The sequence below is a fragment of the Mesoplodon mirus genome (assembly GCF_964341445.2).
Source record: "Mesoplodon mirus genome assembly, chromosome: 9".
Lineage (NCBI taxonomy): Eukaryota > Metazoa > Chordata > Mammalia > Artiodactyla > Ziphiidae > Mesoplodon > Mesoplodon mirus.
In genome coordinates this window covers 103,648,814-103,718,929 of record NC_138985.1, presented here as the reverse complement: position 1 = coordinate 103,718,929, position 70,116 = coordinate 103,648,814, and the positions used below count along the sequence as shown (strand labels likewise).

Below are 70,116 nucleotides of genomic sequence, written 5' to 3'. Positions count from 1 at the left end.
CACACCGACAGGGAGGTCGGATCCAAGGGCCCCTCTCTCCGCCCTGGGAGGGCAGCCAGGCGGGAGCCACCTGGGTGGGACTGGACACACCTGGTTCCCATTGCCTGCATTGCTGCTTTGTCGTTCGTGGCATTGAGGAGGTGGCAGTTATGGCCACGGGGCCGGAGCGGGGACTGTGCCAGGCCAGGCTGCAAGCAGGGGGTCCCCACTCACCTGTGCCAGAGCGAGCATCTGTGGGAGGGGTCCGCTGTGTGAGCACAGGTGCCAGTGGGTTGCTTTGCTTCCTTTGGCTGGTTGCTTGCCAGACTCCTTCCCGATCAAGCTGTGGAGTCGACTGAGCGGGGCTGGCACAAGTTTCCAGCAGACACCGTCACTGCCACCCTCCCCACTGCCACCACCTCCGAATTCATGGGCCAGGGGCTGCCTTGGGTGCTGGGCTAATGTGAGGGCCACTCCGCTGCCCTCTGCCAACTTCTTCATCCCCAGGAGCAGCCCCGCTGGACAGCCAGGGCCCTTCGGGGGTGATGGGTACAGGTCAAAACCCAGTGTCTGGTGTCTGCTCTGTGATGGGATTAGCTGATGACTCCTGACTTGTCTACCTGCTGTGATTGTGCTCATCACACAGCAGCACACACAGGGAGGCACGTGAGCTGTTAGCGTTTCAGTGACGGAAAGGGTCGTGATTCAACACCTTCACCTTCGCCTACTTCTCCTCTTTCAGGCCTTCGCCACTTGTCTCTCTCCGGGCCAGGCCTTCAGATTCGGAGATAAGAAGGTAAGGGAGACAGACAGATATATCAGACTCTGGCTCCATGAAGGTCACTGACCTCTGACCCAGGCCTTGGAGACTGTCTCCTGCCCCTGGGTCAGAGCATGTTACCCCACATGGCTGGCTAGTCTCTTCTCCCAGGGATTCTCAGGCCCCAGCCCGCCCCAGCCTCACAGGTCTAGAGGAAACAGCTGCCAATTGTTCCTCCTTTGTCTGGAAGCCTCCACTTTTCATCTCCTCTCTCCCTCTGCGGGTAACCTGGTAGGCAAGAAGGGGACGGCTCCCAGGCCCCATGGCTTTGGGCGTCCGTCAGTGATCACGCCCCACCCCACCCCGGAGTCCCAGGCCAGCCAGGAGTGGGGGCTGAGGACCAGCAGCTGGGATGGAGAGAGTGCAGGCACGGGGCCTCCCTTCATCCCGACTGCTGGTCCCTGTCCCCCTCCCGCAGGCCCATTACCCTTTCAGAGGCAGAAGCCATGCTCTGTGTGTGTGTGGCTGGGGATTGATGTACACCACCCCCGTACACGTGGTCCCCTGCCACCTTCCCCTGTTCCTCTGTCACCTCTGGGCCCCTCCCTTGCACGCTGAGCCCTACCTTAGCCTTTGGGGCCTAGGAAAGGACAGGCACCCACCAAATATCGGGTTGGCCAAAAAGTTCGTTTGGGTTTCCTGTAAGGTGTAAGGTGTTATGGAAGAACCCAAACGAACTTCTGGGCCAAACCAATAGCTTGCGATTTCCTTGGCACAGATCACTCTCCATACAACACAGTGCAACGTGTTGTCTGTGCCAGGTTCTGGGACGGGGAGAGAGAAGAACACGGTGTGATTTAGCCTCTTCCTCTGAGGCTGCGCAAGTAGGAAGCGGAAGACAGCCCGGTCAAGGGACAGTTTTAATTCGGTGCAGTTTTTTTTTGTAGGAAGGCCATGAAGAGTGGAAGATGGGCTGGGACTCACCTGGTAGCATGAGGACGGGTGCCGAGGGAAGAAAAGGGAGAACGTGACACTGGAGTTGAGCTTCAAGGGATGAGCTAGAGTTTACGAACCAGATTATTAACGTGTGGCGTTCTCCTGAACTGGGGCAGGATTGACATAGTTACAGAGCTGGCATCAGGGAAACGCCATAGACCCTGATTGCTCCCTATTTAGTTCATCGGGGAACAAGGGAGTTTGACTTAAACAGTCTCTCTCTCTCTGTCTTTTTTTTTAGTATATTTATTTATTTATGTATTTGGCCACACCCCGTGGCACGTGGGATCTTAGTTCCCCAACCAAGGACTAAACCCGTGCCCCCTGCAGTGGAAGTGCGGAGTCTTAACCACTGGACCACCAGGGAAGTCCCAATGTAAACAGCCTCTTGAGAGGGAGAGGGGGTGAGGTCCATGGGATGAATGATACAGTGACCCCCCTGTGCGGGGTAACAGGCAGACTTTGGCTGGGTTCTGGGATTTGGCCACAGGAGGGTAAGCTGGTCACCTAAAGGGCTCCAAGGGACAAAAACAGCAGCAGAAGAGAAGAATGAGGGGATAGGAACAGAGGCTATTACTGTGCATTTGCCACGGGCCAGGCACCTGCCACACCTGCCTCACCTGAGTCCCGTAATAAGCCTGCACGTTAGCCGTTGTTATTCTTTTACAGACAGTGACTAAAGCCCAGAGAGGGTGAGTTCCTTGCCGAAGGTCAAGTGTATATGACTGCTCATTTCGTAGATGGGAAACTGAGGCTCAGAGGGGGGGGGACCTTAACTGTACAAGATCACTCAACTAGTAATTAGCAGAGTTTGAATCCAGAGGTATCTGGCTCCAAGGCCTGTGCTCCTTCCACCACGAGATTCAGGGCCCAGAGACAAGACAGCTCTGACATCTGAAAGTTATTTCCTGGATGTGTTCAATTTCAAACACTCCCGCCCAAGCAAAGATGATAAAGCAAATGACTCTCCGGCATTCATAAGACCCTGTTTGGTTTATAGAATTTTTAATGTTCATTCTCTTCTTTAATCCTAACAACAACCCTACAGAATAAATCCTGCAGCAGGGTTGTTATCTGCATTTTACAGGCAAGCAGGCTGATTCTCAGATTCTATGATGGAGGTCACAGAGCTCACCAGGGCAGAGCAGGACAACAACCCATGGCTTCTGGGCTCCTGGAGAGACCTAGCCCCATGATGGTTCCCTTGCCCATCTGTATGGACAGATGGACAAATCTAGACCCAGTGGGTAGAGGGCTACCCTCTGCACCAAGTCTGCAGCAAGAAGAACTGCAGGGACATCTTAGCTTGATGTTACAGGCGCTCATGTACCTCTGACAGTAAACATTTTAGTACATCCATCTGCCACCTTCGATGACGGGCACGACCTTGGCCGCAGAATCACACACCGGCACCTCCAACGTAGACTCCAGTGGACAGTCCAGGGTTCTGAGGTTTCCTGCACTCTGGCCCGTGCACAAAGATTTTAGGCCTAGCCCCAACTGCATACCGGTTTCTGGACTTCCCTGTAGCTTGGGGACACGTCAGAGTCAGCTCTTGGAGTTGGGAGTCAGCGTGTCCTGGAGAAGGGGGAGGGGTCAGGGAAGGGAGCCAGTGGCCTAAGAACTGCCCCTAGGGCAGGGCCTGTGGATGCTGGACTGATCCCTCCTGGCCTGTGAGCCGATCTTATCAGGAGCTCACTGCATACCCTGCCAGGGCCCCCATGCAGGTCCCAGTGCACCTGTGCTGAAGCAGAGCCCGCGGCCACACCCCACGGGCACGGGGGTCTTACACCCGGGAGGGCACCAGGTCCCGGAAGCCTAGGCAGTGGGGCAGGGGAGTGAGGGAAGGTGCAGAATGGCTAAGGTCGCTTCCTCTATTTCCTTGTGCTTGTCATTGCCGTGGCTGACCAGGGACCTGCCTACGTAGGGCCAGAATTGCGCAGGAGCCACCTATCTGGAGAACGTAGCATTCGGCTTTTGTCCCTCCGTTGTTCCCAGCCCGGACGCCACCTCATGGCCCCCTGGTCTGGCCTCTCTCCCCTCTTCTCAGTCTCCCACCGACGCCGCCCCCCTCAGGTATCTGCCTTAGGATCTGCCCGGCCCCTCGAGCCCCAGCCTGGCGCTGCCCCGCAGTCCAAGGGGAGACCCACCCCCTCTGCCGGCTGCCTCTCCATCGAGGGCTGAGGAGGAGGCGGAGAGCTCCCCTCAGGTCAGGTCTGCCTCTTGGGCGGGGTCTTTAGGCAGTGGCCCCCAGCGCACCCCCCACCCCTGTGCCGCTCTGACCCCGCTCCCCGACTCTCAGACCCAGCGCGCCTGCCTGCTCCCACTGTCCTCCCCACCTTCAGCTACTGCCGCTGCTTGTATAACAGGTCTGGCATTTCGCTTGGTTTTTATGACAGACGTGGTGGAGTGTTTGGGTGAGTGCTTGGGCTAAATAAATAGAACCTGGGCATTCCTATCATCACCCCGTTTGCTGTTTCACTGAGTTTGTTTGCGGGGGGAGAGAAAGAGACTAAAAAGTGCAGGTGGGGACAAACTGGGGGGAGATGGCCAATAAAACGCTGCCCCTGCAGGCCTGCTAGAAAGGCTACGGTTTGCACACCTGGTTTTGGAAGAGGGTTTTCCTTTGGGCTCGGGGTTTTTTAGTTGTTGTTGTTTTGTCTTGTTTTTGAATTTTTGTTGGAGTAAAGCTGATTTACACTGTTGTGTTCGTTTCTGCTGTACAGTAAAGTGAATCAGTTATACATATACATATATCCACTCTTTTTTAGATTCTTTTCCCATATAGGTCATTACAGAGTGTTGAGTGGAGTTCCCTGTGCTGTACAGTAGGTCCTTATTAGTTATCTGTTTCATGTATAGTACTGTGTATATGTCAATGCCAATCTCCCATGGGCTTGGATTTTTAATAGCAGTGATCCGATTCGAGATAATGGCCAGATCCTGTCTCTTGAACGCCAAACCGTTGCTGTTTCCCTGAGGCTTAGTGGCCTCAAGACTCCCTTCCCACACGCCCCGAGCCCAGTGTCCAGGGACATTGCCCAGAGCGGAGTGGAGTCGAGGGGAGAGCCAGCCACACTTGCCTGGTCAGGAGGACCGCACACCTGGTCCCCAGCCCCAGCTGTGGCTGGCTGTCCGGAGCCCTGGGGGTCCCCATGGTGGGGGAGCTTCGCCCTCTCCCCGCTCGGGACCACAGAGTCCTGCCACGTGTAAGGCTAGAGGATGATCAGAAGCCATGTGTGCCCGTGTTCTCCCTCCCTTCCCTCTCTCCTCTCTGCTCGGTGGAGCATCTGCCCCTGTGATTCAAAGTCAGACAGATCTCACCTGAGAGATAAGAGCCCTTCCTGATAAGGGGTCCCTTCGGGCCTCCATCCTCTCTGCATGTGGAAGCTGAGGGGGGCCGCCTGGGGGAGCAGGGAGTGTTGAAAGGAACAGGAAAGCTTAAGAACTTAAATAGTCCTTATTTTTGCAGATCAGGACACTAAAAGGTGATGGGGCCGAGGTCCCACGGTGATTTCTGGCGAAAATGGAGCTGGGGACGCAGCTGTTCTGATTACGTATCAGTTGCTCCCTCTGTGCCTCTTCCAGAAGCCAGGCTCCCTTGGGCATATTTGGAAAGTCCTTTGGGAGCTGTGCACGCTTCAGCAGCTGCGTTCCTGGTTGACTTCCGGGTCTGCAAGCAGAGCGCCTCTGATCAGGTAAGGTGGGTAAAAGCAGATGGAGGGAGACGTCAGAGCAGAGGGGTCTGGCTGTGGAAGGGGGAGGCCCTGGGGTCTGAGCAGGAAGAGAGGGAGGAAGAAGAGGCTCTAGGAAGCCTGGCCAGCAGGACCGGAGGCTCTGCCCTGGGAAGGCTCTGGACACCCTTCTGCACCCTGCCGTGTCTCCAGAGGGGCTACGCTGGGACTACGAGTCCTGACCCCAGCCTGCAGAGACCTGGAGAGAGAGTTAGGGTCGGGTCAGAGCTCCGCGGGGCTCCCTATAAAGTGTCAAGCCTCTCACAAACCAGGGGAGCCAGCACCTGCTTCTCCCCAAACCAGCTCCCACCCCCTTCCCTGTCACCTCCTGGGTGGGTGATTTAGGAAACAAGAATCATTGAGGGGTGGGAGGAGGTTGGAAACCAAGTGAGAGCTCTCAAGGCTGATCAGTCTTCCTGCAGAGGTGGGGTGGGAGGGGGAGAACTGACCGGCGGTAGAGAGACATAGACTGGGGGAGGGGAGGATGCTCACATCCATACGGCCATCTGTGCCCTTTTGGCACCTTGTGCAACGGGGTAAAGGTCTAGGAGGGCCAATGCCTATGAATTTTAAAATCTACAGACAATTATGAGGATGCTAGGAAACAGACACATATGCAAACACAAACGACCCTTCTCAAACATTGCTATGACATATTGATTCAGTTGACATAAAACATGCCCCACGGAAACATGTGTCAAATAATGTGCACGTACATATCTGGGGAGGCAGGACTAGCTGCAAGGCCTTCCCCAGCTCTCTTCAAGAAAGCGGAGAGTCAGCAGCTGCTACACAACGTCCCCCACGGTGTGAGCGGCTCAGGGATGAGGATGGAGAGGTTGTAAGAAAGGGGGGCAAAGGGATGGAGCTACAGTTAGCCATTGGAATGAAAAGAGGGGATCAGGGGCTAAGGTCACGTAGCGGGGAAAAGTGCACGAGGCCCCTGCCCCAATTCAGACCTCCGGACCTGTGCAGGCCGAGGTGACCGTGTGTGCACGTGGAACCCCATGTGACTCATGTTTCTTCAGAATCACAGGATGTTTGAGTTGAAAAGGACCTTGGAGGGTTTTTAGCATAAACTACCATCCAGGCGGCCAGAAATCCAGCTCTAGAGCCCGGCTTACCTGGCTCCCGGGAATTTAGACACCCAAGCAGAACACCATCCTGGCTGAGCCCCTGGGCGGAGCTTGTGATGTGTGTGTGTGTGTGTTCACCCGCTGACCTATCATCTGCTACCGTGCAGGCTTTATGAGCTGGCACACAAGGTGGGTGGGTGGCACACAAGGGCTCGTGAACCCAGTGACTGGAACAAACTCCAGGCTGACTGAGAGGTGGCTTTAACCTCACTGCCCCGGCCTGGCTCCATCCTTGCCCCGGCCTGGCTCCATCCTTGCAGCCTCTTGGCCTACCCAGCCAGTGGTGCACTTGACAACCCAGCTAAGGAGAGACCCCGCAAGAGGATGCAGGGAGCAGGGATGGGGTGACACAGTAAGCCAGACAGGGAAACAAACACAGGGGTGGAGGTCAAGAGAAAGAAACCCAGGGTTCCACAGAGAGACCACTCAGAGTCATGGCCACAGACACACACACACCCCATAGCATACACACACATGCACACACCCCCCACACTCGCCATCACAGAGACCAAGGGAACAGATACAGTTGCAGAGAGACAGAAGCAGTGAGAGAGGAACATCAGAGGGAAGCACAGAAAGACATGGAACAAACCCAGAGGGACAAACCCAGGAAAAAATCATATGTAAACGCTTTTGGGCCCTAAATCAGTTGTTCTCAAGGGAGAGTACTTTGCTCCCTGGGGGACCTCAGGCAATGCCTAAAGCCACTTTTGATGGTCACGGCTGAGCGGAGGGGCAGGGGTGCTGGTGAGTGGCGGCTAAACATCCTCCAACGTGCAGGACCGCCCCCACGCTACAGAATTACTTGTTCCAAAATATCAGTCTGGGGACTTCCCTGGTGGTCCAGTGGTTAAGACTCCACGCTCCCAATGCAGGGGGCCTGGGTTCGATCCCTGGTCGGGGAACTAGATCCTGTGTGCCGCAACGAAGACCCCACGTGCCACAAGTAAGACCTGGCACAGCCAAATAAACAAGCGAACAAACAAATAGATATTAAAAACAAACAAGCTCTATCAGCTGTGCCCCGGTGGAGGAACCATGCCCCCAGGAGAGAACTCAGCATCCGGCAGCTCCGATGCTCCCAAGCGGGGCTGGGCTGCAGCCCTCCACACCTATTTTGAGTCTGTTTTCGATTTCCCATGTGCCCTGGTGACCCTGCAAAGGTAGCACCAGGTGGAGAGAGGTGAGAAAGGGTCCTCCTGGAGGTCCCCTCCCCGCCATGACGAATACCTCAGCGCCTTATCCTGAATGGGGGTCTTTGCCTGGAGCCCAGCAGGACAGAGAAGGTGGGTGGGTCGGCAGGCAGACACACACTGGCTTAACGGGCACAAAGGTCCTGGGTTCAAGGTTTGGGTTCCAGCGTCTTCCCCCCACCCAGCCCGAACCCACTGACCCCCGGGTGGGTGGGGAAAGCAGCTAATCGAAGGCACTGTTTGCTCAGGCTCTGTGGCCTGGGCTTGGGCCCAACAGCAGGAACAGAAGTGCTGCTGTCTCTTTAGATTTGAGGGTGGCCCTCCTCCCCCCGCCCACAGAGACACCCCACCCCTGCACCTAAGCTTCCCCTCCCCCCTCCACACAGTGCACGGGGTGCACACACAGGCACAGACCACACACACACACGCGCACACTCCTTGCTGTACCCTCCAGCTCTCTGAATCAGAGACGGGTAGGAAAAAACAGGCTCTGAAGCCTGCGAGTGACCCACACATACCTGTCACTCTACAGGCCCAGGCCATCGGGTCCCTGGCTCGCGCGTGGGCTGGGCAGGAGCCAGGGCCTCTGTTCCTTTCCAGGGGGAAGAGGGATCTTAGGGCTCCCAGCTTGCTCTCATCAGAGTCCTGTGCTGTGGGACCAGGATGGGCTGTGCTTCCCGTCATCACTCTTCAGTGTGACTGTGCAGGTCCCTTCTTTCTGGAACGCTCTTTGCCAGTTGGGATGAGGGAATGTGGTAGGGCAGAAAGATGGGGGTTTGGGCGTCAGGGGAGTGGGCTGAAGCTGGCCTTTGCTACAATTGGCTCTATGACCTTGGGTGATTTCCTTTACCGCTACGAGCTTCAATTTTTTTCTTCCATTGGTAAAATGCTGATAATAATACCTGCCTCACAGGTTCGATGTGAGTTGACGTGGGAAGACTTAGTTAAGGGTCCGGCAGGAAGTACTGGGTGAATAAATGCTGTCTCCACTGGAGGTTGCCAGAGAAAACATTTGCAATATTTGGGGCATATTTATACTAAAAAGTTCTTTGTTGTTTATCTGAAATTCAAATTGAATTGAGTGTCCTGTATGGTACTTATATGTCGTGTTGGGGACGGTCTCTAGAATTCCGGAGTAGGGGTCCGCGAACTGTGTCCAGGAGGCCACATCCTGCCCACAGCGTCATTTTTTGCCCTAGTTGTGAGCTCAGAATGGATTTTACGTCTTTTAAGGGCTATAAAAACAAACAAAGAGGAATGTGTGTCAGATTCTGTATGCCTGTATGCAGCCTGCAAGGCCTAGACTATTTACTCTCTGGCCCTTTACAGGACAAGTTGGTGAGGGGAGTCAGAGTTTTCAGTATTTATGTCCCTATTCTGGGCCAGGCGAGAGATTAAGCAAAGCTACGTCTCCAGGACGGGAGGCCCAAAAGACCCTGTGAGGAAGGTGTGTTCACTGGGGACCGCGGGCCCCTCAAACCCAGTGCCATGCCTGATTCCCCCCTGTCTTCCCTCACTGACTCGAGTCTCTCAGGCTAGACTGACCTGTCCAGGCCTATCTATAAAAGGTCACCGGGTGTCCCAAAGTCCAAGGAGACCTCTCCATTCTCTCAGAAGGCCTCCCCTCTCTGCACTGGCTGGGGGCAGGGGGAGTGACCCAGGTGGAGAGGGAGTTTACCCAGACCCCTCACAGCAGGCAGACCTGCTGGCCTGTCTCTTTAAATCTCAGGTAATTTGGGAGGAGTGAGGGAGTGTCTGCAGGGCTTCTGCTGCTCCCAGGAGAGCTCCTGCCAGAGGAGAAGCCCCAGTGGCGGGAGTCCCAGCTCGGCCAAGTGTAACAAACTCGGAGGCCTCTGTGTCCGGCTGGTTCACCTGGGAGGCCCTAGACGGGACCTCTAGGGGGGAAGGCGGGCCGGCCCTAGGGGCTGCTGATGTGGCCTCAGGGCTGAGTCCAGGCGGGGTCTGGCCTTGGCCCCAGGCCCCCCACGGAGCCGGCCCTACACTCCATGGGGTTGCCGCTGCCCAGGGAGAAGGGGCACATTCTCTGCCTGTGGAGAAAGTTCCGTAGGTGGTTCCAGAGACAGGAGTCATGGGCTCAGAGGCGAGACGAGCAGAACCTGCTGCAGCAGAAGAGGTGAGCCTCAAGGGGATCCTCCTACACCCCCAGGCTGGCCCCTCACCCCCCCACCCCCGTCCCTCTTCTCCCCTTTCCCCCGGCCCCAAGCCCTTTTGGGCACCTCTGTCTGGGCAGACTTCCTCCAGGCCTGACTCCTTGGGAACATTTGGTCTCGGGTCTGTGGGGCCAGCTCCCCAGGACGCCAGGTGGAAGGGGAGGGGGCTGGCATGGGTGACACAGGTGTTTGCTATCTTTAAGATCCAATCAATTAGGGAAGCCTCTTGTGAGCACTTCCCGGAAGGCCAGGCACCTTGCTGGGCCCGGGAAGGATTATGGCATCATAGACCTGCAGCCTGGAGGTGCTTTATATCTCTACCCCCTGCCCCTAGAACAGTCTCTCGGACAGAAACACATAGCACGTATATGTACACATGTGGGAATGAATGAATGAACGAATGGAGCAGAGAGGGAACTGCAGGCACTGGTAATCACAAAAGAAGACAAAATTTGCTAATCATCATTCCTGTGCACTTACTGCATCAGCCGTTGACCCAGGCCCTTCTCTGGGTCAGACTCTTGGGGCAGGTAGAGGGGGGTTGGTATGGAGACAACAAAGCTGGAACCCAGCCCTGAAATTTATTACCCTCTGCTAAGGGAGAGAGGCATGGGTAATGGGCCCAAATTCCAGATGTGCTTGGAACTCACTGTCAAATGCAGGTTGAGGAATTTGAGAGGCTCTAGAGTTTGAGCCCGAAGCAAATCTCACTTGTTGCTTCCAGCCCCTGGAAACTGCCCTGAACTCATCTGATGCTCCCCGCGCCCTCCATGGCAGCTTAGAGTTGGGAACTGGAGAGGAGGGGCAGGGAGAAAGCTCGAGGCCATGCCAGCGTGTGGTTTCTTCTGCAGAGTCTCTGTGATCTCCCCACCCAGGGGCTGGCAGGCTAGAAGGAAGTCCTCCTCTTGGGACTTTCCTGGGCCCCTGAGAAGGCAGATATTATGTCTATTCAAAGGGGAAGGTCCAAAGTGTTTGTGTCTGAGAGTCTTTCTCCACCTCCGAGTGCAGGGGTCTGCCTGAGCCTGTCGGGGAGGCTGGCGGCTATCTGGAGGCCCTGCGGTTTCCTTTCTTTTGCTCAAGGATTCAGGGTTGGAGATGTGCTCCTTTTTTGAGTTTTGGCTTCCCAGCTCTCACACCAGCTGCCCACCTCTCTCCCCCCAGGCCTGGGAGAGTGGGGGCTGAGCACATGTTTGGCGGATGACGTCTTGAGGCAACAGGATGTATTGTTGTCAGAGACGGGGCCATCACTTGTTCCATTCATCCCTTTCCCACTCTCGGGACCTCGGGGCCTGGGGGAGCCCGGCGGGAGCCCAGAAAGGCCTGGGGGCTTGGAAGTGGTGGCAGAGGCTCCCTGTGTGCCTATGTGTGGCGAAGACCGAGTGAAAGACGCGGGCCGGAGCCCGCGGCTGCTTTCCTTATCTTTTCTGCCCCTGTTCCTTAGGGACTTCTGGTGGGCTTTCCTCTGGCAGGCCTGGGCTAGGAAGGCCTGATGTCACCTGGGCTAGGAAGGCCTGATTCTCCCCCCTTCTTGATCTCCCCCGTCTTGATTCCACAGTTTTTTGACCCCTCTCTTCCCGGACACCAGGATCCTGGGATATTGATTCCCCTCTGGGTGGATACTCCCCAGAAGGACCTGAAAGTGCCGGGAAGGGGAGAGTCCAAGGCTGTGCCATCAACCAGCTTAAGGGAAGATTTGTGGGCAGCTAGACACACGTGAGCGGACCATGTGAGTGAGGACAGCATGGCCAGGTGAGAAGGGCCTGTTACCATCCCCCCACCCCCTGGGAATGAGGCAGACCCAGAGTGAGCAGAGGGGGCTCTGGGTGGGCTTGGGGGGTGGAGCATGGTCCAGCGAGAAGGGAGCCATCCAGGTCTCTCCAGAAATATGGGGGACCCAGCATCCCTCTTTCTCTGGTAGACTCTTCTTGGGTCTTCATCGCCGCTCCCTCTGCCTAAATGGATATTGTTGGGATCCAAGTTGAACCGTCACTTTCTCTCATTTCCTCTGCATCATCTCTCTCAGCTTTGCATCGTCTTATTTCCTGAGACGCAATGTACTAGACACCGAGCGTAAAACTCTCCGCTAGGTTTGCAGAAATGAACATGACACATTCTCTGCTCTCAAGAAGCTCACGTTCTCATGGGCAAAACGCACCAGTAGGTATCGACTTGGGTTAAAAGTGAGCTTAGCGAGTGTTCTCAGAAGGCTGTGAACAAGCCTCATGGGCCCCTTGAGGAGGACAGTGCAGGCTCTGATTTTGCTTGGTGTTGGGTGTGCTGAGCAGCTTCCAGGGTCTGTCTGCCTAACCTGACCCTCCCCCGACCCCCTCGCTGGCATGGTCACCCTCCCGCTAGTTGGCAAAAGGCAGGGAACACTGGGGGTTCTTTTCTGTTTAGATGGATCCCTGTATTAATATCTGTGAACTGGCGTGTCTGTCAAAAGTCAGTGCTGGGACCGTGCAGCACATGAGGACTCGGCCTCAGGAACGCTCCCTGAAGGAGCGTGCGTCTACCACATGCAGGATGTGGTTCTGGCAACTAGAAAGGCGGCCAAATCTGGAATTAGCCACTTTTCCGAGCTTTGGCTTCTTCATCCCATCGCCCAGAACCTGAGCTGGAGGGAGGTCGCCCCAAGGGGCCAGGGCGCGGCTCCTCCCCACTCAGGGCTGCTCTTTGCTTCACCTGTGGTCACTGCACCGGCTGCTCCCCCAACCTCACCCCCACCGCCAGAAAAATTGGGAAGAGCCATAAAACTAGAAGAACCGCATAATTGAGTGGTGAGAGCCTGAGGCTAGGTTCTCGGCCAAGCATTCTGCCTTAAACTCTGTCTGATCTTCTGGCAAGGATTTGGCTTGGCTGCCTCGGTTTCCTTTGCGGAAAAATGAGAGAATGATTCAGCCTGTGTCACGGGGCTGTAAAGAGCAAACGTGATAGTAAGTGAGATGCTGCTTTGGAAGCTAAAAAGCACATTTAACCCATGGGACTGTTGTGATGAAAAAGGACGTAAGGGGGCTTCCCTGGTGGCGCAGTGGTTGAGAGTCCGCCTGCTGATGCAGGGGACACGGGTTCGTGCCCCGGTCCGGGAAGATCCCACATGCCGCGGAGCGGCTGGGCCTGTGAGCCATGGCCGCTGAGCCTGCGCGGCCGGAGCCTGTGCTCTGCAGCGGGAGAGGCCCGCGTACCGCCAAAAAATAAAAAATAAAAAAAAATAAAAAAGACATAAGGAAAGTCAAAAGGCAAGTCCCAGTGATGGCAGGACTTAAAGGGGTTGTGAGCTTCCTCCTATCAGAGCCGGATCCACCCACGGAACCAGAGTCAGGGCTTCTAGATGGTGTGGCCCTCCCCTGCCCAGCTGGCACGCTCCTCCGGGAGGGGCTGGTGGAGAAACCAGTGGGACCCACACGTGTGGCTCCCATGCCCCCCATACCTGCTCTGACCCGTCTTTGGATCCTGATTAACAGAGAGAATAGGGACAGAGAAATGGCCGTTGGGAGTCCCAGCGCTGCCTCTGACTTGTTTGGACAAATCACCTCAGGACTTCAGGCTTCTTTCTCCATCGATTACATGAACAGATTAGACTAAGTTTCTAGGGACTTTCTAGCTCTAAAATTCAGATTTGAATTCTTCTCTAGACACTCTTTGATCCTGCCTTGTTTCCCAGCAACCCAATATAAAACTTCATTCGTGCCTACGGCACCCACGTGTGCAGGTCCACGTGTGAGTGCACACACAGATGTGCGTGTATGTATCCACAAGAATGGAGGCAGAGGGACGGGCTGAGGGGACGGGAGAGAAGGCGAGTGACAGATCCTTGGGGCCCAGAGGGAGCCCTGAGGGAAGATCAATGACGTATTTACTCTAGAGAAAGTGTGCTAGGTTTATGCCAGAAATCCTATAGTGGCATTTCTACTAGTCCATTAGCGAACCATACCGTTCAATATTATAATTGTCAAGCAAAGTAAGACATTCTAAATTCCAGAAACACCTTTCATATCGTTGTAATTTCAGATCTCTTTTATTAAGTCTTTTATTAAATAATCAGTGGGTGCTTGAAAGGCTTCACCTTTTTTTTTCTTAGTTGAGTATTTAATGATTTGTAAGAAAACACAGAGGGAATTCCTTACTCTATTTAATGTGAAAAATACTTTCCTAAGAAGATTATGAATAATTATACCTCAAGGTCAGGGTTTCTCTACCTTGGCACTTTTGACATGTTGGGCAGATAATTCTCTGTTACAGGAGGCTGCCTTGTGTAAGAATCTTAGCAGCACCCCTGCCCTCTGCCCGCTAGATGCCAGTAGCACCCCTTCCTGCAGTCATGACAACCAAAAATGTCTCCAGACATTGCCCAGTTCCTTGGGAGGCGGGAGGGGATCACCGCTGGTTAAGGACCACTGCTCTAAATCACTGTAAGTAAGAGATGCTGGTAGTAATGTTAAGCATTCTTGATTCTACTAAATAAAGTGAACTCTCCCCTGGGAGGGAGGGAGTATAATTTAACCATTAAAATCAGAAGACATTTTGGCAATATCGTCTCTTCTTCCTGCGGTAGGGAGGTGTCTGGTGATGATGTGTAGATTTTGCTCCAGATCTAAACGTCTGTGCTGGGTTGCTTTGGAAGAAGCTAATTTCCCAGGCACAAGAATCTTTGGATGCGTCTGCTCTTGTGCCTTTTTCATGGGGCACAAGGGTAGGCAGGCGGTTGGAGGGGGGCGGGATCTGCCTTATTGCCAAGAATGCGAGCAAGGGCTTTCTCGGCTGCCCCCTTGTGGCCCTGTGATGCTATTGCAAATCATGCCTCTGCCTGCTTCCCTGGGAACCACTCAGACACTGCCCTCCGTTTTTGCTGGATTCTGGAGTTTGCCACCCAAAGGAGGCCAGGTCTCCATAAACCTGATTGGGGTTTCCAGATAAAATACAAGACAGAGTTGAATTTGAATTTCAGATAAACAACAAATAAGTTGTTAGTATATGTGTGTCCCACATATTGCATGAGACATACTTATATTAAAAACTTATTTTCTGTGTATCTAAAATTCAACTCTAACCAAGCATCCTCGTGTTTTTACTTGGTAAATCTGGCCAGCCCCATTCGAACAATACCTCCCTGCTCTTCCCAGGCCAGTAGGGCAGTCAGCAGAGGCCAGAAACAGAACACGTATGGACTGGAGGTTTGTGAGAGACATTTATGGGCATCAGAGATGTGTCAGGACCAAGAGGGACATCTTTGGGGCTGCCACTGACTAGCCTCCCCCCTCATGTCTTAGGAAGCAGGGAGCAGACTTGGGTCTGCATTTGGGTCCGAAGCCCCCTTGGACTTATTTCTAGCTTTGCCATTAACCTTCAGTCAAAATGGGGCACAAAACTAGAAGCTAATTGGAGGGGGGCAGAGAACGTTTACAAAGATGAGAAAGTGGCTGATCTCTGACCTCAAGGGCCCCTGGTGTAGAGGAAGAGACAGATGCTTATCACAGAACACAGTGAAAATGCTAAAAAGGAAAGTAAGGCCAGAGGAGAGGGTGGAAAACTTCCAGCCGTTGTGTGTGTGTGTGTGTGTGTGTGTGTGTGTGTGTGTTGGGGAATACTGCTTGCTTTACAACATCTATAAAGGGGGGCTTTGGGCAAATTGTTGGGAAAGGTAGTGGTGATGGTAGGGATGATGGGGGTGGGGGGTGGTGGAAGGTGTAACAAACTTGTTTTGCAGCTGTGTGCGCATACCAAGCATACTATTTTTTACTTAGATTATACGTTTGCCTAAGGTTGGCTTAGGGGGTGGCCTGATGGAGATACTAAGGAAGGGCGGTAAAGCCAAACCACCTTCTGGCATTGCTACAATTCACTCCTTCTACTACTGGCAATGAGTGTCTGCCATACGCTGGGCATATTCCCAGGCATCGCGAGCACAGAATAGAGAGTGATTACGGCAGCGGGGGGCAGGGGGGCGGATTAGAGTCCAGGTGGAAGGAGAGTTGAGTTACAGCACAGGAATGGGGAGGATGGTGTGCCCTGGGGTGGTGAGGCTGAAATGCTGGGTGGAGGGCCAAAGAGAGGAAGAGAGCATGGAAAAGGAGTTGCACAAAGGCTGTAGAGGATTTCTGAGTTTCTTCTCCTGGGTGTTTAAGGACCCATCAGACTTTTGTGAACCGTGGTTGCATTTGCCCTTTAGAGAGAGTATCTTGACAGCATCCAGAAGAATGGATTGGGGTAAATAGGGGTGTAGGGAAAGAGAATATTTTGCTAATCCTGGCCTAGAGAATGAGGACGTGGATGAATGAGCATCACAGGAATGAGAAGGCAGGGACTGAACGGAGAGAGATGTTGAACTGACAGGTGGATGCCTCCGTGGCCTGATGCGGGGAGCTGGGGCCACAGCATTCAGGGAGACGGACGTGTCGTGCTCTCTCCTCCTCTCCTGAGCACCCACTCACCCCCCAGCTCGTGGAGTCGATTTCCTGCTACTATGGGTTCTTTGGTGTATGAGCTCCTGTTCACATAACTGGCCATCTATGGATAAATGGTGTTATTTCATTCACTCCCATAGAAAGACCAAGTGGTTCTGGGCCAGGAGAGAAAATTAAATAAAAGGGACCCCGTGTGTCTTAGTTGGGCTAAGTTTTGATACTACAAAAGGTTTTTTAGTTCGTTGTAGGTGTAAGACTGGAAAGTCAAAGAAGATGATGCTTTGCCTAAAACAAGTGAGAAGCAGATAGGAAGCAGGGAGAGACTGTAATCGGATGTAGGGGCCAGAAGGAAAAAAAGGACCCACGGTTGCTTTTCGATTGACCCCCAGATATGCTGTTGTAGGAAGGAAAGTGCCAGAGTCAAAGGGCTTTGCCGAGGTCTAAAGAGGCGAGCATGACACAACAGGAGGAAAATCTGCCAGCGTCTACATGTCAGCCTCCTCCGCAAATATGAGGAAGGAATTCCTTGTACCCTTAGTCCATGAAAGCAAAGCTTATCTTGGAGAGTAATCTCAAGACTCTGAGTGAAGCTGAAACAGGGTTCCTCCAGAGGTCAATAGGTCAGGAGGTGAATGAGTATTTTAACTGGAACTCCTCCCTCTATACCCCAGGTGCACAGATCACACACACACACACCCTGGTCACGGCACCCAGGGGAAAGGAAAGCAGTTCCTGACCTTCTCCCACGCAAGCTAAAAGGGGGAAAAGTTGCTTTGGGTTAACTAACGGGTCAGAGAAAGAGAGACCAGGCAGCGCTTTCCCCCCCCAATGGCCCCACCTCTCTGGATGAGGACCCGTGGAATTCGTTGCCACTGGGGGGTATGACGGACCTTGCTCCACAAGTGGACACGCTCCCCTCCCTTGTAGGATCTGGGAGTCTCCTCTCCTCACAGCTGCCAAAGAGAATGATGTCCAGGCTCTCGGCAAGCTGCTCAAATATGAAGCCTGCGACGTCCACCAGAAAGGTAAGCCCTGTGCACACAGCTCGCCCTCCACCAGCCTCCTGCCAGTACAGCCCCAGGACCTTCCGCTGTGGGCCCCCAAATCTCTCCAGTCCCCATTCCCCTGCTCCAGCAAAGCCATGTGACTCTCTCTGTCAACGTCAGGAGCCCTGGGGGAGACGGCGCTGCACGTGGCGGCCCTCTATGACCACCTGGAGGCCGCCATCGCGCTGATGGAGGCCGCCCCGGAGCTGGTCGACGAGCCCATTACCTCTGAGCTGTATGAGGGTGAGAGGCCAAGGGGCTCAGGATGGAGGGAGGAGCGACCAGCTGTGTTTCAGGGCAGTCCTGGCGGTGGATCATTTGGGGAAACCAAGAGGGAACGTGAGCCCCCCTCCTCTTTATCCCCCTCTCCATGTCCCTTCTACCTGAGCATCCTCACTGCAGCTCATTCGAGCACCAACCCCTGAAATGGAAAGGCCTAGAGTGGGAAGAGGCAGGCAGCAGCTGGATCCCCTGGGAACCCCGCCAGGCTCAGCAAACCCCCACCCCATCCTCCCTGCGAAAGGCTGCCCTGGTCTTCAGAGGACCCTGTGGAGATATGGGAGGGACCCCCTGCAGGATCCTGGTGACCGACCCCATGACAAGAGCTCTCTTGTTCAGGTCAGACGGCACTGCACATGGCCGTCATGAACCAGAACGTGAACTTGGTGAAAGCCCTGCTTGCCCACGAGGCCAACGTGTCTGCAAGAGTTACAGGCTCCAATTTCCGCCCCGGTCCCCACAACCTCCTCTACTTTGGTGAGAGCCAGGGCCAGGGCTGGGAGGGTGGGGAGGGGGCCAAGAGCAAAGGGAGGGCAGGCTGAGGGGGCTCCATGCCGGGGGAAGCTGGGAGGGCCGCCCTCCTAAGGCTGAAGGCCAGAGCCCACCCCCGGCGCAGGGCCCTCTGCACCGTCCCCGCCTCTGGTTCTGCTGACAAGTGTCCCCAGGCCCAGAGCTGAGATGTGGGGAGGGAGAGGCAGTCCCCTGGAGAGACTGCCCATGCCAGCCTGCACCCTCAAGCCACGGGCCCCCCTGCATCCCCAGGGGAGCACCCTCTGTCCTTTGCGGCCTGCGTGGGCAGCGAGGAGATCGTGAGGCTGCTCATCGAGCACGGCGCTGACATCCGGGCCCAGGACTCCCTGGGTGAGAGCCGGGCTGGAGGGGGAGCTGGGTTGCAGAGGAGGGGCCGGGACAGCCCTCAGGTCCACCCGGGGGTGGTGGGGGGAGGTCATGGGGAGCATCAGGGACTCTAGTCCCAGTGGCCACGTGACAGCCCGTGTCCTCCCCCAGGAAACACAGTGTTGCACATCCTCGTCCTCCAGCCCAACAAAACCTTTGCCTGCCAGATGTACAACCTGCTGCTGTCCTACGATGGGCGCGGGGGCCACCTGCAGTCCCTGGACCTCGTGCCCAATCACCAGGGCCTCACCCCCTTCAAGCTGGCTGGAGTGGAGGGTAACACCACGGTGAGGGACCCTCCCCCAATCCCACCGTGTCCTTCTCCTGACCTTCATATTACGTTTCTGGCCCTTTGAGGAAACAGATGTCACCAGTTATCCCCGATGCTGAGATCCCGTTTTCAGCTTCAATTGGAATTTCTTTCGCAGCCCGTCTTTCTTGCCCACTTTCTCGCCCCTGAATTGTTGGGGACTTACAGGGTCTAGATCCCACCCTGGAGTGGTGTGAAATGCCCACGTCCTCTTGTCCTTTCAGCCCACAAGCAGCAGCCCTGCATCCTCTCACCTCTTGTTTCCAAGCTCTAGAGGGAGTTACGGGGGAAGAGGGTGAACTTGGAGGCTGGGGTGAAGATGGGTTCTTTTGCCCGCAAGGCTGTGGTCTTTGAGTGCACAGCGAGCACCCTTTCCGGGGTGCTGTGATCTGGGCAGGCTTCCCAGCCGCACCCTGTGACAGTCCCCTTTGCTTGCTTCTCTGCACACACCTGCCCTCCACCCCCAACCTTAGATGTTCCAAAACCTGATGCAAAAACGGAAGCACATCCAGTGGACGTATGGGCCACTGACCTCCACTCTCTACGACCTCACAGACATCGACTCCTCGGGGGAGGAGCAATCCCTGCTGGAGCTTATCGTCACCTCCAAGAAGCGGGAGGTACGGGGTATGGGGGGGCGGTGTGTGGTCTTCAGGGTAGGGAGCAGCGGGGGAGGGGAGTCAGGGTCTCCGAGCTGCTTGCTCTCCTCTTGTTCTGCTGCAGGCTCGCCAGATCCTGGACCAGACGCCAGTGAAGGAGCTGGTGAACCTCAAGTGGAAGAGATATGGGCGGCCATACTTCTGTATGCTGGCTGCCATCTACCTGCTGTACATGGTCTGCTTTACCACGTGCTGTGTCTACCGCCCCCTCGATCCCAGGACCAACAACCAAACTAGCCCCCGGGACAACACCCTCCTACAGCAGAAGCTACTTCAGGTGACACCCTAGGAGCAGCAGAACTTCGGGCAGGATCCAGCTCTCTGCCCTTTCTTAGACGTGAATCACGTTCCCGTCTTACCACCGTTTCTCCCTCGCTCAAGCCTCAAACACACAGGCACAAATTCAAAATACATGCACACAGAAACATAGCGATGCTCTAAGAGCAGAGTTTGAGGGCGCCAAACTTAACAGGTTAAAAAGAACCTGACTGGTTTGTGACCCTAGACAAGGGACGCTGACTTGTACCCAGGGGCAGGCAGGGAAGCCCTGAGTCCTCTGACCATGTCTCCCCCCTCAGGAGGCCTATGTGACCCCCGAGGATCACCTCCGACTGGTGGGGGAGCTGGTGTCCGTCTTTGGAGCTGTGATCATTCTGCTCATAGAGGTGTGGTGTGGTCGGGATCTGGGGGTGAGGCTGTCTGCCACGGGGATCCAGCCCGAGCCTCAGTCTACAAGGGCCTTTGTGTCTTCCTGGTCTCTCTCCAGATTCCAGACATCTTCCGCGTGGGGGTCACTCGCTTCTTTGGACAGACCATCCTTGGAGGACCCTTCCACGTCCTCTTGTGAGCCTCCTTCCTCTCACCCCCATCCCTTTCCTCACCGAGGCTCTAGTTTTACTCCCTGGATCCCTGACTTCTGGAGAACGCCAGTTCCAGAGGCCCCTCTCTGATATGTGTGTGACCCTGTGTATCGAGCTTACAGAGGTTGAACCTGAGTGTGTGGGCACCATTTCCATCACCCCCTTGCTCTTGGACCCCCAGGATCATCCCAGTCTCCCTCTCATCACCCCCTCCCTGCTCTCCCCCCAGCATCACCTATGCCTGCACGGTGCTGGTGACCATGGCGATGAGGCTCACCAACACCAACGGGGAGGTGGTGCCTATGTCCTTCGCCCTGGTGCTGGGCTGGTGCAACGTCATGTACTTCGCCCGAGGATTCCAGATGCTGGGCCCCTTCACCGTCATGATCCAGAAGGTCCGTGCCGCCTCCCAAGCTTTCTAGAGAAAGGTCCTAGGGTAGGGGCTGCAAACATTTCTGTAAAGGGTCAGATAACAGAGGTCTCAGGCTTGGAGAGCCACATATAGTCTGTTTGATTTTCTTCTCCTTTTTTCTCTTCCTCCTCTTAAATTTTTTTCAATCCTTTAAACATGTAAAAGTCTTGTTCAAGGGCCAACCGAAACTGACCAAGTAGATTTGGCCAGCAGGCCAGTTTGCCAACCCTATGCGAGAGGGGTGGAGATGTTAAGACTTCTCAGAGTTAGACCTCTTAGAGGCTGGAAGGGGCATTTGCTCCAGGGATTGATGTGGAGCTGTCCTCCCCTCCCTCCCCTCCGTCTAGATGATTTTTGGCGATCTGATGCGATTCTGCTGGCTGATGGCCGTGGTCATCCTGGGCTTTGCCTCAGGTACATCGTCTGAGATGGGGGCCCTGGGCTGGAGGAAACTAGATAGCACAGGATACCTCTGGATAAACGTGGCGGGGCGGGGGGAGGTGGGAAGACAGGCAGAGGTAAGAGGCCGCCCTAGGCTCTAAGGATGGGCTGTCCCTCGGGAGCGTTAGGGGGCGGTGGCTCTTGGGGTCAGGAGGGTGAGCCCCTGATGGGACTGAAAGAACCCAAAGCGCAGAGTGAAGCAGGGCTGGGCTGGTGGTGTGGGAGAGGAAGGAAAACAGCACTGAAATGGGCAGCAAAGAGCTGGCTGTGGTTTATTCACATATAACTCTCACCCCCTGGGGCGGAGCAGCCTTCTTTATCATCTTCCAGACAGAGGACCCTAACGAGCTGGGCCATTTCAACAATTACCCCATGGCGCTGTTCAGCACCTTCGAGCTGTTCCTCACCATCATCGACGGCCCTGCCAACTACGACGTGGACCTGCCCTTCATGTACAGCATCGCCTACGCTGCCTTCGCCATCATCGCCGCTCTGCTCATGCTCAACCTCCTCATCGCTATGATGGGGGACACTCACTGGCGCGTAGCCCACGAGCGGGACGAGCTCTGGAGGGCCCAGGTGAGCGCCCCCTGGTGGCTGGGAGGGTTAGTGCAAGTCATTCCCTTCCTGCCAAGGACGGGGCCAAACTCAGAGGCCGGATAGTTTGACCCCAACATAGGTTTGGACGGTTAGCGCACAGTACAAAAGATTATGCAAAGTGTACAGAACTGGATTAGCAATACGACTGAGCAATACTGGAACAGCTGAAAAGAATTCCTCACGGTTTTCTCAAAAAGCCAAATCTGTCTTTTCTAGAATCAACAAGAAATGACGCTTAGTAGTGGCTGCAACAGCATTCAGTAAAGTTTGTTACTGAATAAAAAAGCTGGAGTATCACATCTTTCTGGCAATATTTAAGTCTTCCAAATGTGACCCAGAAAAATTGGACCTGTTAAAAGTAATGCCACACCAACTCCCTATATAGCAGAAACTATCTTCCGTCAGATAATTGTGATGGGGACAAAAGAACGAATTGGATCAAATCATTTCAAAATACAAAATAATTTATCAACAAAAGTAATTCCAGCAAAATAAATGGAAATCCCTCAAATTGGATGGCATCTAACTGTGTTGTGTAGAAAATGGAGTTAAAAAAACCCTTAGCTGGCTAAACAGGGTTTGCTGATGAAAATATTTTTTTCCATGCGAATGTATTGATATGAGATTTCTCTGCAGGATGTCTGTGTTTCTAAGTGGCCTTTACATCTGGAGGGTCAAAATATTCTGTAGCCCTGCGGACCCTTTCTCTTTGCTCTCCCCTCCTTCCTGTCTCCTTGGAGCAAGGTCTCCCCACCTGCTACAGGACCAGCCTGGCCTGGATGGCAGGTCACGGGTGAAGTGCTGTAGGGCTCAAGGCCCATCCACTCTCTCCCGCAGAAGAGGGCTGACAAAGCTGACACTGCCATCCCCACCTCAGGGGTGTTGTCACCTCTGGGAAACCATGAGTTTCCCAGATGTTGCTCAGCTGTCGTCCCTCTGCCTGGCGTCCTCTCCTCTCCTGGTCCGCACCCAGCCTCTGATTTCATCATCTTCTGTCCCCACACGCAGGTCGTGGCCACCACAGTGATGCTGGAAAAGAAGCTGCCTCGCTGCCTGTGGCCTCGCTCCGGGATCTGCGGGCGCAAGTTCGGGCTGGGGGACCGTTGGTTCCTGCGGTGAGTGACAGCGGGGGCTGGCGTCCCTCTGCTCAACCTCCTGCCCCCAGGGGCCCTGTGCAGGCCTGTGTGCTCCCTAGGCTTCAGGCCTCACTGGGAGAAGGGGGCCTGCTAGGTTCCTGGGCCCTGAAAGCATCCCCAGAGCTGCTGGACTCGGCTCTGTGCTGCTTCCCGAGGCCTGGCAACCCCTGTGCCCACTCGGGCTGCAGATGAGGGAAAAGGGCACCAGCAGTAGGGCTGGGCGGGGCCAGGAGACAAGGTCCAAGGTCAGCCTCTCCATCAACTCTTCCTTCCCCCCAGGGTGGAAGACAGACAGAATCTCAACCGGCAGCTCGTCCGGGGCTACGCGCAGGCCTTCTGCAACCCAGGCTCCGAAGATGACACGGAAGGACGGTGGCTGGGCGGCCCCTTCGGCACCCACCTGTCCCTTCCTGTCCCCTCGGTGTCTCGAAGTACTTCCCGCAGCAGCGTGAACTGGGAGAGGCTGCGGGAAGCGACCCGGAGGAGAGAGCGGAGGAGGACGGTGGACAGGGCTCTGGAGGATGGGGAGGGTTGGGAGTACCAGATCTGAGTGCCTCCGCCCACACTGGTGCCCAGCAGCATCAAGAAACAAAGCCTAGGGCTTCCCTGGTGGCGCAGTGGTTGAGAGTCCGCCTGCCGATGCAGGGGACACGGGTTCGTGCCCCGGTCCGGGAAGATCCCACATGCCGAGCGGCTGGGCCTGTGAGCCATGGCCGCTGAGCCTGTGCTCCGCAATGGGAGAGGCCAGAGCAGTGAGAGGCCCATGTACCGCAAAAAAACAAACAAAAAACCCCCCCCAAAAACCCAAAGCCTAGACCTCTCATCTGCCAGGTCCAGAGGGTAGAACACAATAAAGGGAAACCAAGAAGCAGGCCCACGCCTCACGGTAAGCACAGGGCCCAGCGCAAATAAGGACCCAGCTTCACCCACCCTGGCGGCTGCACTGTCTGAGCCAAGCACTTTAAGAAAGGCTTGCTGCCTCGGGCACCAGTCTCCACCCTGGTGTCACAGCTGCAGACATTGGAGGAGGCTGGGGAAAGGTGTAATGAGGGGATGGGTACCGCCTGGCATGGGGGGGGAGCCACCTCCTACCTTCCAATAAAGTCCTTCCTGCTCTCCTTGTGCATCCTTCTCTGCAGTGTGGTCTTCCCGGCCCCGCCTCTCCGCTCCAAGGCCTTCCCGCCCCTTCCCTGCAGACCGAGGCCTCACCACGCCTCCAACTTGCAAAATCCCTTCTTTCCCTTTAATGTGGGGGAGGGCGGTGGAGGGGCAGAGAGGACCAGGGAGTGAGGCGTCCCCAGGCTCGGGTTTAGTGTGGTGGGCGGGCGCCTCTCACGGAGGCCAAGGTGGAGATGGGCTCACATGTCCTCCTTGGACCTACTTCCAGGACTGGGTCACAGGCATCGTCGGGTCACAGGCATCGTCATTTCACGGCTCTCTGCCCGGGGCTCAGACCTCCACGGAGCCCAGTGGCCTCAGGTGCTGCTTCAGAAGCTGGATGTGGTGCAGCAGCTTCTTCTGGTGGCCGGCCAGGGTGATGCCCAGGGTTGGCAGGTCTCTGGTGGGGAAGGAGTGGATTAAATCGGGGCCAGTGTCTCCAAGATCCCAGGCGTGACCCCTGCCCTGGGCTCCCATCCCCCACCTCTCCCTGCTTACCCCAGGCTGAGCTGAGCCACGTCACTGAAGGTGTGGAGACCAGACTGGGAGAAGCTGTCCTGGTAGCACTGCAGGCCGATGGCCGAGAGCCAGGCCTGGGGGGAGTCCAGAGAGGGAAAGTCCAGGGCCACGGGGTTCAGAAGGGCCTGAGAAGGTCTGAGTGGGAGGGGCAGGCAGGTCAAGGTCCCCTCTTCATCCTAGTCCCCTTAGCCTCAGTTTTCTTTTTGGTTTGCCTCATCCCTCCCTGGCTTTCCTGGGCTTTAGCCCCAAGCTCCAGACCTGTCCCTGGGGCTCCCGCCGGACTGCTCTGATCCCTGCAGAGTGTCTGGCTTGCGGATCATCTTGTCAAACGCAGCCACCAGCTGGTCAAAGTGCGGTCGCTGGGTACGATCCTTCTGCCAAGTGTCCAGCATAAGCAGGTGTAGTCCAGGTGGACAGCCTGGAGGCGGGGGCAGCCGGAACTCCTGCTCTATTGCATTTAGTACCTGGGGGTTAAAGGAAGCACATGGTGCTTGGAGGCTATTGCTAGTGGAAAGGAATGTATTGTCAGGTAACCATAAGGTTGGAAAGGAACTTAAAAGATACAGAAAATGAGAGCCACGAATGGAGGGCTTCGAATGTGTGAGTCTGCGAAGGCTGGTGGGCTGGAGGGATAGCGGCGGGGAATCGGCAGTGTCTAGGTCAAGAGCTCACCTCCTGGTCACGCATGTCCCAGTAGGGCCGTTCTCCGTAACTCATCACTTCCCACATCACTATCCCAAAGCTCCAGACGTCACTGGATGTTGTATGTTTCCCGTGTGCAATGACCTCTGGGGCTGCCCAGCGAAGCATACAACTTGGGCCCTGAGGGGTGGGGTTGAACGTAACAACAGCAATCCTCAGAGCAGTGGTCCTAGTTACTGATCCACTACTACGTGCTCAGACGTGCGTCAAGGGTTTCACATCAAGCCTCTCGTTTAATCCCATAACAACCCTGCAGCATAGATGCCGTTATCTCCATTTTGCAGATGCAAAGGCTGAGGCATCGAGACGTACAAACTTGTGCAAAGTCACAGAGCTTGAGGGCGGCGTGTTCACGAGTTGAACCCAGCGGCTCCGACACTAGTCAGCATTAGGGAAGGGAAGGAGGTGGTTCTAGGACTCCCACCCTCCCCGTCCCCTTTCTTGCCCAGTGTCCTCAGTCCCTGAAATCCCTCCATCCCACAGGTGAGCTCTGCCCTTTCAGACACTAAGATACACCACCTGAGGCATCCACCGCCCCAGTTCCAGCTCAGCCTCCGGCACCCCCCGAGGGATGCGGGGCCCCAAGGCTGTGCTCTCACCTGAGGACTGTGGCCAAGACGAGCCACTTTGCACACTAGGTGGCTGTTCACCAGCACACTGTGGGCAGAGAGTGCACGGTGGACGAAGGCGAAGCTGGACAGGTAGTGCATGGCAGCGGCCACGCCCCGCTGCATGGCCACCAGCTGCAGGCTGCTGAACTGGCCCTCCCGCTGCTGAGGGATGGGGGGCAGAGGTCAGCCAAGGGGTGGGGGACCTCGGCACATCACGCAGAGACACTGGCACCAAAAGGCAAAGGGACCTGGGGACCAGTGAATGGCCTGGGAAGGAAGGACGGAGACCCTGGAGGTGGGGCAGCGGGGAGCGAAGGCACGGACGGGGCTCTGGCTCCAGGACAGTTGAGAACTGCCCACCTTCCCGGCCCGAGCCGCCCCCCACACCTTGCCACCAGCCTGACTGACCCTCAGGAAGCTGTCCAGGGGGCCCAGCTCCATGAGCTCCGTCACCACCATGAGGGGCCGGCTCTTGGTGACCACGCCCTCCAGCCGCAGGATGTTGGGGTGCTGAAACTGGCCCAGCACTGCGGCCTGGCCTAGAAAGGCCGTCTGCAGGCTCTCGGCGCCTCCGCTCCACAGGGCCTGGATGGCCACGGCCTGCTCCCGCCGTCCCCGGGGCTGCAGGCGGCCCCGGCGCACCTCCCCGAAGGAGCCTGGGAGAGCAGGCGTAGGCTGGGGGGTCTCCAGGAAGGACTCAGTGTCCTGCCCTGTTTAGGAGGGACCCTGCTGGGGCCCCTTCCGTGCCCTCCCTCTGCCTCTGCCATACCTGCTCCAATGACCTCCTCGATCTTCATGTATGTGGGGTCGACCTCCCGGGCGAATTCTCGGATGGCCTGGCAGGGGTCCTCGTAGGTGGAGGGGTCGATGTAGTACTTCACCCCGAGCCCTGCAGGCACACGGGGTCCATTATGAGGAGGTGTGCAGGCGGGCGGCCCACGCACCCCAGGCATGCTCTCTTACTGCTGAAGACGGTGCCCAGGAGTTGCCCTCAACCCTGGGGGGCCCAGTATTGCCTGGTGCCCTCCTGGCCCCCATCCCAGCCCAGCCCAGCCACACCCACACCTGGGCTGCTGTACTGCTGCAGCTGCTCCATGTAGCCAGTTCCATGCCGCTTCCTGGGGGACAAACCAGAGTCCTGCGATCACACTCCCTCTCCCATTTTCCTCCCCAGTCTGCCCACGAGGGCCAAGGTCCTGCCAGGGATCAGTGGCTCGAAGGAGCTGGGCCCAACGGCGGGGGCTGGGTGGAGGACACTCGTGGGCGCTTCTGCAGGGAACCTGGGGGCCATCAGGGCTTGGGACCGTGCTTTGGAGAGTGTGGTGCTAGGCCATGGCGGGGAGAGACTCACCTCTGGAAGACGAGAGCCAGCACGGTGATGGCCGCCAGCAGAAGGAAGGCCAGCGCCCCCAGGATGGACCCAACCACCAAGGAGAGTCTCTCGGGAAGCTGGGCGGACAGCTCACCTGGAGAACCAGCCATCCAGAGTCACAGGTGTGGAAGACCTCACACACCGCCCCGCAAGCACCCACCTCCCCACACCCCGTCCCCCCACAGACCCGAAGGTTGGTGGGCAGCCACTCTCCCAGCCTGGGGGGTTTGGGGTGAAGGTTCAAGGCCTGGATGGTTCCTGGACCCCTCCTCACGATGCCTTGGGCCGCCCCCGCCCCGTCCAGGCCTCCTCTCACCTTGAGGCAGCGTCTGGAAGTAGACCTTGCCCCCGTACGGGCCGTGGCCTGCGGCCGTCCGTGCCCGCACCTGGAAGCCATAGATGTGGCCGGGGCTCAGCTGGGTCACGGTGGCCGTGTTGGTCTCGCTGGTCAGGGTGAAGGAGTGGGATTCGTCTTCTGCCTGGGGGTGACAGCCGCTCACTCCCTGCCAGCTGTGAGGGCCCCTCGCCCCCTGCTCCTGCCCACGCCCCTCACAGCCCCTGCGGCAGGGCTCCGAGGTGCCTCCCCTGTCTCCCCACCTCCAGCCCCACTGCGGAGCACTTCCGGCTCCCACCATCCCCGCCAGGCGCCCCTCTGATCCCCACCTGGTCATAGTAGCGGAGCTGATAGTCCAGGATGTTCCCGTTGGTCTGGTCGGGCTGTGGCCAGGACACGGTGATGCTGCTGGAGGCCCGGCTCACCTGGTGCACAGCAGGGACTGCAGAGGGAACTGGCGTGCGGGGTTAGTGGCGGTTTCCAGGGGCGGGAGAGCGGGAGAGGGTTCTAAGGAGGTGACTGGCAGCTTAGGGGAGGGCAAGGCTCACCTGCGTGGCTGGTGCTGACATTGATGGCTGCAACCTGGGGAGGGTCGGGGCTGAGCTCCGACACTCCATTGACGGCCTGCACCTCCAAGATGTAGGGCACGTGTGCCCGGAGCCCGCCAACGAGCACGCGGCTCTCAGTCAGGCCCCTCTGGCGGGGGTCGAAGTGCACCTCATCCCTGCAGCGGCGACAAGGGCCCTTGCCGCCCGCTCCACACTCCTTGCACACGACGTTGAAGAGCAGGTCCCCGCGTCCCCCCAGCTCCTGAGGCAGGCGCCAGTGCAGCATGAGCGCAGAGCCCTGCACCTCAAACCACAGCTCCTGAGGGGCCGACGGGGGTGCTGGGGAGGGTGTGTGCCGGGCAGGGAAGGGCCACGAAGGCCGGAGTCGTGGGGCGGGGGTGATTGGGGAAGGAAGGAGGTAGGGGAGGGAGAACGGCCGGGAGGGAGGAGACAGAAAGCAGGGGAAAGCGGTGGGGCGAGAGAGGAAGGAGGCGGGCCAGGTGGGGAAAGGAGGCGGGGAAGGAAAGCAAGGACACAGGAGAAAGAAGTCACTGCAAATGCAAACCAGCTGCCCCGTGTTGCCCTCCAGGCTCTCCCTCTCCTGGTCCCACTCCCATCCCACGCCCATCCCTGGGGCCGGGGTGGAGGGGGGACTCACCAGTGCAGGGGGCCTCTGGGGGATCGGAGCTGGCCCGATAGAAGCCCTCCAGGCAGGGGCACGCAGGGGCCGCAGGGTCAGGGGCGAGGCTGCGGGCAGGGCACGGTGAGCAGGGGGCATTCCCAGCCAAGGCCTTGTAGGACCCCCTGGGGCAGGCTGAGGGGCAGAGGAGGATAGAGGCCTCAGGCCCCCCCGTCCATCCCCTCCTGAGCCCCCCACACCTGCACACAGCCATCCTCCCAGGCTTCCGAGATCTATCTCCTCGTCACCCCTCTCTCCCCGCTTTCCCTCCCTCAGCCAGACATTACTTCTGCCATTTTGCTGGCACAGAATTACATTTCCATTGACGGAAAAAGTGAGGTGTGGTAGGGGCTACAGCAGAGCATGCACCGGATGTAGCCGCCTGGCTCGACTGCATATCCTGCCTCTGCCGCAGGATTCTTTACAGCTGTATCCACGGCCTTCCTCTACCTGCCTCCTGGTCACCTGGCCCTGGGGTGAGCCACCCCCAGCTAGATGGCAAATGCGGACAAAGGACCCCATCCCAAGACAGCCTAGGAGTTTAAGTCCTTTCATCTCCATCCCTTCTCAGGCCTGCAGCCCTAGGATCCCCAGCAATCGCTGTGGAAGTCTCCAAGGTTCTACAAGTTTCACATGAGTGCGCTTTAGGAAATAAACCTGGAGAAAACAGGGGTCCTTTCCTAAAATAACTTATTCCTAACCTTCTGGGGACAAAATGAAGTGTGGGCTCGTTCAGGAGAGGATCCCAAAGGTGGGGGGCAAGTGCAAGGGAGCGGGGTCTCACCTTGGCAGGCCTTGTCTCCGCGAGCAGACTCGTACCCGGGCTGGCAGCGGCAGCCCCCAACGGCTACCATCCACTTGCCCTCCCCGTTACAGTGCAGCCTGGGAGGGCTGCCTCCTGCCTGGCCCCCTCCTCCATCCTCCTCGGGCTCTGCGTGCGCCACACAGGTGCCCACGGCCGCCACCAGGGAGGCCCCCCCGGCCCCACTGGCCTGCGTCTCAGGAAAGGTGGCGAAGGCGCGGAGCACGGAGGGGCAGGCGTAAGAGAAGAGCCTGACCGCCACGAGGGCCAGGCAGGCCCCGGTGTCCTGGAAGGCCACGTAGAAGCCGCGCTGGGTCAAGGGCCCGAAGCTCCGCTCCTTGACGTTCAGCTGGAGCCCCGCCCGCTGCCCCGCCCCGCGCGGGCCCACCGCCCACGCTGAGGAGGCGGGGAAACTCTCATCCGCCGCGATCGTGTCCACCTTGGTCCAGCGTTTGAGGTGCCAGGAGGAGATGCTGTCGGAGCGGTCAGGCTCCTCGGCCTGGCGGTAGTAAAGCGTGAAGGTCTCGCGGCAGGTGCCCCCCGCCACGCCCAGGCTGGAGCAGGCCCGCACGGAGAAGTGCAGCCGGATGTGCGCCCTCTGGGCCCCTCGCCGCTCCACAAAGTGTGTCTGCAGCCAGTTGTCCTGCCCGGGGCCGGGAGGGGCCACAGCCACGTGGCATGCCTCGAAGGTCCGAGTCAGGCGTTGCTGGTCATCCAAAACACTCACTTCGTCCCACTGCAGGGAGGACCACAGAGGGCATTAGCTGCTCCGGGCTGGAAAGGTGCAGGGAGGCGGGGGCATAGCCCTCCAGGTGAAACTTAGCAGTAATGACATGCAAAGCAGCTGAGGATACCCGGAAGTCCTGCTCCTCTGGAGGGCAGGCATCTTATCCCATCCATCTCTGCTCAGGGTTTCCTCCCCAAATTCAACACGCTAGCTGCGGGGGGGGGGGGGCGCTGGGTTCAGAATGAAAGCGTGACACTCACCCCACCTGGTGGGTAGGTGAGCCAGCCAATCTCAGATGTCTCTCCAGTGGTGTCCAGCAATACCTCTGCCCAGTGATAAGAAGGGGCACGCAGTTAGCAGGCCTTCAGCCAGCAGGTCTCACCCCACCCCATTCCCATTAGGAAAAAGAGAACTGCCCTGCCCGGTTCCTTGAATTCACTAAGGAGCACAGCTGTCTGTCGGGAGCCTTTCTCTGAAACCCTCCCACTTCCTTTCCCCCTTCAGACGTCTTCACCCTTTCCTGCCTTTTCTGAATCTTTCCCACTTCCCATCAGTGCCGGCTCTCCCCTGGCAGGTGGGTGGTTTCCCCCGTCTCCCCTCCCCCTTACCTTCCAGAGCCAGGACTGAGGACACCAGCACCAGGACCCACAGGCCACACACCATGCCCGCCACCCTGCTCCCTGACGGGGCAGCCCGCTCAGCAGCCATGAGGCATCTTCAGGGCTCCCACCATTGCTCTGGCCACCACCCTGCTCCCAGGTGGGGCTGCTGCTTCGTAAGACTGGGGTCTGCAGCCAAGCTGGCTTCCTAGGGAGACACAAAGGACCAGAGGAGGCCGGTGGGAGGGAACCGCATTGCTTCAGAGTTGGCCCTGGGCCTCCCCCTGTAGCTCGCAAAGTGCCCCAGCACCAAGCATGGGTGAGGGCCAGCAGGAGGCTGACTCTCTCCTGACCTGTGTCAAGTCCACCATCTTGGAGGACCATGTGCCCGGTCACCCACTACACTCCACAGGTGACCCATCTCTGAGCATCTGTTTCTCGTGGCCCTCCCCTTTAGAGCACCGGGTAGTTCTGGGTCAGTCTTACCCCTTTGCTTCTGGAAGGAGCTATTCAAGTTCTTTCTCTTCATTTGCTCTCCTCCCTTCCTCCTATGGCCACCCTGCATAGAAAATCAGAAGATTCTTCTCATTAAAAGCAGGCGAGTTAGAAGCTACTCCTTCCCTGGGGACACACAGGTCCCCCTGCCCAACACCTCCCAACCCCCATCAGACTCGGATACCCTAGACATTTCAGAGAGGCAGTGAAGCGAGAGGGACCGAAGAAGGAGAGCTGGGGGGTATGATGGGAGGGAGGGTGTGAGAGCAGACGCAGAGAAGAACATAGGCGGAAAGATTCCATCTGATAAAGGAGCCGGGACAGACAGGGGATAGAGCTATGTAGGTCTGGCACACCTACATTTTATGAACCAAGGTCCTCTCTCCACAAGGGGCACATTTTTCCTCTGGCTTACGGAAAACTAAATGTATGCCTCATGTATATGAAAAGATGCTCCCTAGTTTGCTCACAGTGAAAGGGAGGCATGTTGAAACAACAGTGAAATGCCATTTTGTTCTACGAGATTAACAATGCCTGGGTGGGGAAGGTATGAGAAATAGGCTCTTTGGTGGATCCTCTTAGGACAGTTGATGATGTCTATCTAGCAGCTTCACTTCTAAGAATCTGTCCTTCAGGTATTGTATACTTGGATCCTTTTGCACAGATATTCAAACAAGAATATTTATTGCAGCATTGCTTGTAAGGGAAAAGACTGTAAAGTAACTGTTCAGCAATAGGAAGCTGGTTAAAAAATTATGGCACAACCTTCAGAAGGAATAGGGCTAGTGTTTATATACTGATATGAAAATAATTTCCCAGTGAAAGTACATAGTCCATTGCAGAGCCATATACAATATGCTCCCGATTGATGGGTAACTTAAGAAAGACCTACATATACATATGTATGTAAGGATCTTTAAGAAGGGGAGAGGGAGAGGATGGGGGCTAGTGCAAGAGACACTTACTCTCACTATATCCCCTTAAAACTTTTATATTTTAAAAATCTTGCATACATATTATTTTTCAATGAAATCGTTAAAATTTCATTCAAATCCATAAATAATAACTGTTTAATAAAACGCATCAAAATAGTGTTCACGCTCTCAAAATGATTTCACGCTTTTATGTAAAACATTCCCGAGCCTTAAGAAGCACAGCGCTGCGGCTCACAAGCACATGCCCAGGAGCGCTGGCTGCCTCCAGGGTCACGGTGAAGACAAGCAGGCTCAGACCTTTCTTTGCTGGTTGGTCTAAGGTTAGTGGTGAGCTATGTCTCTCCTTGTGACTGAGTCTCAAAGTCTGTGAGTTGCATGGACAGTAGAGGTCATTTATTTCTGTTGAGAAGGAAACAAGAGGCATGTTTCTTAAAAGACACGAGTTTGAGAGTAAAAAAAAAAGTCAATCGGAAGTTGGAACCTAAAAATTACACATTTCACACTGAAGCTGAAACTAAGCAATTAAACTATATTTAATTTTAATATGAGAATCATGATTTGATTTCTGTCATCTAATTTTTTCAGTTAATGCTGGCTATGCTGTAAGCTGAAGCCTTCAGTGTTATCTCCCGATGGTTTTCATGAAAAGACACCATTTCTGCATCTGCATGGGCTGACACGTAGTGGATGTCTGCCAAGTAGCCACTGAAATTTACCTTTCATGCCTCTAGAACCCTATATGAGAAACAGAGAGTTCAATTTATAGCCTATGGAGGCAAGGAAGGAGCATTTCCAAATCTTCACGTTGTATATCTTAAACTTACACAATATTATATGTCAATTGTATCTCAGTAAAGCTGGGGGGAAAAAGAAGCATTTCCATAGGGCAAATTATTCCTAAGAAACAGAGGTTCTTTGCAAATACTGTCCCACATGCTACTAGAATCATTTACATATAAAATAAATGTTTCAAGAAGAACCGGGAGCTGGTAAAGTAAAAAGCACTGTCCCATCATCAACGGCTGTTTAAAAACTATCCTAAAGGGCTTCCCTGGTGGCATAGTGGTTGAGAGTCCGCCTGCCGCTGCAGGGGACACGGGTTCGTGCCCCGGTCCAGGAAGATGCCACATGCCGCGGAGCAGCTGGGCCCGTGAGCCATGGCCACTGAGTCTGTGCGTCCGGAGCCTGTGCTCCGCAACGGGAGAGGCCACAACGGTGAGAGGCCCGCGTACCGCAAAAAAATAAATAAATAAATAAAACTATCCTAAAGTAATTCATGTTGTAGATATACACCCCACCCCGACTCTCAATGACTTAATTTGGAGGCATGCTTGACACACCAGAGCAGACCAGATTCTGTCTGAAGAAACTTATTTATAACCTTCGGTCTTCTGGATCCGAATCGAAAAGAGGTCCTCATCAAACAGCAGAAGTACACTTCTGGGTACTTGAAGGTCCTCAACCATTTCTTTGAGAAATGGTCACAGAGTCTTTAGGAAGGCTGTTATCAAGGACTGAAAATGCCAGCAAAACGTCTTTAAACAACGAAGGCTACTACACCACTTACCCAGCAGATAGTCTTTAAAATAGTCTCTTTCAGTTAGAACATGGATGGATTCTGGAATCTGTACAAAGAACAAGCTATAAAAATTGCATGTCTTCTTAAACTTATAACTAGACAAATAATCATGGAGAAGGAATAATGAACACTTTGGAATACCCCAGTGAATTTTTTTTGAGAGACAGCAAAACATGAGAGAAAAGGATGCCCTGCAGATCCTATCAGCTGTGCAGTATGGAACAGTCTAGAAGATGAATGGCCAAGCATTTGCTTTGATGACCCACAATACAAGTAAGGTGGTGGCTTGTGGCTACAATAGGGCGTGTGCGCATAGCCTTAGTATGCATCTTGATGACGACGTGAAGCTGGCCTCTCTCCAGAAGATCCAGAAAAGAGCAGAAGCAATTATAAAACACGCTAAATCCATTCAGTTTCTGTTGTCAAGAGGAATCAGGAAGAAAAGAATCAAGTGGAGACATCACATGTAGATGGCCACAAGTAATTTTTTGAAATTTTACAAAGAACAAAGACATTCATTAAAAAGAAATGGTGGAGGACCTTCAAGTACCCAGAAGTGTACTTTTGCTGTTTGATGAGGGCCTCTTTTAGATTCGGATCCAGAAGACTGAAGGTTATAAATACGTTTCCTCAGAAAAAAACTGTTGCTGAGTGAGACTAGGAAGTTAGGTCAGTTCTTACGTATCAAACAAAGCAGATAAATCCAAGTCTTTTAGTTTTTCATGTATAAAAAGAAACTGAGTGTACCTCTATGGTAAGGATAAAAATAAGGATAGAGGGAACTTTATTAAGACACGGAAGAAATTGCTGTCAACTAATTCCTGCCACTGCAGATTCTTTTTTTTTTTTTTTTTTTGCTGTACGCGGGCCTCTCACTGCTGTGGCCTCTCCCGTTGCGGAGCACAGGCTCCGGACACACAGGCTCCGCGGCCATGGCTCGCGGGCCCAGCCGCTCCGCGGCATGTGGGATCTTCTGGGATCGGGGCACGAACCCGTGTCCCCTGCATCGGCAGGCGGACTCTCAACCACTGCGCCACCAGGGAAGCCCCTGCAGATTCTTTTGAAACAAGATTCAAAGGCGGAAATATAAGTGACAGGAACACGCAGCTCCGTCACATGCCTAGAATACAAAACAAGCAGGACTCAGAACTCAATTTTCAAAGGTGCCTTCAATGGCTGAGGACGAGGATATCTTTCCGCATTTGGTCCAGGAGTGCGCCCTGGGAGCAGCCAATCACATCCTTGCTGCTACACAGAGGGAGACAGGCCTCCGTAAGGCCAGGCCCCTCACCCTTTTCCTTGTGGCCTGCTTGAGATTCCTCTATCTCCTCCAGATCATGAAAGGAATCGGTCACGGTTTAGAAATCCTCTAACCCCTGAAAAAGCAGAAAACTGATCTCCATCAGGAAAACATTCACATTTCAGATGTGTATTGGTTTTAAAAATATAAAACACCAGGAGCAGCAGAAATGTGGATGTAAAATGATAGCTCAGAAAATGAGACTGATTAGACAAAGTTTCTTGTGATAAAAGTTGCATTCTATGACCAGATTGTCTTTTTTCTCAGCTCCTCTTCTGGTTATACCATTTTATATCTTTTTGATACAGTAGGGACACGAGAGCCACAAGCTTGCTACATTTCTTTCGTTTACAAAAACATGACAGTTTCATAGGCATCAGGATTGTATTTTGTTTTCACAAAATGGCAAAGATTAAAGATGTGTACAGGACTTCCCTGGTGGTGCAGTGGTTAAGAATCCGCCTGCCAATGCAGGGGACACGGGTTTGAGCCCTGGTCTGGGAAGATTCCACATGCCGCGGAGCAACAAAGCCCGTGCGCCACAACTACTGAGCGTGCGCTCTAGAGCCCGCAAGCCACAACTACTGAAGCCCGTGCACCTAGAGCCCATGCCCTCAACAAGAGAAGCCACCGCAATGAGAAGCCCGCACACCGCAATGAAGCCTGCTCGCCACAACTAGAGAAAGCCTGCGTGCAGCAATGAAGACACAACGCAGCCAAATAAATAATTTTTTAAAAAATGTATAGAATCTTAGCTTCTAAATCATAGCTTATGAGTTCTGTTATCTATAAAAATGAAAGATTTAAAAATAAATGAGTGGGCTTCCCTGGTGGCGCAGTGGTTGAGAGTCCGCCTGCCGATGCAGGGGATATGAGTTCGTACCCCGGTCCGGGAAGATCCCACATGCCGCGGAGTGGCTAGGCCCGTGAGCCATGGCCGCTGAGCCTGCGCGTCTGGAGCCTGTGCCCCGCAATGGGAGAGGCCCGTGTACCGCAAAAAAAAAAAAAAATAAAAAAAAATAAATGAGTGAATCTGTAAGAATTTAAGAAGTTTACTGTGCTCAAATTAAAATGCTAAATATGATAATTTATGAACAAACCAAGCTGACTTAAATATAATTTATGCACCTCGATCCACAAAGCAAATTTTTAAAAATTAAATAATCTGGGCTTCCCTGGTGGCGCAGTGGTTGAGAGTCCGCCTGCCGATGCAGGGGACGTGGGTTCGTGCCCCGGTCTGGGAAGATCCCACATGCCACGGAGTGGCTGGACCCATGAGCCATGGCCGCTGAGCCTGCGCGCCCGGAGCCTGTGCTCCGCAACGGGAGAGGCCCCAACACCCAGAGGCCCGCGTACCGCAAAAAAAATTAATTAATTAATTAATTAATTAAAAAATTAAATAATCTAAGCCCAGTGAGCTTGGAGGAAGGTATGGCAAAAGATATATTGGGCCAGTAAAATTGGTTACTGTAGGAGCACGGGGGAGCAATTATAAACTGTCTCTTATACATACTTGAATTGTTTTTCTTGTTACAATGAGCATATCTTATTTTTGTAATTAAAACAAAATCTCATAATTAGAATCTAAACAAAAAAGGAAACTATTTATAAACCTTAGACTAGTATAGCATGTTTACAATTTATCCTCCCTGCCCTGTGCCCTCTAAGTTTCAAAACATCTAGAAATGTTCATCTGTAAGAAGAAAGCAAAGAGGGAGAGGCACCAGGGCCTGGGAATGAAGGAGTGAAATAACGTCAACAATAAAAGCAAAAGAACTTCTATCCCTGGATAGTCTGTAAGCTGATCTCCCAAGAAGTTCACATTGTCCCACTGATTATGCCATGCTTTTCTTACAGGATGTCAAGCATCCTGTAAGCAAAGGCCTGCAACTCCAAAGAGAAAGAGGGGGACAGAGAGGGCTATACACTCGGAACGCACACGGGGCATCACCGCAAAGTGAGCCCCGACAGGGAAGCAGAACAGCCTGCAGGGGCCAGCAGGGCGAGGGAAGGTCCCAAGGGCAAAGAGGCCAATGGTTTTAAGTGGCTGGTGTGTCTCACACCTGTTAGCCGCAGGGTCAGCGTGGGAGGGGTCAGCACCACAGGCCCTGTCATCTGTCCTGTTCTGCAGCTGTTAAACGCCCAGGAAATTCCAGTATAATCCTTGCTCAGCTTAACGCTGCAGCCTCTACCTCTTAATCTCTACCTTGGTCTCAGGAGGTCTCTTTGAGATCTGACCACCCGCCCTGAAAAGGATCCCAGCGGCCTTTAAGGAGGCATCCAGAGCAGACAGTGAGAGGTAGCTTTCCTCCGGCGCTTCTAGCCCCTGCAGCCCTGGCTGGAGAAGCCAACGTGGATTGGCTAGGACACACTGGCTAGCACACTGTCCTAGCAGAGGACAGTGCCGTGTCCCTGGAGGCCTCCAGCCCCGGAGAATGTCCCCCAGAGCACGCAGAGGCAGACAAATGTGCCTCCCACTCCCCGGCTGGCTGTGGAGCTGGGGGAGGCTTTTAAGATGCAGGCAGCGTCTGGGTCTAGCCAGACAGCCACTTAGAATGAGCCACTCTGGCTGTGCATGATGGGGGGACATGCATGGCCCTGGTAAAGGGCATAAGGGAGGGTGTTGGGGCCGTTGGTGCATATACAGGAGAGATGAGTAAGTGGAAGATGGTGGAAGAAAGCCCATGAGTGCCAGGACCGGTGCCCGTGAGAGCAAGGGTGAGAGTGTGTAAGGGAGAGTGTATATAAGGTGAGATGGCTGTGGAGCAGGAGAGTATGCGGTGTGTGTGTGTGTGTGTGTGGCAGCAGGCACATCCCTGCAGATCCCGAGTGGTCCTCACGCTGCTGGCATATGCCCATGAGCTCTTCCCCCTCACCCTGGGTCTGTCCCTACTCCACCCCTAGTTGCCTTGTCAACCTCTCTCTGCCCCGGGAGTTGTTCCTGTGGAAACACCTGGGCTGGAAGAGGAAGGTACGCAGGGAAGTAGAGAAAGGGAAACCTCAGGCTCAAAGCCCCCCAAACCCCAGCATCCCCATTCCACCTGGTGGGGACACAAGGCCAAGGGCCCAGCTCTGGAGATGGTGATCCGCTGGGAGAGCATCTGGCCCTGCCCGGAGGAGGGATGGTCCTGCCCTTCCTCCGCTCAGCCCATCATTGCCTGTTGCTCCCTGGCATTCTGATGACAGAGCGGCCCTTGCCTGCCATCTTCTTGCGCCCTGAAGGAACCGACAGACTCTAAAGGAGTCCTCTTCCCCAGGTCACTAGGCAGGTACGTACATAGGAGCCCGCACCCTAATCTTCCTGCAATAAAAAATGTGCATTGCCCTGAAAGAGCCAAACGGCCCCTCTGAACAGCACCTGGCAAGTCTCAGAGCCCCAGTGCCCATCACTTGGGCAGCTTCCCTGGACTGCCAGCTTCCCACAGCTGCTTTCCCACTAAACGGGCATCTCTCCTTCTAGAGCCTGAGTCAAGTTCCCTGGGCGGGCACAGGGCCCGGGGTTAACTGACTGGGAACAGGCTCAGCCACTTCTCTCCCTGGGCACTGCCAGGGACATTACAACATTGGCTATGCTGGGCCCCTGCCAGCTCCCCCAGGGATGGGAGGAGAGAGGGTGCCAGACAGCGAAGACTGGTGGGTCGGGGTGTCGGGCAGGCAGGGCCACGCACCCAGATGTAAAGCGAGGGGGTGGAGCTGGAGCAGCAGCAAGCAGTAGACTTTGGCTGTAATTTGGGGGTCAGGGCTGCGGACCAGGAACCAAGCCTTCCCTCCACTCCAGGGCTTCTGGGTGGTGATGGGGCCGCGGGAGCAGGATAGGCTGTGGGGAGCTGGGGGCAGGTGTGCGATCCACCTCCCTGCCCCTCCCAGCTCCGCCGGGATTGGAGACATGCCACTGGAGTCGGAGGGGTGGGCAATCCTCTTCAGCAGGCTGGGAGCCCGGCCTCTACCAGGACCCCTAGATCAGGAACCCCTATATCAGAGCCAACCGAGTGTCTCCGGAAACACCGTGGGGGATCGCAGCAGCAGGCTTAACGGGGTGTCACTGACTGCTGGTCACAGGCGGGGGTGGGGTGGGAGCCAGGCTGGCCGGGTCCGCACCCTTCCCGAACCCCGCTCACGCTTTGGGGACGGAGACTCAGCACTCCCCCACGAGGACCCCCGGATCTGCAGAGGCCCTGTCTGGAGGGCCCCTTTACTTCTGCAAACCCGAATTCCTGTCCCCAGGCACGCAGGCCCCCGGCCCCCCACGCCGCCTGCGACCCCCGGGCTCACCTTCGCGCCGGCCGCAGGCTCAGCAGGTCTGCGCCCGCGAGGCCCCGCGCTGGAGCCGGGGCTCCGGGCGCTCACCGGGGCCGCCCGCCTCTCCGCTCGGGTGCAGGGACCAACCTTCTCCGCGGCGCGGGTCCGCGCGGCGGCAGGGGCTGCTCCGGAGTGGGGGCGCCGGGGACCGTGAGGGGCCCGCGTCGCGCTCGCCGGCGCCACGCTGGGTCGCGGGTCCCGCCGCCCGTTGCTCTGCTCCCGAGCGGCGGCTGGAGCGAGCGCAGCCCGGCCCGCCCCCTCCGCGTCCCTCCCCGCCCGGCCCGCCCCCTCTCCGGCCCCTTCGGCCGCCCTCCCTCTCCCCTCTTCCGGGGAACCCAGCCCGCCCTCTCGGCCTCGGCGGCGAGTGCGCGGCGCCCGCTCGGGGCCTGCCCGTCCGCCGGGCCAGGGGACGTGGGCTCGGAGGACGGCGCGCGGGCCGGGCTGGGGGAGGCGGCCCGCCGGGCGGCCGGGAGCTCCGTTTAAAGCCCCCGGGGCGGGTGCGGGCTCCGGCGCTCGGAGAGCTGCGCCACTGGTACCCAGGGCAGGGCAGGGGCACCCGCGCCCCCTCGCCTCCCCTGCTTTTCTGCTTCAACTCCAGGAACTAAACCCGCTGTTTTAGTTCCCACTCAGATTTGAACTAAGGTGGGCGTGAGCTGAGAAAAAAGAGAAGGAAGGAGAAGGGGTGGAGGGAAAGACAAACTGAGAATTTAGAGGGTGCGGAGGTGGGCTGGGGGTGGATAGGCAGTCAGGGTACGAAAGGGGCTCTGATCTAGCCTTCAGCTCTTCTCCGCGTTGGTGACCCAGGATCTTGCTCAGCTGGGGCTTCTGACTCCACCCGCCCTCCCTCCATCCTCTCGGAAGGGCAGGGAAGCCTGGGTCTCAAAGGGGAAGTCCTGAGGTCGGTGCCAGGAACTTACACTGCCGGGCAAGTAGCTGCACCTCTGGGTGCCTCTTGCCTCGCCCGCTCCCCAGAGAGAAATTCCCCACACGGATGAGAGGCGGTGGAAGGTACTCGCAGCGGGTGCCTGGAACGGTTGAGGAACGGAGGGGGCGCCGCGAGGAAAAAAGGTTTCTGCCCACCCGTAGCCTCCTCTCAAACCAGGGACAGGATTGGGTTTTCTATTGTTCCGGTCCTAACAGCACTGAGCTGAGGCCTTGCTGCGAAGTGTTGCTACCACCTGCTGGCTCTTTCAAAGAACACAAGTAGCAGGGGGACTCTGGCTTATTCCCCCACCCGCAGCTCCCCATATTACCCTGTACCACATCCTTCTCCTACGTTCTTCATTTATTCACGACACCTTTATTAAAGCACTAGCTGCAAATGGGCTGGTCAAAACTGGTACTTAAGGAGCATTCAGAAATCCAGGAAAATTGCGAAAGAGGTCTATGAGCCAACAAGTACAATAAACAGAACCATGAAACTCATTAGGAGGCACCTGGGAGAAACAGGCTTTAATGAATTGGCTGAATGAGTGATATAAAGAAAGACAAAGGCAACTGAACTAGTCCCCACTGGGCGAGGGGCTTGTTTACTCAATATCTGAGTCAATTAATAAGCCTAATGCTGTTGAGGGATTCTGCATTTGGACATCCAAATAATAAATCCACTCACATTGGTGAGTTGATCTGTTTCTTCTCTTTGCCCTGAAACTCAGTGGTAGAGAATTGCCTTCATTTCCAAATCAGTTCTCCCCAAGACCTTGAAAGACTTTTGCGGAGAAACCTGGCTTTATATGCAATATTATATAACTCATGATCCTAGATATAGTAATAATTTGATTGTCAGAGAGCTAGGGGTATATTGGAAACTTTTTAAAAAAGCATATGATTAAATTATGTTAAAAATAAAAGTATCAATCAAACCAAAACATAGAAGTAACTTTATAAAACCCAGAAGTTCTAATAGAAATTTGCAATTCATCATATATTGACATTATAGCAAAAAATATCTCTTCCTTTCTATTGTCTGACATAGCTCATTTTTTATACCACCCATTAGGTGCCTATAATATGAAATTAAGTTTTTGTTGTCTGAGGCTTATGTAATTAGTTTTTTTTTCTTTTGTTAATATTTGAGAGGGATCCAGTCTTCAAAGAAAGCTCCCTTGTACCCTGGAGGCAAAGAGGTTTAAATTTGTGATGACAATTTACCCTGTATCATAATCTCCTATGTGTTATCAAACTAAATTTTAAAAGCAGGTGGATAGTACAGAATGCATTGTTAAGCAATGCTGCCATCTGCAGCTATTAGAAAACAAAGTAATAAGTTCCTTCTTAAAGTTGGACATAAATCCTTTCTAAAATTTGTTCAGTGCCTGGCACACATTAGGTGCTTAGAAGTGTTTTAGAATAAGTGAATTAAAAAATCATAGTATTTAAATTTGCTCTGTGCTGAAGAGCAGGACCTAATAAAGTCTGTAGCTCACAGAAGTCATTATGTTGGGACAACCATCTACAATGTAAATTTGGAGCCAAAAGAAGATCCTGAGTAGAAAACTCCAGGTGATTTGAGATGGTTTTTTGACCTGTTCTGGTTTTGTTTTGTTTTGTTTTTCTGTTTTTGCCTCCTTCTTGGGTTTTTCTCTCTTCAGCATCTGTCACTCCCCAAGGATGTGCAATTTTCTTCTTTTTTATTTCCCTTTAGAATGGCTAATGCAAGCTAATGTTATTATAAACAAAGAGCTTTATAAGTAATTTCAGTGATAAGAATTCTAGTAAAAAGCAATAAAGCAACTTGCTGAGTCCCCAGATCTCTTATTCCAAGACATGAGTTATAGCTCCAGATGCACAAGCTCACAGGGTCCCTGGCATGTCCCTGAACTGTCTCCAGGCTCCGTGGCCTCTAGGGGCAGTCTTCCCAAAAGCTGGAGTCCGGTCTCCAAACATTTTGGCCTATAAAAGTGTCAAACGCCCAATTTTTTTTTTTTTTTTCTGTTTAGAAACTTCTAGAGTAAACCTACAGGACTGGTTTGTTTGAACGACAAACCTAGTTTGCAGCTGATTTGTACACCAGTGCTGACTGATAACCTGAATGCTCATTGGATGTGAGTGATCTTCAAAGTTTACCCATCAGAGTCTTACACTTTTGCATTACTTTAACCGAACGATAATAAAAAGACATTCAGAGGTATTAGTTCACAGAGAAAGAGAAAGGCTCTTCTCTCCTGATAGGATGTTTACTCAGAGATTGATGTCAGCTGCACGTAAGGGACAAATCGAGGAATTCAGGGATTCTATGGCAGCCCCAGGTCAACAAGACTTAGGTTTCTGCCCCTCCACCTTTGGGGTGAAGCCTTGTTCTCAGGTTGTCGGCCCATCAGCCAGAGCTCCAATTATAAGGTCTATTAGTTTCAGTCAAGAAATAGAAGATGGGCACAGAATAAAGGGCATAGTTTCAGCTGAGTTAAGACTCTTTAAAGATCCTTCCTGGGGGCTTTACCCAGTGATTTCTCCTTGTATATTATTGGCCAGAGAGTACAGGTGCACCCAATAAAATTAAAGATCTGTTAGTGAGAGAGCAGAAGGGAAAGAATGTTACACAAGCAACCAGCAGCCTCCACTGCAAATGAGCTGAGATGATCACAATTACCTACTTTTCCTGCAATCTATGAAGACGGAGGCTTTTCATAAGACATCCTTGCAGCCCACCCCTCCAGGCCATCATCTTTAACACATATTTTTAAAGTTCAAAGATGATTCCTAGGAAGTTAATGGAGTGAATGGAATGCTAGGTGCCTCCTTGTACTAGAATAACTATGACACCATCTCAAAAGAAAAATTCTCTGCAGTTACTCATATAAACCAGAAGAGTTGAAAACATTCCAGATTTTAATAAGAGCTTGGGGGCTTCCCTGGTGGCACAGTGGTTGAGAGTCCGCCTACCGATGCAGGGGACACGGGTTCGTGCCCCGGTCCGGGAAGATCCTACATGCCGCGGAGCAGCTGGGCCCGTGAGCCATGGCCGCTGAGCCTGCACGTCTGGAGCCTGTACTCCGCAATGGGAGAGGCCACAACAGTGAGAGGCCCGCGTACCGCAAAAAAAAAAAAGATTCTGGGCAATCCCCACGTGCGGGACAGGGTTGACAAGTGTGCCACGCCACTCTGCCCCTTGCCTTGTCTATGCTGTGTCTTCTCCCTTTGGATCCAGACAGGGTGCAATGATCTACAACACAGAGCAGATGATCCCATGGTCTGCTCTTCCAGTCACATGCAGTCTTGTCCTCTAGCTCTGGTCCCAGACCGTGTTCTCTGAAAACATCCACATCCCACCCCCCCAAAAATAGGAAGGGTGACCTGCATCGCTGCAAGATCTGCCACTAGCCCTAGATGTGGCTGGAGCATTTCCTAGTTCTCGGGCTGCTGGATGTTCCCTTGTCTTAGACAATAGTTGTCTCTCTCCGTTCATATGGGATTCTGGAGTCTATCCCATTAGACCTTTAAGCACCAGTAACAAAAGGAGCAAGTCGGTATTAATAATTAGTAAACAACAACAAAACTCGAGATCTTTTAAAAACCTGAGGCAAAGTGAAAAAGGAGTAATGATGTAAGAGTTTAAAGAAAAGGTTTTCACTTTATATTCTTAGTGAGTTAAAAGCAGATACGGAGACTATTTTTAAAGGTTGGGATGGAAAGGGAGTGTGAAAAAAAAGAGAAAAGCACAATAGCCAAAATAAAATCTCAGTCATGCAGAAAGAAAAAAATTGACTTAAGACTCCAGGAAAAACAAACCAGTGAAATATAACATGAACCTGGGAAGACATTCCATGTGAGATGTAAATAGATTATTTTTTAAATAACAGAGAAGATAAAACATCTGAAAAATACAAAAGGGGAACTCTAACCTTAAAGTGACAGTAATACCAGAATGAGAAGACAGATTAAAAACACAAGAGAAGAAAAATAATTAACGAAATTTATTTCAGTATCTGGCACAGGCTAAGTACTTTTTTTAAAAAAATAAATTCATTTATTTTATTTTTGGCTGTGTTGGGTCTTCGTTGCTGTGCGCGGGCTTTTCTCTGGTTGTGGCTAGCGGGGGCTACTCTTCATTGCGGTGCGCGGTCTTCTCATTGCGGTGTCTTCGCTTGTTGTGGAGCATGGGCTCTAGGTGTGCGGGCTTCAGTAGTTATAGCACGTGGGCTCATTCATTGTGGCTCTCAGGCTCTAGAGCTCAGGCTCAGTAGTTGTGGCACATGGGTTTAGCTGCTCCGCAGCATGTGGGATCTTCCCGGACCAGGGCTCAAACCCGTGTCCCCTGCACTGGCAGGCAGATTCTTAACCACTGCAGTGCCAGGGAAGTCCACATGCTAATAAGTACTTAATGAATATTTATTACATAGTTGAATTAACTTAAAAAAAAAACTCATGAAACTCACAATTTAGCAAAACTGATAGGCAGAAATCAATACCAAGATATATTCTGGTAAAAGTTTTCCAGTGAGTACCTTATAAATTTATACACACACACACACAGTTCATTTTTAACAAGAGTCAAAGTCAAGATGTGTTCATATTTCTTTTCTGGGGCATTGATTAATGAGAAGGTCCATAGCTGTAGAATAATACCTTCAGAGTGCTCAGAAGAAAAGGATAAAACACTATTGATCAGCTTCTAAAAAGCCATTCCCAGCTCTTCTCGTTAGCTACCTGAAATGTTGAGGCTGAGAAGCTTAAATAATTGCCCTCCTAGTCTTTCTTACAGTTAGGAGTGGGTACCCAAACCTCATTCTGCTTCATGAAAGGAAATAGAATTCTGCTTGGGGCACTTCTGAGAAAGCTTTTGGATTTCTGATAAAAGGGCACAGATTTGGCTGATATGGCCCTTTCTCATCTGTCTTGCTTTGAAATCATCCCTTGGACATTGTACTGGTTTCCTACCAAATGCCACAAAAAACTTAGCAGCTAAAAACAACACAAAGGTATTATTTTACAGTTCTGGAGGTCAGAAGTCTGAAATAGGTCTAGCTGGGCTAAAAAAAAAAGAAAAAAAAATCAAGATGTAAGCAGGTCTGTGTTCCCTCTGGAGGCACTGTTTCCTTGACGTCTCTAGTGCAACGTCCAGAGGCCATTGCATTCCTTCACTCATGAATTTCTCTATCTTTAAAGCCAGCAATGTTGGGCTGAGTTCTTCGCACTGACTCTCTTCTCTCTCCCTTTTCTACTTATAATCACTTGTGTGATTATATTGGATCCACCCAGATAATCCAGGATAATTCTCTCCATCTCCAGGTCAGGTAATTAGCAACCTTAATTCTATATTCAATCTTAATTCCCCACTGCCATGTGCACTCACATAATAGATTTCAAGGATTAGGATGTGGATATCTTTGGGGACCATTATTCTGGTACCACAGACATGGTGGCTGGAGCTGCAGCAGCCATATTGGCAGCTGAGCCAAAGCCAGCAACCACATATACTGCTTGTTACATGAAAAAAAAAACCAAAAACCTGTAATTGTGATTTTTGTTACCTGCAGCTTCATACTTCTCTATTGAATATAGACTTAAATACTATATTCCCAGCTCAGGACCTATTCTTTTCAAGAGGCAAGATAAGGTCATTCTCAGATCTGCAAATTCTTGGAACATATACTACTCAAGTCTGTTTTCCAGCAAGACACACTGCAAATGTACTCTGAACAATTAAGAGATGAATAAGCAACTTCATTCTTCATTATGAAAGCTGTGATTGAGAAAAAGTGGTTATTATCACTGAAACTAAAGTTGTAGGATAAATAAAATACAAAACAAAATACAAACCTGCAAATCACTAAGCAATAAAAAGAGGAACATTAAGTAATTGAGAGTAATTATGGGAACAAAAGTAAAATATTCAATGTAAATATAAAAGAAAGTTTTTTGGAAAGGAGATTTTAAACTCCAGATTAGTATAATCCAAAGTATGAAAGGGAAATAGCAAAGATGGGGATGTCATCAGTGTTAACTTCCTTGACATCACCAAAGGAAGTCAATCTTTACTTTTGGCATAATTAGGTAAAAAGACTTCTAATGTTTTAAGATAATCATGTAAGATTATCTTTAAAATAAGGTGTTAACCTTACAAACCATAGATAAAAGATAAAAGTAAATGGATATAGTTCATTCATGCAAAGGCAAAATATACAAAAGATAACAAGGAAGGATTAAAATGTGGAAAACATAATTAAAGTGACAGATATCAAACCAAGTACACTGTCCTAATAAGCATAATATTCTAGAACAAATTCCATGGTAAGTCAGTGGAATAAGTATGTTGTGAGATTTCTTCAGGTAGCAAGTAACAAAAAGTCTCTTTCACATTTTGTAATATACTTAAATAATGAATTGTTGTCTTTTGCATTTCTGGAAATATTTATATAAATGAGATGGTATTAGGGGGGCACTTGACCCTTTAATTTCTCAAATAAAAATGGAACCATCAGTAACAGTACAAAATAATACTGTTAAAATTAAACATATAATTTTGAAATATTTAAACCATGGAGTTTAAATACACACACTCTCTCTCTCTCTCTCTCACACACACACACACACACACACACACAGGGAAGGAGAACATTGCTATCCTTCCCATTGCCTACCTCTCTTCTACCCCTCTCTTTCCCTGCACCTTCACAGCCCAAGGAGAGATGCGAAAAGATGCTAATTTGTTTGCAAAATTGATTAGGCGCTTACAAGCAATAATTTCAAAAGCTTCATCGGAGTCTTTGTGTAGCTAAAGCAGCAATCATGAAAAAGGATAAAGTTTAGAACTGAGCTCACTTTTTATTTATTATAAACCCAACAGGATGCAGTGTGAAAGAGGGAGATGATTAAAAAAAATCATGGGATAGTCACATTCAAATTCAACAAAAATATAGGCTTAAAGACTTTAATCAGTTTAAATGAAAACATGAAATTGTTTATTTCCATGTTGGAAAATAGAGTACATTTCTTAACTGGATTATATTTATTCATTTCATTCAAAATAGATGAATGAAGTAGAGACATTTGACAGATAATGTAGAATGTTAAATAAAACTAGTGGAAATTACAGAAATTTCCCATGTTAATGCTCATTAAATCCCTACAACAACACCAACTTCCCCTTTCTTCCCTCCAACAAATTTTTTAATTGCCTAGAAGGAGCTTTTCTAACACTGCTGTTCATATTAATGTAATTACTAATTTTATTATGGGCAAGGTGGGCTTTACTAATTGTTAGATAATTAGGTTCTTTCTCCTTATAATTTTGTTCTGTACTTTTTATGAGAATTAATGTTTTGTCTTCTGAGTTGTGCTTTTCTGAATCACCACTACCTGTTGGATACTAGAAGAAAAACAAATGGCATATTTATGTATCACTTTGGTTACAAGGTGAAGAAGGAGAGTAGATTTAGTGCTACCCTGTATTATCCTGCTGGAGACTCTCCCAGAGTAAAGTAAATAACTCAAAGTATCCACCCGAAGAGATGTTAGAAAACCAGATTACTTTAATGCAGTATGTGTAAGAGGAATAGAAAAATGAGATATCAATGCTACATTCCTTGAAAAGAAAGGCAATACTTACTGTTGCTCAAACTAATTGTTCTACTTAGAGGGATTTTTCTCTCTTTTGTCATCTAGGTAACTCCTATTTATTCTTAAAAATCTCAGCTGAAAGCCCAGAAATAAACCCTCACATATATGGTCAATTGATTTTTGAGGAGTGTGCTAAGATCCTTGAAAGAGGAAAGGACAATCTGTTCAACAAATGGCACTGGGAAAACTGGCCAAAGACTGAAGGTGGACCCTTACCTTACATTATATATGAAAATTAAAGTGAATCAAAGAACTAAACTTAAGAGCTAAAACTATAAAACTCTTAAAAGAAAACATTGGGGAAAATCTTTGTGACTTTGGATTTGGCAACGATTTCATGGACATGACACCAAAAGCCAGGTACACACACACAAAGATAAACTGGACTTCATCAAAATTAAGAACTTTTGTATATAAAGGGATAATATCAAGAAACCAAAATGATAATGTAAAGAATGGAAGAAAATATTTGCAAATTAAATATCTGGTATCCATTTAATATCCAGAATATGTAAAGGACTCCTAAAACTCAAAAACAAACAAAAAAAAACCCAACAGCCCAATTCAAAAATGGGCAAAGGATTTGAATAGACATTTATCCAAAGAATATATACAAATGTCCAATAAGCACATGAAAAGATACTCAACATCATTCATCATTAGGGAAATGCTAATCAAAATCACGAGATACCACTTAATATTTACTAAAATGGCTATAATTTAAAAAATGGAAAATAAGTGCTGGTGAGGATGTGGAGAAATTGGACCTCTTGTGTACTGCTGGTGGGAATGTAAAAATGATGCAGCAGCTATGGAAAATAGTTTGGCGGTTTTCTAAAAAGTTACACGTAGAACTACCACACAACCCAGCAATTTCACTCCTATGTATATACACAAAAGAATTGAAAGCAGGAACTAGAACAGATGTTCATAGCAGCATTATTCACAATAGCCAAAAGGTAGGAACAATCCAAGTGAACAGATGAACAGATAAACAAAAGGTAGTATATACATATGATGAAATGTTATTCAACCAGAAAAGGGAATGACACTATGACATATGCTACCAGGATGGACCTTGAAAATATTATGGTTAGGGAAATAAGCCAGATATAGAAGGACAAATATTGTACAATTCCAGTTTTATGAGGTATCTAGAAGTGGCAAATCCACAGAGACAGAAAATAGAATAAAGGCTGGCAGGGGCTGGGAGGGAGGGAGGAAGAATTATTGCTTAATATGTACAGATTTTTGTTGGGGAAGATGAAAAGTTTTGGATATAGATAGTGCTGATGTTTACACAGCATGGTGAATGTATTTAATGCCACTGAATTGTGGTTAAAATGATAAATGTGAAGTTATGTATATTTTATAACAATAAAAGAATCTCAGCTCACAGATGGCTGTTTCAGGGAAAACTTCTGAAATCCTATTATACTCACTCACAGAAGACCATGCTTTTTCTTTCATCACTTTTATCCTACTTTGTAAATATGTATTTATTTGTGTAGTTTTTGAGGAATGTCTTTCTCTTCTCCAGGACTGTGTGATCCATAATGATTTCCATGTCACGTTTGCTAACTTATCTCCCAGCAGTGTCTAGCCCATTGAACTAATTTGGTATAAAAGTTTTTATTGAATTAATTTTTCCAGTATTAAGGAAGGAAACTAAAATACAATCTTGAGTACTACATGCATCATAATTATCTAAACCTTTCCTAGCCATGACATTTGTAGAGCTGACTAATTTTAATAGGTCATTAAAAAATATAATTTAGCAAATGTGGCATGACTATGCCACACGCAAATGCAGAGAGAGAAAGAAGTCTAATTATTCTGTTGTTACATCACATAATTATCCATGATCAAATTATCGTAGAAGGGATACTTATTCCTAATGGTCTCCAAGAGCCATCATTTTCTTTCATCGGAATTTGGTAGGGATTAAGGGATTCGGAAGGGACACGGCAACACATTCTGATTTTAGGGGATTCACCTGAAGACTGATAATCGTGGTAAGTAAACAAAGTTTCCTCTGAGAATCTACATGTCTTGTAACAGGCTTCAAATAAATTAACAGAGTGAGAAATATGATGGACTTATATGCCTAATAATTCGCAATAAATTTTTTTGCAATTATTAATAGTTCAAGGGATGAACAACAAAAAATTGAGGTTTGCTCCTGTTTTTACTTTTCTTTTCTCATTTGACTAGAAAGTTTAAGATTTTAGAATAGCTTCTTTGGTGAATGATTTAGATTCTGAATACCTGGCAGAATATTGACAAAATTTATTCTGTAAGCATATTTAAAAACCAATTCTCCTTCTAGTCAAATGCGTTTTCTTCTTTTAGTAGTAATGATAGTGGTGGTGAGGCTGGTAGATTCAGTGCTACTTACAATGGGAAATTTCTCTAGTTCACGTTAACTATATTGAAGTTATTTTACTATGTGCCTATTCCTTCCTAATCTGCTTTGTTATTAATAAGTGTATTCTCCAGTTATGTAGCTTAGTCTATTTTTCCAAATAGAAACAAGTTCATGTCTTTGTAAATAAATGATTGAGACTGTTTTTGTTGGGATTCTGATAAGTTTGTGTATGCTTCTGCTGTGTGTCTTTCTCTGTGATCTAGGGTTTTTCCATCTGTTAAATGCCATTGAATAGTTTCCAAAAAAGGCTGCTAAGAAATTGGTTGGCAGAGAACAACATTCAAGCAGTAGAAGTTAGTATAACATGACAGAGAATGTTTGGGGTTTTTTTCCTCTTAGCAGCTGGTTTGAAAATTCTCCTTAGGGAAAGCTGTTTTGTTGTGCTGTGTTTGGAGGAAACGTATTGGTAAGCTATCTGGGGTAAGAGCAATTGCAACATGCATGCTCAAATATAGCAGGTTGCTCCCAAGCTGCCCCCTATATCCAGGGCTTAAATCAGGTGGGCTGTCACTTTTTTTTTTTTTTTTTTTGGCTATTATCTGCACATGTAAATTTGAGTATAGAGACATGGGCAGGGCTGAATTGCTTTACATAATAAAGGGGTGAGTGTTTAAGGGTTTGTATTTAATTATTTTTTAAATAGCAATTAGATGGAAATTTCAGGATACAAAGGAAAAAAAAGAGCTGTAAAAGGAAATCATGCTTTCTTCTTCAAGTTAATGATTTTAGCGTTTTTCTTTGTATGGGAAGATGCAAGGATCTGAGGTCACTGAGATTCTTCCTTAGATATGCATCTTAACATTGTAGGAGCCAGAGCCTGTAAATCCAAAGAATAGAATGCTTCATTCTGTTTTTCCCAGCCTGAATGCCCCTCAAGGCACACTGTTGTGGGTGACTGCAGTGAACTGCAACTTAATGCTTTGTATAACTGGATGAGCGACACTCTTTCCTATAATGGTTAAAGCAGATGTACAATGTATGTTTGACAGGCCATAAGACAGGCTGTTTTAGTTAGCATGATGTTCAAGCCAAATTATGTATAAGCCAGAATGACTTCCCCATACCTTAATATGTGAAATTTTCTTTCATCAAGGGCAAAGACAGGGATCTTAACTGAATTCTAAGTCTCCTTTTTCTTTTCAGAAAAGTTTGAGGATATATTGTATTCACTGATTAACAAAAGGATAAAATGAAAAAACCAACGAGAGAGTCACTGGAAGTAAAAAACTATTACTTAGATGAAAATTTCAGGAGAAAAGCTGCAAAAAAGTAGCCCCCCCTCAAAAAAAACCAAACACATAAAAAAGATGAAAAGCATGTGGGGAAAAGTTTAGCAATAATGGGTACGTGTTTTTGACATATATTCATAAAGTTGTCCCTATGTTAACTTGAGCGAATGATCCCTATGACCAAAGGGAATTCTGGGAGCTGTTGCATAATGGTGCCGAGCAGGACCGTGCCTAGAACCCAGAGCATCCCCTGGGATGCCTTGTAGTGTTCCTCTGTCCAGTATTCCTAGATAATGAAAACTGCAGCACCCCAGTGAAGCCAGGACCCCACAGGCTCATATCCTCTGGGAATGAAGGTGTGATTCATCCAACCAAAAAAGAACTCTGTCTTGTTAAGATGCTGGTGGAGGGTAAAGGGAAAATGGAATTTGGTGCAGGGTGGAGTGCGTATAAGAAGGGTGCAATGACTGTTCACTTAGACTTCATGACCAGCGATGGAAGCAAGGACCGAGGCAGCCATGTTTTGGGTTATTCAGTGCTTTCTTTTCCTGCCTTCCCTGCGACATACACATAATGGGAAGAACTCTGGAACAGTGGCTCACATGTTAGTTTTCAAGTATGTCCCACCCAAACCACTGTTGTATCTGCTAAACATCAGATAGCTGCCTTCTCTGATCCTTGGACTGTTGCATCCACATGAACAATCTCTGATTTCATAAACCACCAGAGGATACCAGGGTAACATTCATGGCTATAACAAGCAAACTCTAAAATACCCATTAAAGTCCTAAATGGGTATTCCTGGTTGATGGCAATTACCTCTCAAAGGAATATTTCAGAGACCATGGAGTTGTTATTTTTCTCATCTGCCTTTTAAAAAATGTGATTTCCAAGATCCTTCTACTCATTTATATCAAGTCAGTAAAAAGAAAAGAGATCATAGATGAAGTACATCTGCCTATTAAGCTTCTTGACCGGGAGGTGACACAGGTTACATCTAGTTGCAAATGTTGAGGCGGAACTCATCACCCGACCCCTCCCCGCTGAATTCTCTCCCTTCAGCGTTACCGTGTCTTTTTTATTTCCCCAGATCCTCCTCCTTCTATCTCAGAGTGCACATGAAAATCTTCAAGTGGCCCGCCAGACAAAGCTATATGGTGATTTTTACAACCTCACCTTAACTTCTTACTTTTCAAAATCCTTAGGGAAGGATGGAGCTTTACTTCTCCAAAGACCACACCCTAGCAATGCAGAAATGCCTAGGTTACTCTAAATGTTCACTTTGCTTCCATCAAGCATTGGGTCATATTAAATGTCATATTTATGTCTTTATGGGTAGAGAGGTATTACAATTAAATATACTTCCAATACAGACAGATATTTTAATGAGTAAGTCTTCACAGACATACTCAGATACTATGCCCATTGTTTTTTACCACTGTGATCAAATGAAGTAATGACATTTTTAGGAGACTTCTAGCTTAAGGAAAAAAAAAAGTGGAGGAAGGTTCTTTATCAAAGTGCATATCCCTAGGCCCTTTCTGAGCCCTGAGTAGATCTACTACTGACTTCTGGCTGCATCTTATGCTTCATTAAATCAGCTGGTAGTCCTCAGACAATGTTCCTAGAAATTTTGTTTTTTCTCCTTGGTATAACCTTCACTGTATGTTTTTTCCTAAATTCCACATAAGCACATAGTGGATATCTTCTATCTCGATTTTTGTGTGTGTATATATACACACACACGCACACCCAAGAGAGAAAGAGAGTTGGCTTCTGCATGTTTTGTAAAAGCCCTAGGTGTGGCCACTATCTCTAGGTTTAATGAAGCTATAATTATGAAAGAAAAAAAAACAACATTAAGAAGAAGAAGCCCCAACTGTGGTATTTTCATAGCAGAGATTTGTCAAGGTCAGGTGAACTCCTGTATTTCTTCCTAACAATGTCCCGATTCCAAGGAAAGTAAAGGATAAAAAGATAAAGATTAAAGAAATAAGCTTGTACTGTACAACTGGTCTAGACTGCAAATTTTTCAATGTAATGAAAAACCAAAGGAGAAGGAATTAAAAATATTTATAATGTGCATATGGCATATTACTTGCATAGGGCATATATCTAACATTTATGTATGTTACATATCGAACATTATGAGAATGTTAGAATCTGTTATAGAGACAAGAAAACAAATAAAGAGGGTAAAGAAACTAAGTGTAGAGGCAAGTATCTTGTGAGACATTGGCAGCATTCGTAAGATATGCTAAATATAGATAAATAAGTCAGTAACCTCTGAGACGCATATGACTAGATAAAATACAGCCTGAGTGTGCCAAACAAAGATAGAAAGGGATGGGGAATAAGGGAAAGGGTGGGGGAGGAGGAAGGGAGGGAGAGAGGGAGGGAAGAAATAATGAGGGAGCTGGCAAAATGGTATTGACCACATCAGCAGAGGGCGGAGACCAAGGCCTTGGGAGCAGTTTCCAACTAAAGGCAGGGTAGCAAACACAGGCAAATAGGTGAAGGAGGTCTGGGAATGATGAGTGATTATGAGACTCTCATTAAAGGAGTGGCCCTGGTCAACAGGGCTTAGAAGAGGGAGGGCACTTGGCTCTTAACACAGGAAATTATTACACAGCATTAACTATTGTCTCTAGACTAAATAAATAATTACTATCATTTTTGAACTCGAATTATATTTATGTAAAAATGAAATCATCTCTTTTGTTGATTACATTGGCAACTGTCGGTCTAGGTGAATATTTTCAGTCCACCCATGAGTCCATAAGTTCATTAATTCCCACAATGAGAGGCCCTCATAATTCCTTAAAGTCAACCCATTACACTTACGAATGAAAATAATGAGTTCTAAAGTTGCTAAATAATTTTCCTCACTTGACACTCATAGCTTGGTAGTGGTAGAGCCAGGATTTGAACCTACGTGCTCACAGAATGAGAAAATAGGACTTGAGAACCTAACATGAGGGACACTTGGAACTGGAGCAGGTGAGAGTGAGGAAAAAACAACACTCCTCTTTTGAAAGAAGCATTGGATACAAGGAAGCACGAGGGGAATCACAAAATGTCCAAGAAGCACAGGCAGAGGGACCAGTTGGTCAATGGCAGAAGACAACTTCAACGAAGCCCAGATTTCCCCAGTTTTATGAGACTAAGGTCTAACCCCGTTAAAAAAACATTATGTAGATGAGAGGAAGGCAAGTAATGAGGTAGGGACATCTCCAGGTAATTTGCTGTGCTGACCACTGAAAGTTTTCTCTGTGGTGCCACATACCTTAGTCAAGCCCATCATGGTCCAAGCTGCAGTCCTCAGCTTCCCAGGCTCATACACTTGTACCATCGTAGAAAAGGTGGATCATGCTCTCAGTCTATTCGGTTCAAAGAAAAGGTTGCTCTTTAAATTGGAATGCCAATTTATATATTTAAAATTCAGTAATGAAAAATGTAATTGTCACAGGTTCTGAGGAGATACTCTTAAGCCCGCACATCCTTTTCTTTGGGAGAAGGCATATAAGAAGGCAAATGACGAAAAGACAACCCTCAGAATGGGAGAAAACATTTGCAAATGAAGCAACTGACAAAGGATTAATCTCCACAATTTACAAGCAGCTCATGCAGCTCAATAGCAAAAAAACAAACAAACAACCCAATCCAAAAATGGGCAGAAGACCTAAATAGACATTTCTCCAAAAAAGATATACAGATTGCCAACAAACACATGAAAGGATGCTCAACATCACTAATCATTAGAGAAATGCAAATAAAAACTACAATGACATATCACCTCACACCAGTCAGAATGGCCATCATCAAAAAATCTACAAATAATAAATGCTGGAGAGGGTGTGGAGAAACGGCAACCCTCCTGCACTGTTGGTGGGAATGTAAATTGATACAGCCAGTATGGAGAACAGTATGGAGGTTCCTTAAAAAACTAAAAATAGAACTACCTTATGACCCAGCAATCCCACTACTGGGCATATACCCTGAGAAAACCATAATTCAAAAAGAGTCGTGTACCACAATGTTCATTGCAGCTCTATTTACAACAGCCAGGACATGGAAGCAACCTAAGTGTCCATAGACAGATGAATGGATAAAGAAGATGTAGCACATATATATGATGGAATATTACTCAGCCATGAAAAGGAATGAAATTGAGTTATCTGTAGTGAGGTGGATGGACCTAGAGTCCTTCATACAGAGTGAAGTAAGTCAGAAAGAGAAAAACAAATACCGTATGCTAACACATATATATGGAATCTAAAAAAAGAAAAGAAAAAATGGTTCTGAAGAACCTAGGGGCAGGACAGGAATGCAGACGTAGAGAATGGACTTGAGGACACGGGGAAGGGGAAGGGTAAGCTGGGACGAAGTGAGAGAGTGGCATGGACATATGTACACTACCAAATGTAAAGTAGATAGCTAGTGGGAAGCAGCTGCATTGCATGGGGAGATCAGCTCGGTGCTTTGTGACCACCTAGAGGGATGGGATAGGGAGGGTGGGAGGGAGACACAAGAGGGAGGAGATATGGGGATATATGTATATGTATAGCTGATTCACTTTGTTATACAGCAGAAACTAACACACCATTGTAAAGCAAGTATACTCCAATAAAGATGTTAAAAATAAAAATAAAATAAAAGGTAAATGATCATTGGAAGGTCACTTGGTGAGTACAGGTGGCTCAAACGGTTTATTATATCACAGTGGGTTAACCTGATGCATCTACTTGAGCAATAAGAATCCTCCTGCATTAAGGACCACAGATTCATTCTTGTGTGCATTCATCTATTCCTCCAGTGTATACCTTGATATTATCTACTCATGTCACAGCGACATCCTCTTAGCTATCTCCCAAGTCCACAGAAACTCCCCTAAAACCCTGCAGTCATATTAAACACGGGGATACCCTCCACTGGGAAGAGGAAGCTAATCAGTGTGTGGTGGTAGAGTCTTTTTTATCAATTTTTTTTATTGAAGTATAGTTGATTTACAACATTGTGTTAATTTCTTCTGTACAGCAAATTCCGTTATACACACATATATATATATTCTTTTTTTAATATTCTTTTCCATTATGGTTTATCATAGGATATTGAATATAGTTCTCTGTGGTACACAGTAGGATCTTGTTGTTCATCCATTCTATACATAAAAGTTTACATCTGCTAATCCCAATCTCCCACTCCATCCCTCCCCAACCCCCTCCCCCTTGGTTATGAGGTAGAGTCTTAATAGATGAGTACTTAGGTCACTTACTCCCTCTCCTAATTAAGCCCAATACTCCTACATAATTATATCACTATTTATATAAAGTCTCTATTAATTACTTTTGTACCTCTAAACAATACTCACACATCCTTTCACCTTTATTCTTTTATCCTTTAAAAATGCATTGCTAACTTTATCACATGACGATATTGGTGTCCTAAGTCTTTCCTTTGTTTCTTTGACCTCCTTCCATGCACTAAATTTATCATCTATAATTTTACTTCTACATTGTCAAGGTTGATATCACTTATATTTCATTTTGGAGCATAATCAAGTATGTTGTGCAGTGTCTATAAGTTGACTCTGAAAGTTGAAAATTAAAGTGGTGTTTATATTATTATGACTTCATAAAGAATTGTTTACTGCAAAGGCATACAGGTATAATTACAATTACTCTTTCATATAATTTTTATTGATTTCCCTGGAGTTAAAATTCTATTTTCCTTAAAGTAGTTGACTTTATCATCTCCTTTATTTTTCCATGTTCTCTACCAAGTAAAATATTCTATTATGGAAAAAACTGCTAATTGTCCCCCAATATCTGTTCTCTACTTCTTCTACTCTCATAAACCACAATTGACTTGAGTACATAAAAATTTGGAATAAAATTTTTTTTCCAGATTTGCTTATAACGAGGCGTAGTTATGATTAAGTTAATGTATGCACTCAATAATGTTTGTTACAATTATCATTATTATTTTTGTACTTTGATTAAACTTACCTTGGAAATCTTTTCTTTCTCATATTCCCTGATCCCATCACAACTTTTCCTGTGAGCATATTTGGCTTTGCTTAGAGGCCCTTGTTTCGCAGAATCACCTGGGAATCCTGAAATTCTCAGTTTCTGTGAAATCCCCATTGTCTTTCAAATATCTGAAATGTATATGTTAACAGAAAACCCAATTTTGTGGTTCTTCTGTCTCCCCAACACTCTTGTGAAGAGGAAAATTAAAAAAAAATTCATCTCTTGCCTCCGATCCTAGCGTTTTCTTGTTTCTCTCTCCATGGGGGAAGCAAAATCAACCACACGCATTGCCATGGCTCTTCACACCACGACGAGCTTCAGGAGACAGACTGCCTGGCTGGGTCTCTTGTCTCACCTACTTGCTAATCTTGTGACCGTGGGCAGAATCATCGAACTCATCTGTGCCTGGGCTTATCTGCAGAGAGGGGGCTGAAAGCTGCAGCATGGGGTCTTTGTCAGGATCAAGCTGTTAAACATTTCAACACTATGAACAGCACCCAAGGAAGAGTAAGCCCTGATAGGTATTAGGGAAGGAGAAATGCATACCTCTGCACAGCAGCGACGTGAATCTGCCGCCCTCACTCTATGCTGAGGAGTGATGTAGTGCAATGAAACACAGGAGCTTTGCAGTCGGCCAGCGCTAGGTGGAGCCCAGGTGTCGCCGGTGTGGTGTGAGCTGGGGCACGTGACTTAGTCTCTCCAAGCCTCCGTGCCCTCATCTGTTAACTGGGACAAATCCCAACCACCTGTCAGGATGGTGGAGCTTTACCTTAAGGGTGATAAGATGTGAAAACAACTTGATTGCACCTGGACACAGCAAATCTCAAAATACGTGATCTGTTAGAAAAAAGAAATTGCCCATTCCTTCTATCTCTTTAGTCCACTAATTTTTAAAACTTGTTTGGGGAATTTCTTTATCATTTCTTTTCAACTGGCACATGAATTTTACTGTTATTTTTATAAGACACTTTTTAAAGTGACTCTTTCACTTTCCTGAAACTTTTCCAAACTGCTTGTCTCAACTTCCCTCAGTAAAAGATAACACAGTTATAATCTAGTACATACCTTTGAACACAGCAAGATTTTAAAGGGAGATCTCAGTGAAGTTTTCTCACCTCCTTTGTAATGTCATCAAAAATAAACATACCTGACCGGTCAAATAATTGTTGCTATTGATATGACTCATTACAAGTCTTGCATTTGGAATCTTAGGGTGTGTGTATGCAAGAAAGAGTGTGTGTGTGTGGTCATTGGCCTCTCCCCTCTTGAACTTGATTTTCCCGCTTTGAGACACCTTGCTGTGGGAATGACAGCAACCAGACACCCTGGTTCTCATCATGACTTTCCCTGAATGGCTCTGCTTTTCGCTCCCTTCCCCAACTGTCTCCATATCCCAATGAACCACACCCAGAGCTCAGGGCGCCACCCTTTCTCCTTGGCTGCTTTGACTTTGTTCTTATTCGCCATCCCGTTGGTAGCACCCAGTCTCGTCCACAATGTGCTCATACTATGCAGTTGGTGTCTGCCCTGTTGCACTTACTGTTTTTTTCCCTTAACCTTTTTTTAGATTCACAGCTTTGCCTATCGAGTCCTCCTCTTTCAATACTGTTCCTCTTACTTTTCTCTCCCACTGAGAGCTCCCCCAAACCAGCATTATAAGAGGTAGGGGGTGGGTGGGACTGACCTTACTTTGGGCCATTTCTACCACCCTTCCTCTGCTCCTCGTTATTTTAAGTCTTTCCCTTTTATGTCCACAGCCCTCCTGAAATCTATAGCTTAGCGACCTCTGCTGACCCATTTGAACATCCAAAGATGATTCAGTAACTGATTCATGTTCTGGCATTCATTAATGAGCACAGTCTATCTATTGAGTGACCCCCCAAGAGCTTAGACCTCACACCACTTGGGCCAAACACTGAGTGCCTTCATCTCACCAGACAGTTCTTTCTCAACATGTTTTCTGTCAGCATTTCCAATGTTCCTCTCCCTCTCCTGGATCATTCACTCACACCATTCCTTCTCTGACTTTCACATATTTATCCCTCAATGGGCATCCAGACTTTCTGTCAATCTGAAGTACTCAGGCACCTTTTTTGATGTTGTTCTCAATAGGTTATTTACTATGAACTGAAGAAAAAAAAGATGGAGTTTGAGCCTAATGACTGTAATTCACTTAGTTACCTGCTCAGAAGTTTAGTGAGAGTTGGGCTCATTCAGTTGTACTCAATACACATCACACAAATACATCTACCTCAAAAATACAACACTGACGATCAAACAAAGGCTTTCTTGACACTTCCCTCTCCTGCTTTATTTCCCACAAGTAACCATTATTATCAATCCAGTGTGCATTTTTCCAGCCCTTTTTCTCTCTATACATTTGAATTCCTTATCAAAATAAGCTACACGCGAATGTCTAGTAGGTACCCAGTTACAACTTGTTGGATGAATGAACATGTAGATGTATGTGTGTGTGTGTATACAAATAAACTGCTTTGCACATGGGATTGTGAATGTGTTTTGATATGTCATATTGCTTTATACATATTATTGGCAGCTTTCTTTTTTTACTTAACAGCATATCTTGGGAATATTTCCACCGTGCCACATATTGCTCTATTTTATTCAACAATACTGCTGCATAGCATAGTATGTTATAGATATTTATTTGTCCATTACTATACTGATGGGTATTTACATATTTCCTATATTTTGCCATTTATAAACAATGCTATCACATATATCCTGACAGAATTTTCTGCCTACATGTACATATATTTTTATGGAATTGTTTCTTTGAAGTGAATTGTTGAGTAACATGTTATGTGCATTTTTAATAAACGTTGCCAAATGGACTTCCACAAAGACTGAGCTTACATTCCAGCTGTGTGGGAGAGTCTGTATTTCCCCACATGCTCCCCAGCATCGGATATTATTGATTCTTTTAATTTTGCCAGTCTGATGGGTGAAATGGTGTTTTATTTTAAAAAATTCACGTTTCACTGAACTTTAGTTAGATTAAGCATTTTTCATTATGTTTTTGGCCTTCTTCACTGCAAATCTATCCTTTAGACATTTCTAATTCTTTTTCCCCTAGTTTGGAGGAAGAGATCCCCCTCTCTTGGTGCCCTAGAATTAATTTCCTCAGGCTTCCCTTGTTTCTCAATTAACTTCTCTCTTTAGCATCTTCAATTTTCCTGTCTTCACAGATTTACTCTTCTTGGCTTTCAAACATAATCAGATACAATTATCTTGGGATAAAAGACTTTATTCAACTGTATCGTTCCCTTGAACTCCTGCCTTGTTCTCTCCACCCCTGTGCTCGACAGATGAACGCTTCACATCTGCTCCTCTAATCAATGATACCAGTGAGTTCACTCAGTCCTAATTTGGTTGACCTTGTTATGTCCTTTTAAATCCCATTGCCATCTCTCTCTCTCTTTTTTTCTTAAATTTATCTTATTTGGTTGCGCTGGGTCTTAGTTGCGGCAGGTGGGTTACTTTAGTTGCAGCTCGCAGTCTCCTTAGTTGCGACAGGTGGGCTCCTGAGTTGTGGCAGGCAGGTTCCTTAGTTGTGGCAGGCGGGCTCCTTAGTTGCAGCTACCTGGCTCCTTAGTTGTGGCAGGTGGCCTCCTTTAGTTGCGGCCCGTGGGCTTCTTAGTTGCAGCTAGCTGGCTCCTTTGTTGTGGCAGGCAGGCTCCTTTAGTTGTGGCTCATGGGCTCCTTAGTTGTGGCATGCGAACTCTTAGTTGCAGCATGCATGTGGGATCTAGTTCCCTGACCAGGGATCGAACCCGGGCCCCCTGCATTGGAAGCGCGGAGTCTTATCTGCTGCACCACCAGGGAAATCCCCGCCATCTCTTTTTGGTCAGCATCTTCCCTTAGCTGCCAAGCCACCTTCCCATTTTTCTTCTTACCTCTAGGATTACCCTTTTTCTTTCTCAAGCATTTTTTCCTTCTTTGCCAAAAAGCATGAATTTTTAGCCTTTCCTGTTTTTGGACCTTTGTGCTTTGCCTTCACCTGTTACTTTGGAGATCTTACCCATTCCCCAAATTTTAACTGTTATCTCCATGTAAATAACTCTCAAATCACTATCACTAATCCTGACGTCTCATTAAAAACAGTCTTTCACTTGTGCTTTTCCCCTTGAATTGGACCACTGTAACTTCAAGATCAGAGCACTAAATTACATTTATTATTCCCCTCTCTCCCAAACCAATCGTTGTGATTTTACCAATTTTTATAGGTAACAAGAGAAAGATAATATTATTTTCTAAGTAGCAGAATTCTCCCTCAGTAGAGATTTATTTTGTCTACTAGATACTTTGATGAGTCCCTTCCGGTGAAGGGGGCTAGGTGAGAGGGTAACATCTGCAAGGATCAAGCTTACATAAAAAGTGGTGGTCATGAAATTAATTTGCAAATGGGGTTGATCTGCTATTACACTTTTGTTTGCTGGATATTCTCTTCAAGAGCTGAATTGTTTGAGACAATTCAGGATGGAACAACTCAGGATGGGCGTGGCTGTGGAAAGAAAGAGAAGGGAAGAGGCAGCTAGCATCCAGAATGGAAATTTGGCGAAAGAACAGACGTGTTTAGGAAGGATTTTATGAAGCTTTCCACTTGGTATAGAATGACAGATTGACAATATTTTTCCTTCAGCACCCTAAAGATGTCGCTCTGCTGTCTTCTCACTTGTACTATTTTCATCAAGAAATCTTTGGTCTTCCTTACTTTGTTCCACTGTATAAAATATGTCTTTATTGTCTGGCTGCTTTTAAGATCTTCTCTCTCTAGCAATAGTTTTGAGCAGTTTGATTGTGGTATTCTTTGGTGCGTGTGTGTGTGTTTCTGTGTGTTTCTTGTCCTTGGTTTTGTCAGACTTCTTGGATTTGTGGATTTAGAACTTTATCAAATTTGGAAAATTTTCAGTCATGACTTCTTCAATTTTTTTTCTTTCTTCTCATCTCTTTCCTCTTCTTCTGGGACCCCAATTACAAGTATATTAGGCCACCTGAAGTTATCCTATAACTCTGGATGGTCTATTTACTTTTCAAAAACTCTGTTTCATCTCAGCTTGTTTTTAATGCTTTACCTTCAAGTTCATTAATATTTTCTTCTGCATTGTCTAATCTGCCATTAATCTCAGACAATGTATTTTTTCATCTCAGACATTATAGTTTTCCCCTCTAGAAGTTTGATTTGAGGCTTTAAAAAATATCTTCTATGTCTCTACTTAACATGTTCAATCTTTCCTCTAGCGTCTTGGACATATGGGACACAGTTATAATAACCATTTTTATATCTTTATCTTCTAATTTTAGTATCTGTGTCAGTTCTGGGTTAGTTTTGATTAATTCATTTTTTTCTCATTATGAATTATATTTTTCTGCTTCTTTGCATGCCTGGTAATTTTTTATTGCATGCTGCACATTGAATTTTACTTTTGTCTTGGAATTTTTATATTCCTATACATATTCTTGAGCTCTGTTTTAGAACCCTGTTTTAGAAGTTACTTGGACGCAGTCTGATTTTTTTTATTGTCTGGCTTTAAATATTTGTTTGGTGGGTCCAGAGCAGCATGTAGTCTAGGGTTAATTATTTTCCACTCCTAAGTCAAAACACTTATAAGTTCTCTACCCAATGCCGCATGAATTTTAAGTGCTTTTAGTCTGGCTGGTGAGTATATACAATATTCCTGGCCCTAAGTGAAATTCAGGTCCTGATTTTTTTAATCCTTTTGGGTAGCTATTTTCCAAGTTTCACATAGTTTCCTCACATCTATGCTCTGATCAGTGCTCTGCTAAATACTAGAGGTGGACCCTCTGAAGAGGGTCTAATTTTTTTTTAATTGGATGTCAGATATTTGAATTTTATGGTGCAACATTCTGGGATATTTGTATTTTTTTTTAATTCTGAACTTTGTTTTGTGACACAGTTAAATTCTATGGAAACAATTTGATATTTCCAAATCTTGCTTTGAAGCTTTGTATGTTGTGTCTAGAATAGCCTTTAGTCTAAAGTTAACTTGCCTCCACTACTGAGGCAATACTCTTCTGAGAATTCTACTCAATGTTCTCAACTATTGCTGGTGGAAACATCATCTATTTCAAGCCCTATGTGAGCTCTGGGATGGTTCTGCCTGATCATTTCCAGTAGCATTTCCCTACCTGAAAGTAGTTTCCTTATATGCGTGTACTTATCAGAACAGCCAAGGAATCACTAAGAGCCCCTGCAGATTCTAGGGCTCTTTTTCTTTGCAGCTTTCCTCTCACTGCCCTGGAATTTTAGCCACTTTGGCCTCTTTAAACTCCGAACTTGAGTCTTCTCAACTCAGAGAGACAGACAGGTTCAATTTTCCCCACTGTTACCTGAAATATTTCTCAAGATAGTAAGCTGGGGCCATCATAGGGTCGCCTCATTTGTTTCACTTCTCTCAGGGATCCTTGTCTTGTGCCACCTGTTGTCCAATTTCTAAAAACTATTATTTCATATATTTTGTATATTTAGTTGTTTTGAGTTGGAGGATAAATCCAATCCCTGTTACTTTATCATAAATTCCCTCCATACGTTGATATTTAAGCTTTAGGGAATTTTATTGTAACCGATCTGCTTGCATTATTTTCCACTCCCCTAAATGAATCTTTCTCTGTTCTTCACTTATGTCCTGTACTTTTAGACTCTGTACCTTTGCTTAATCCATTCCTCCTTTTCTGATTTTTGCTCTCTCATCTTTCTCAGCCTAAAACTCTATGCCAAACTCAGAGTCTGTCTCTTACATGAAAGTTACACTGATCATCATAACTAGAAGTAATCTCTTTCTCGACCAAATTTTTTTTTAATTAATTAATTTATTTATTTTTGGCTGCATTGCGTCTTTGTTGTTGCGCGCGGGCTTTCTCTAGCTGCGGCGAGCGGGGTCTACTCTTCATTGTGGTGCACAGGCTCTAGAGCAAATGCTCAGTAGGTGTGGTGCATGGGACTAGTTGCTCTGCGGCATGTGGGATCTTCCTGGACCAGGGCTTGAACCCGTGTCCCCTGAATTGGCAGGCGGATTCTTAACCACTGCGCCACCAGGGAAGTCCATTGACCAAAGTTCTTGGGATCATCCTGCTTGGGTTTTGCTAAGTTTCTTGGTCTGTGCGTTGATATTATGTTTCAAATCGGAACATTTTGGCTATTATTTTGAAAACTTTTTTTTTCTGCCACCTCATCTCTTCCCTACGTCAAATATTCCAGTTATGTTAGGCTGCTTGATATTGTGCAAGAGGTTGCTAAGACTTTTTTCTTTTTGCTTTTGTTCAGCCTTCTGCTACTCCCTTCTTTTTTTTTTTTTTTGACAGTTTCTATTGTCCTGGTTTTATGTGTACTTTTCTCCTACAGTATCTGATCTAATGTTAAGCTTATGCAGGGACTGTTTCATTTCATATATTTCATTTGTCTGTTCTAAAAGTTCTATTTAATTCTTTTTAAAGTCTCTGTTTCTCGCCTCATATTGTGTTTTCCTTTAAATCTTTGAACATATTTATCATAGCTTTTTTTTTTTTTTTTTTTTTTTTTTTTTTTTTTGCATTACGCGGGCCTCTCACTGCTGTGGCCTCTCCCATTGCGGAGCACAGGCTCCGGACATGCAGGCTCAGCGGCCATGGCTCATGGGCCCAGCCGCTCCGCAGCATGTGGGATCTTCCCAGACCGGGGCACAAACCTGTGTCCCCTGCATCGGCAGGCAGACTCTCAACCACTGCACCACCAGGGAAGCCCATATGATAGCTATTTTAAAGTCTTACCTAACTTATCATTGCGTGACATCTCTGGGTCCGTTTCTGTTGACTGATACCACCACTGACTGTGGTCACACTTTCCAGCTTCTTAGTATACCCAGTACTTTTTAACTGAATACTCAACATTATGAATGTTTTTTTTTTGTTTGTTTGTTTTTTGTGGTACACGGGCCTCTCACTGTTGTGGCCTCTCCCTTTGCGGAGCACAGGCTCCGGACGCGCAGGCTCAGCGGCCATGGCTCACGGGCCCAGCCGCTCTGCGGCATGTGGGATCTTCCCGGACCGGGGCACGAACCCGTGTCCGCTGCATCGGCAGGTGGACTCTCAACCACTGCGCCACCAGGGAAGCCCAAATGAATGTTTTATTTTTTATTGTCTGGATCTTGTTTTCTTCTTTCAAACAGTGTGGAGCTTTACTCTAGCAAGCCATTAATGTACTTGCAGATCAGCTTGTCTGCTTGTTCCTTTCAAGGGTTTTTCTAAGCTTTGTTAGGTTTAAGGTAGAGTAGAGCCTTATTCCAGGACTAGTTGACTCCTACTCTACGGGCTCTCTGGGGTCTCAACTGAATGCACTGGGAATTCAAAAACATCTATCCTGGGGCTTCCCTGGTGGCACAGTGGTTAAGAATCTGCCTACCAATGCAAGGGACACAGGTTCGAGCCCTGGCCCAGGAAGATCCCACATGCCGCAGAGCAACAAAGCCCGTGCGCAACATCTACTGAGCCTGCACTCTAGAGCCCGCAAGCCACAACTACTGAGTCCACGAGCCACAACTACTGAAGCCTGCGTGCCTAGAGCCCGTGCTCTGCAACAAGGGAAAGCTATGACAATGAGAAGCCCGCACACCGCAACGAAGAGTAGCTCCCACTCACCACAACTAGAGGAAGCCCAAGCACAGCAACGAAGACCCAACGCAGCCATAAATAAATAAATAAATAAATAAGAAAAAAATACCAACATCTATTCTGGTTGGACACAGCTTGGACATCTCTCAGTCTTGTGCAAGCTCTAGTAATTCCTCACCCTGTATTTCACCAGTAGTTAATTCCCCAGGAGTTATTCTTTGCCTGGCCTCATGGAGTTTCACCCTAGTCACACACAGCTTAGTATTCAGCCAAAGACTCAAGGAGCCCCTTCTGTAGATTTCTGGGGCTCTTTTCCTCCTCTCTGAGCTGTCTCCTCAGCTCAGTAAGATTTCAAGATTTGCCGTGCTCTGTCTGGGTTCCTTCTCCTGGCAAAGCAGCCCAAAAAGTACCAGGCAGAAAACTGGAATGACTACAGAGCTCACTTCATTTGTTTCCCTGTCTTATACATCACAGTCTTGTACTAGCTATTGTCTAATATCAGAAAACAATTGTTTCATGTATATTATCCAGTTTTCTAGTTGTTTATATTTGGAGGGTTTAATGGGTTGAATTGTGTCCCCCTCAGAAAAGATATGTTGAAATCCTGACCCCCAGTCCTTCAGAATGTGAACTTATTTGGGAGTAGATTCATTGCAGATGTGGTTAGTTAAGATGAAGTCATACTGGCATACTGTGGGCTACCTGAGTACTAAGTACTATAGTGTCCTTATAAGAAGACAGCCATGTGAAGACAGACACACACAGGGAGAACACCATGTGATGATGAAGGCAGAGACTGGAGTGATGCAGCTACAAACCAAGGAATGTCAAAGATTGCCAGCAAATCACCAGAAGCTAGGAACAGGCAAGGAAGGATTCCCCTCCAGGTGTCAGAGGGAGCATGGCCCTACTATCACCTTAGTTTTGGACTTCCGGACTCCAGAAACTGTGAGGCAATAAATTTCTGTTTTTTCAAGCCACACGGTTTGTGGTACTTTGTTACAGCAGCTCAAGGAAACTAATACAGAGGACTAGGTGGATACCCGTTTCTCCATCAGAACTGGAAGCAGAAGTTTCCAAACTCTTTTAGCATTTCCTATCTGGATGACTTTCCACCCCTTACTTTCCTCAACAGATAATAGTTACTGGAAGACAAGTATCACAGCTTATTTATTTCTGTGTTTTCCACAGCACCTATTTAACCTTGAATTTAATATGCATTGGGTATGAAATTTATGGCTTCAAACATGGGTGGGTAAAATAATTTTATTTTCGATAATGAAAATAACTTTATATCTAAGTCCCCTTTCCTTTGGGTACATGTGGTTGACTCAGGCTTTTCTCAGACAGTTCATGGTTTTCCTCTTACCCCTTTCCTCCTGATGGTATCTAAGTTCTGGGGAGCTTACCAAGTATCAAGGCATCATCGGAGGGTACTTCAGTCCTTGCTTATCTTTTCTTCAGAATTCTCATTCATAGTGGTTTTCAGCATCTGGCCCCACTGATAACTGCTGCCTTTTTAGTGTGTATCTGTTCTTCAGTCCCTGTTGATCCATGCAAGATGCTCTGTATGTTCCATGTCTCAACAAGGAGGCCTCTTCAGGCTTGATTTCTTCTCTCAGTTCATCTGTTTTCACATGAATGAGAAAGTGGCTACTCCTGATTATCCTGAGTTCCCTGGGGATTCTTGGAGACTACCTTGGGTCCCTCTGTCAAGAAACATTTTAGAGCCATGTACTGGTTTCCGTTGCTCTTGTAATGAATTGCTACAAACATAGTGGCTCGAGACAGCACACGTGTATTATCTTACAGTTCTATATAGTTCAGAAGCTTGACACAGGTTTCACTGAGCTAAAATCAAGGTGTCAGCTGGGCTGTATACCTTTCTGGAGGTTCTCGGAGAGGATCCCTTTCCTTGCCTTATGCAGCTTCTAGAGGCCATCTGCATTCCTTGGCTCATGGCCCCCTTTATCTTCAAAGCCAGAAACATAGCCTCTCTCTCTCTCTCTTTTTTTAAAAAAAATATTTATTTATTTAGGCTGTGCCAGGTCTTAGTTGTGGCATGCATGAGGGATCTAGTTCCCCAACCAGGGATCAAACCTGGACCCCCTGCATTGGGAGTGCAGAGACTTACCCACTGGACCACCAGGGAAGTCCCCAGCCTCTCTGACTTACCCACTGGACCACCAGGGAAGTCCCCAGCCTCTCTGACTCTGTTTGCATTGCTATGTCTCTTTCTCTCACTCTTTTCTACTTTCCTCTCCCACGTTTGAGGATGCCTGGGATTACATTGGGCACACCTGGATAATCCAAGATCATTCCCCTATTTTAAGCTCAGTTGATTAGAAACCTTAATTCCAACTTCAACCTGAATTCCACTTCACTATGTAACCCAACATATTCACAGGTTCTGGGGAATAGGATGTCGACATCTTTGGGAGGCATTATCCTCTTACCACAAGCCATTTCTACTTATTGATCTCTGGTGTGGCAAATAGGTGCCCAGGGTCTTGTTCTCCCCACCCTGGAAATGAGCACAATTCTCTGCCCCCCGAACTTCTGAGCTTCCGATTCTGCCCTCCCCACCTCTCTGCCACCTCTTTCCTTGATCAAGATGTAGCCGGGCAGGGGCATGGAGAGGACAGAGATTGGGGAGATTTAGGAACATCGCCTTGGGTGACTCTCCGCTCTTCCCCTCAGCCCACGTAATTTTTAACTCTTCTGCAGAGGAACAAATGGACCCTCAAAATATCTTCCAAATCTGTTGTTTAGGGACGGATTTCAGTTTTTACATTAAAAAGAGAAGAGTTAAATGTATTGCCATTCTCTTCACGTCCAGAGCTTTATCCTGTCAGTAGTGAATCATTAAGAATTCAGTGTGGGGAGAGAAACCCAACATGGTAACCAAAGGATTTGAGGGAGGCTTGCCAGAGAGAAGAACACCCACCTAAGAAAGGGTCCAGGAAGGGCAAGGAGAGAGCTGCCATAGTTCAACCTGGGCTTCAGCTCAGCTTCTCTGGCTGACACCTCCTCCCAGGGGCCAGAGATATGGCTCCTCCCTCTTGGAGATCTGTTGCCACAGAGTAGAGGGACCATATCCACATCCACATTTCAATCTATGAATGACTTGAATAACTTGAATGAATAAGCAATATTGCAGATGGGAGTGGAGAACGAGGAGATATTTTTCTATGGCATCAGCCATATGGAAGGAGCTCCAAGCTAGTGAGTTGTGACAATGATTAGGGAGTCAGGAGCCAGCTGGCTACGCTCCTCTGAATGTCTCTTCACTCTCCAATCTGCTGTGCCATCTCAAGGGAAGGAGATCACATGGCTTTCTATGCTGGGCGGTGACACTGAGCCAAGGCAGCCCATGAGTTACATCAGCTCTCGTGGGCTCTGCAGGACCCACACAGCCTTTGCTGGAGTGAGAGCCTGCCAGCCGAATGAGGGCATGGCGTGTTCCCATCAAAAGTAAGGACAAGTCCCTCCTCCCGGTATCTGATGCCACTCTCTGTCTACCCTCCTTCCACCCGCATCCCCACTCAGGACTAACTCAATAAAAATTCCA

At 49.0% G+C, this 70,116-nt stretch overlaps 2 protein-coding genes across 3 annotated transcripts; one reads left to right on the top strand and one right to left on the bottom strand.

The window, feature by feature from the left end:
• The first annotated feature begins 9,789 nt into the window (after positions 1–9,789).
• TRPV6 (transient receptor potential cation channel subfamily V member 6) lies at positions 9,790–23,561 on the top strand. Its single transcript, XM_082631858.1, has 15 exons — positions 9,790–9,932; positions 17,298–17,395; positions 17,537–17,659; positions 18,035–18,172; positions 18,458–18,556; positions 18,704–18,879; positions 19,376–19,522; positions 19,626–19,838; positions 20,140–20,226; positions 20,328–20,404; positions 20,651–20,816; positions 21,181–21,247; positions 21,585–21,853; positions 22,883–22,989; positions 23,290–23,561. The coding sequence occupies exons 1-15, from the start codon at positions 9,805–9,807 to the stop codon at positions 23,558–23,560; spliced, it is 2,166 nt and encodes a 721-aa protein (XP_082487984.1). The 5' UTR covers positions 9,790–9,804; the 3' UTR covers position 23,561.
• On the bottom strand, positions 22,318–55,258 carry EPHB6 (EPH receptor B6). Of its 2 annotated transcripts, none has more exons than XM_082631856.1 (19): positions 55,172–55,258; positions 31,548–31,620; positions 31,071–31,269; positions 30,723–30,787; positions 29,718–30,471; positions 28,913–29,068; positions 28,255–28,593; positions 28,036–28,160; positions 27,689–27,851; positions 27,352–27,466; positions 27,066–27,118; positions 26,770–26,889; positions 26,409–26,656; positions 25,989–26,162; positions 25,360–25,509; positions 24,946–25,151; positions 24,667–24,822; positions 24,373–24,568; positions 22,318–22,984 (listed from the first exon to the last, which is right to left on the bottom strand). In XM_082631856.1, exons 3-18 carry the CDS (start codon positions 31,168–31,170, stop codon positions 24,460–24,462), a joined length of 3,033 nt encoding a protein of 1,010 aa, XP_082487982.1. In that variant the 5' UTR covers positions 31,171–31,269; positions 31,548–31,620; positions 55,172–55,258; the 3' UTR covers positions 22,318–22,984; positions 24,373–24,459. The 2 variants fall into 2 exon arrangements, with proteins under 2 accessions (XP_082487982.1, XP_082487983.1); XM_082631857.1 differs by having other exon boundaries at positions 24,392–24,568.
• Positions 55,259–70,116: the final 14,858 nt, after the last annotated feature.

Excerpts from the sequence above, each read along its gene's own strand:
- EPHB6 (XM_082631856.1), bottom strand. The coding sequence starts at position 31,170 with ATGGCTGCTGAGCGGGCTGCCCCGTCAGGGAGCAGGGTGGCGGGCATG. Across the intron at positions 29,069-29,717 it reads CGGAGACAAGGCCTGCCAAG|CCTGCCCCAGGGGGTCCTAC; the intron begins GTGAGACCCCGC and ends TCTGCCCCTCAG. Across the intron at positions 24,823-24,945 it reads GGCGGGAGCCCCAGGGACAG|ACCTTCTCAGGCCCTTCTGA; the intron begins GTCTGGAGCTTG and ends CCTCCCACTCAG.
- TRPV6 (XM_082631858.1), top strand. The coding sequence starts at position 9,805 with ATGGGGTTGCCGCTGCCCAGGGAGAAGGGGCACATTCTCTGCCTGTGG. Across the intron at positions 18,173-18,457 it reads CCACAACCTCCTCTACTTTG|GGGAGCACCCTCTGTCCTTT; the intron begins GTGAGAGCCAGG and ends CTGCATCCCCAG. Across the intron at positions 20,817-21,180 it reads TCACCGTCATGATCCAGAAG|ATGATTTTTGGCGATCTGAT; the intron begins GTCCGTGCCGCC and ends CCCTCCGTCTAG.